This window comes from Lissotriton vulgaris, chromosome 8, assembly GCF_964263255.1.
Source record: "Lissotriton vulgaris chromosome 8, aLisVul1.2, whole genome shotgun sequence".
Classification (NCBI taxonomy): Eukaryota; Metazoa; Chordata; class Amphibia; order Caudata; family Salamandridae; genus Lissotriton; species Lissotriton vulgaris.
The window spans coordinates 314,840,496-314,912,584 of record NC_141696.1 but is presented as its reverse complement, the minus strand read 5'-3'; positions in this window follow the sequence as shown (position 1 = coordinate 314,912,584).

Here is a 72,089-nt window from a genome sequence, read left to right as displayed (position 1 = left end):
ACTGACTGAGTGAAATACATGTCTATTGTTTCACACGACCCTAGAGATTGACTCTTGATCTGAGGAGCAAAGTTGTCATGTTGCACGGTTGTTGGAAAACTGAATCCCTTCTTGTCTGTGCCAAGGAAGCTGATCACTTCCTATGCAGAGAAGAAAGTTTCCAGTGACCTCTGAGCTAGTTGGTAACACAACCCAATTAAGTTTAGCATAGTCAGTGGAGGCCTGGAATATCCGCAGTTCCACGTTGATACTACTGTTTATGTTATTCCAATGCGCAGGGCCTAGTGGGAAACTAGGAACTACACTACATGGCGCCCAACGTTTTGGTAAGGCGATAAACTAACGCAAGACTTATAGAGTAACTCAGTCGTGCATATTTCACACCCCTTTCTCCCGTAAAAACTCCAATAGACGTCTGGAGTGGGTGAAAGGTTAAAATCCGCCCGACCTTAGTAGGAAGAGATTCCTATGTAAAGCTCCGGTTTATTCAACGTTGAAGGATACAGTGTTCCAAAATATTGTGCACTTAATCTTTGTCTCCTTGGAGACCTACTCTGAAAAACCTGCATTTTTTAAAAATGTCAGTAGAAAACGGAACCTCTGGGGCCGCAGTAGATGCGACTCAGCAAGGTCCCGAACATACAGACCCGGATGCTATTATCATCCCGGTCCACTTAAGAAGATCTATAACGTTAAAACTTATAGATAACGGACTGACACCACAAGGTGGTACAGTAGTTTTCGTGATAGAGGCTCACGAGTATCGGCAGACAGAGGTATTCTATTCATGGATAAACTTTCCAGCAGCAAACGCTGCAACACAAGAGTTTCACTATTACAAAATAGAGAAACCTCCGGAAGAGTACGCTCCTTTCGAGGAGATTGAAATTCCACTTAAATTTCAAGAGCACCTGCTCTGGTTTAATGGCGCCCTAAAACACAATGATCACATTACTAGGCTCGGTCCACTAGGTAGACCAGGAGCAACGTGGCCGGTTCTAGCCAGCTACACACCACATCCGGACATTGTAAAAATGTCTAGAGATGAGCTGTTAGTACAGCTAAACACACTGATAAAAATACATAGGCAATTAGTCCAATATGTAATGCGGATTGCTACAATCCAGCCAGCTGTTAATACACCACAGCTAACCCCTCATCAGGGAAACACAAATAAAATTACACCACAGAACATACAGTCATGTCTTGGTAAAACACCCGTAAAACGGGAACAAATTCCTTTCTGGTTAGCCCAGAAAATCACTCAAATAGAGGCAGTATTTCCCGATACTACCCCTATTGAGAAACACAGAATCTTGACCATCTGCCTTCCTATGGGAATCGCACCACACGTGGAGGACTGCGACACTTGGGGTACAGTCTTTGCTTCCATTCACACAAAAACACACGGTGTTTGGTCCAGAGCCCGCCTTAAATCTGGGTATGAAATTACTGAAAGATTTCAAGCAGGTCACGGCTATATTATTAGCCAACGTAAAGGGAGAAGCAGCATCTGTGGCGATTCGCCAGAAGTTGAGGGAAACAGATATAAAAGATCCTGTTGAGCTTGCAAAAATCATAGAAAAATGCTATGAAGAATTAGGTAGAGACAGCTTGGGTGGAAAACCAGTTAAGCCCCAACTGCTCGAAAATCCTGAAAAATTATTTATTAAAAATAATTTAAATACTCCTAAAAAGAGCTGGGATGGAAATAAACAATCCACTCCCAAGGAAGAAGTTTTCCAGTCCAGAGGAAGGTCTCCTCGACGGAGGGAAAGAACTCCGACTCGAGAACGCCAGTCTCCCCAGAGGGAGCACTCTGAGAAAAGATATAACCTTAGAAATAGGGATAATCTAAAAAAACCTGATAGATATCAAAGTATTGATACACGTCCCTTTCGATCTCTTCCACAGAATTCGGAAAGAAGAGGACGGTCAGACCCAGGAGAGCACACCAAGTCCAAAGACAAGGAACCTGCTCAAAATAAGAAATCTCAATTTGCAAAAAAGAAGGTAGCCAGTATTAGAGTAATCAACCATGCCGAGAATACTGAGGACACAGTTGAAAAACGGGGAGTGGGCATTGACAATGTTGGACAGTGCAGCAGAAATCAGTATAGCGCGCAAGAACTTGATGAGTCATCTGGAGACAGTGGACACGAATGAATACATTCAGGTCGAAACTGCCGACGCCAGACTTAGCGAGCCCCATAAAATATACGAAATAACATTGCGTATAGAGGGTGATAAGACTTGGAAAATTAAGGGTCTATTTTGGGATAGGCTCTCAAAAGGCTATGATATTCTGTTAGCTGAAAAAGATTGGCCCCCGGAGTTTGTCAGGGAGTGCCCTCGTGGCGAAGAAGTGATTATGCCTGCCTTCTCGAACCACATTCCCATTCACAAAAAATATACATATGCAAGGAAATGGGCAGTAGCCCAGGCACCAGCATTGTATAAAAATCATGTAGGATGGGATGAGGAGTCTTCTTCTCACAAAATCCAATTAAAAAATGAACCAACTGCCCAACGGCAGTATCCCATAAAGCAAGAAGCTAAAAAACAAGTCAGGGAGATCTTAGATCAACTTGAGTACCAGGGGGTGATTGAAACATGCACCTCTCAAATGAACAATCCTTTGTTTCCTGTCTCTAAGCCAGACAATTCATATCGTCTAGTTTTGGACTACAGACATCTTAATACATGTTGCAAAACTTTTGCAGTACAAAACTCGCATAGTGCAGCCCTAATGAATAACATAGTTAGGAAAAAATACAAAACGACATTAGACATATCTAATGGCTTCTTTTGTCAAAACATTGCACCAGAAAGCAGATATTTGACCGCTTTCTCTGCATTTGGGTCGCAGAAAAAATTCTGTCGACTCCCACAGGGGTTCAAGAACAGCCCAGGACTATTCTCAGCTAGGGTAACAGAGTTACTACAAATATATGATGATGAAGCATTATCTTACGTAGATGATATCTATCTCACAGACGACGACTTGGATACTCACTTGAAGAGAGTGAACACCATTATACTTGGGTTCGCAGCAGAGGGTTACAAATTCAACTTTAAAAAGTCCCGAATTGCCCATCTGACAGTACTGTTTTTAGGGTACGAATTATCAAGTGAAGGGAAAAGCCTAGCGGACAACTTCTTAGAGAAGTGCGCTGTACTCCAAGCTCCAAAAACGCTGAAGAATTTACAATCCATTCTAGGTTTTCTGAATTTCGGAAGAACTTACATCCTAAATTACGCAGAGAGGGTTAAACCTCTCTACGAACTAATTAAACCTGATTTTAAACAAATCAATTGGACTCAAAAACACACAGAAATTTTGAGATCACTGCAAACAGACATGTTAGCAAAAACAAAATTAGATACACGTGACAACACAATCGATCTTGTAATCCGAGTCATCCCAGGAAGATGCGGATTCACGTACCTAACCTCTAATGAGGGAGAAAAGGTACCCATTTCAATTAAATCTCACTTGTACACACAAGCAGAAAAAGCATTCAGTCACACAGAAAGAACTGTGAACGCAGTGCAAATCGCATTAGCAAATGAACGAGAACTAGCACACGGCAAACGGATTAATATCCTTACAGCGGAATCCGCCTTCGAAGCGCTATTCAGCCCAGTAAATCTGCCTACAGTGTCACTGGATCCGAAATGGATACAGGGTATAGATTCTCTAGGAGCGGAAGATGTGAAATACTATTTCGCCCCGCAATACGAAGAACTGAATGACTTAGAATATGAAGAAGAATATCCTCTGTCAATCGAAATTCTGCCTCTTCCACTATACGCCTGTATAATCTATACAGATAGCTTTGTACAGCATTTTAACGTAGAGAGAAAATCCTACGATGCAGCATGTGCGATCATTAAATGTCGTTGGTTGTGCGGTAAAATCAAACCGAAAATAACAAAAACTGAATCAGTGAAGTACTGTTCGGTTCAAAGAACTGAAATCAGATGTTTAAAGATGGCGCTCGAAAATGCAGAACGCGAATTCCCCACACTTATAGTGTGCGATTCTCATTTTTGCGTCAATTCTTACAATAACAAACTGCAGAGTTGGATCGAAAACGACTACAAAGATGACACAGGTGCCACAATAAAGCATAAAAAGCTCTGGAACGAGGTAGCTCTTTTACACAAAGAACTACAAAAGACTCACGTGATTCACGCACAGAGTCTTCAACTTGATGGCGTTCACGTTGCAGGGAATTCATTGGCTAATACAGCCAAAGCGGAAGCAACTAAACCGGCTTCCGTAGCCACAAAAAAGCGTACAGATAAATACATAGACTGGGAAACCATGCTGGCAGTAAAAACGACCGTAAAAGGCGACTGTGCAGCACTACCCGTAAACTATCCACTCAATTATGCATACATAATCGATGCAAACTCCGTTCCTTTTGCTCGAATCCCTGGAGTGGGGGATAGAGTAATTCCAAACATGAACAGGAGAATATTTTTAATAGCAGACGCACATATGGGTTTGGGTCTAATGCACAGAGAAATTAAGGAATCACTGACTGAATTGCAATCAGTATTCTGGTGGCCGGGAATGAGTGTAGAACACCAAATATATGCAAACAACTGTGAAAACTGCAATAGGGATCGCAGTAGCGAACCTTGCTACCGGCTACCAGTCAGAAAGAGCGTAACGCTGCCTGCACCCCAACCCGCGTCCTATTAATTAGTTAAGACGAAAAGCACTTTAAAAATGAGGCCTCCAGCACTCGGCTGACGCCTAGAACTGTTATAAAAGATTTGCGAGTCCATATCGGCATATACGCAATTACCACGTTCCATTCTGACCAGGGTCCTGCTTTCAGCTCTCGAGCTTATAAGGAGGCCATGGCTAGCATGGGAATTGGGTTGTGGTATTCTTGTCCGTCATACCTCGGAAAGGGAATAGTGTGATAGAAAGAAAAAAAACGGGGCATAAAGCAATCTATCACAGCGAAGGTATTAGGTTCAGGTGCTGGGTGGGTCAAACATTTAATAAGTGTCCAGACTAGTCTTAACAACATGCCAAGAAATTCTCTAAAAGGTTTCAGCCCATACGAACTATTGTTCGGAATTAGAATGCGCGTTCAGGACCTCGATAGTCAGATGTCAGTGGTACAAGAAGAAACAACGCAGTTTGATGTAAAAGACCGTTTGGCTGTTTTACAGGAACTGAATGAAACAAGAAAATCATTAAGCAACATAAAGTTAAAGCAACAGCCAAGTACCACTGACGAGGCACCACCCGCAACAGCCCCAGCAAGGCCTGTCTGGATTCCAAAGATTGGGGATCTAGTCAGAGAAAAGATCGCGGTTAAGAAGGAATTTGGGCCTTCTTACAGAAAAGCAGTACCTGTCTTGGCAGTCACCGGAACAAGATCAGTTGTGCTACCGCCCCTTGCTGGTAAAAAGGAGAACAGAGTCGTGTCTATCGATCTGGTAAAACCACAAGCATGTGGCCTATAATCAACAGTAGGCCCAGTGGACTCCCAAGAAACAACAGAATACCCAAACTTGCAACAATCCAAGAGGTTCAAACTGAAAGACTAATCACATTCGATCAGCCTGCAGTGCACAATGAAGGACTATGCAATAATGCCATGGAACTCGTGCCTCTTGAAACACAGATTGAAACAGTTCGTCAAGAAACACCAGTCTACAATGATGTGGCATCAGAAAGTGCTACCGAGAGACAGATTGAAAGAACAATCCCATCAATTGACAGAACTTCCTCTGGTTATTTCATCAACTTCGACAACTTCTCTGAAGATTTAAACGACCCCGAAGTGATGCCAGAAACAAAAAAGTCTTTCAAAGAAAAAGCAACGGAACTCTTTCATCAACTGAAGGAAATCTACCTTATTTCCCCTTGGCTAGAGTTCTGGTTCGGTCTAGGTGTATTTTTCCTCCTGCTTTGGCTCATCATGGTACTATGTTTGGGAAAATTCATTGAAGGAAAATATATTACAATGGACACAGCAAGTCAGAACATCAACTTAGTCCTGAAACCACACAGATCATCCCACGTGAAGAAAAGAGAACTGTCAACAGTAAATGTCACAGCAATTCCAATACCTGGTGGGGTAGTATGGGAGAAAACAGACTATGAGATCTATGGTCCGGTCGAAATCCTGAAGTATCCTCATCAACTGAAGGTTTCCTTAAGTGACTTTGTTACACCTAGTACATTCTCTGATGATTGGGACTTTAACAGTATTAATGACATGATGTCTGATTTAGTAATGTCAGCTAGATTCACAGATCATGATTATCTACAAGGTTCATCTAGTTATGAGCAGTTATTCTGTTACACCCACTATGGGGATCATTACTTGCATAAATCTGCACAGCCTAGAAATGTTTTTATGTATAATCAATGGGAACATTGTTCTACACCACCTAAAAGCAGTTCTAAAGCATTTTTTGAGAAATTTAAATACTTCTCAGGGTTTAACACCAGTGATGCAGAAACGTTTTATTATAAACTGTTAGAGAAAACAGGAATGAAAACAATGCTGACAAATTCTAAATTGATATATTCAGAAGCATTTTATGACAAAATGATGACATTTGGTTTTGATTATTGGAAAAATAATATTGAAACGAAAACAATTTGGGGTACAAAAGATTGGCAGGTGCAAGGCATAGAAGCACTATTTAGAACCTGCATGATACCAGAACAAATGTTGTTTTTAAATGACACAATACACCAAACATCTTGTCTTGGCCTAGCTAAGAACAAAGACCTTAGAACACCGTCTATTCCAAAGCCAATAGCTGAGAATACAACCACAGATATTGAGTTAGACGTGTCACAAATTTTACATTTCAACAGAACACATCCTGATTGGAAAAAATGGTTAATCTGGCCTACAGACACAAATAGCTGTCAAGATAGATTCCTGAACAAAACACAGGGTTTAAAAATGACCAGATTAGACTCAAGATATTCCCAGAGACAACATCCAGGGATTATAACAACATACAGTGTAGGGAAACTCTGCCTAGAATGGCTAGCTACATCCACACTGGCTGAAATTAAGCAACACTTGTCTTTACTAAAAGATGGTGCTGATTTGCGCGATTTCATTCTTGGACCACGCAAACAGCGTCAAAAGCGTTTCATAGCGACCAGCATCTATGCTGCTTACAACGAGGCTTGGAAAGTAAAGAAAATTGAAACTGCTGAAAAGATACGAGAAATTGATCGTATTAATTTGGAAAAATCACTTTCTGTGGTAGACAATGGGTTAACGACTCTGTCTTCCAGAATATATTCGTTGGACAATATTGTATCCTCTGCCTTTGATGTGATAGACAGAGATTTGCTTATGTTACAACATGGCCAATCTCAATTACGCTCTATTATAGAATTAGGCTGGACGCTGCAAAATCTTCGTTCAGGCTATGTGCCTTGGCGTTTAATCAACACAACGTCATTATTTTCCAGTTTTAACCTTACTGATAAACAGATCAGTTTGGCACAGAAAGGAGCAGACTATACAATCCTGAGCATCGAAAAACTCGAGCGATTACCATTGACAATGTCAGAGAGTCCTGTCATTGAATGGATAATACACGGAATTATCACAATTCCGATAACAACTTTCCGATTTAAAAAGTGCCTTGAATACATACCTGCGGGCCAATATGAACAATTGGGTAAAGGATATGTAAAATCTATATGGAAATTACCATATACTCATTCTTGCTATAGTGACAGCGACAAAAATGTATTTCTTAGTGGTGAGAACTGTAAACATTCACTAAGCGGTATACTTTTGTGTCAGGGTATTAATTTACACGGAGCATGTGATGGAAATTCAAACAACCTTTCATGCCACCAGCTTGTCACACCTGCAACTCAGATAGAGCCCTTCTTTATGCAACTCGCAAACGGGAGTTACATTCTTAGAACGGATCACAGATGTTGTGGCCTGACGCCAGGAAAAAGTTATCTAATAGAAGTAACGTCCATGGTCAAATGTTGTATGCAAGCATTGTTCCCGAGCGGGCCTCCAGACATAGTGACTCCCCTCTGGCCTCGTCTGAATCTCTATTCTATACGAATTGATACATTAAGCAAAATGAAATCTGTACTTTTACAGACAACAGTGCCTATAACGTCATCTAAAGAGACGTATGATCTTCTAGTCGCAAGGACGGCTACTGAAGTCCATGACCTTTTATCAACAAATTTCCCCGTGCATTTCGTAGAAATGTTTAGCCAACTCCTTAACATGTCTAGTGCAACAAGCATCCCAGGCATATTTAAGACAGTCTTTACGGGACTGCTAACACCCTTCCAGGCAATTTTGGGAATATTTCCTAATTTTGTGCACTCCATTTTTGGCGGTATACCACTATTTTTGGGACTCGTTGCAGGGATTCTATTTTTGACCATCCTGCTTCGTTATGGCAAGCCTCGGCTCAGACATAGCTCCCATGGGAATGGAAGAGACAATCCTAGCAATGCGCTACAGGGACAGGATAACTAACGTCCTCGGATTGGCCAGGCTGAGAGATCTAAACATGACCTGGTTCCTTTCATTCAGACCGATATGGCAAAATTGCATTTTACCTGTGCTACGGTGTATGCTTTGCGGAGATGAATGCGTGTTGGACATCTGTCTTTCACTTCCATCAGCAGTACCAATGGACGTCGATACTTTGCTCAGTCCAATAACGGCTCACGCATTGTGTTGTCCCCAGCGGCTACCAATCCTGATGACGGCATTTGTGGAGACTCCTGTACTACGACTAGGTGGTATCAGTGGAGCGAGTGACAAAAGCAGCATCACCCAGGTACAGCCATCTGTGAGCATTGCTGGTCCTGCCTTCGATGACAGCAATCATTCTCACACCTGCCAAGTTACAGCGCTATCTAATTTGGTTGAACTATCACCTGATTTTGTAGACCAATTCTTTGCGAGCCTGTCTGATACGATGTTCTCACCCATAGAGAAACAATAACTTTTACGAAGCTTTACGACACACAGCGTTCCCATGAACTCTGAATTCGGCCTTCAGTTTTGATCAACAAAAAACTGCCAAGAGCTTTGGAAGTCTATTTTCTTTGAATTGGACAATTTTTTCTAAAAATTGACCCTTTTTGGCACGAACAATTCTTTGCTTAACGTAAAAACTATTCTTAGAGAACAGAAGCTTCACACTTCTATTTCTAAACACATCTAGAGACATAACAATACTACACCAGCCTCTAGCACACATGTTATTACAGTGCATTTTTATGTGATGATTTATCTCGCATTTCTTCTGTCAGAGATACTTCATGTGTAATTCTTTATGCAGAATCGTTCATTGATTTCATATGCAATACTTTTTGAATGATTACTATGCTTTTAAAACAACGTACAGTACCTATATTCCATGTATTACAAGTACGCCTATTTCGAATGCATTTATGTATTTTGGGGTGGGCAATGTTACACATGCATCTAATTGCTTAGTTTTAGTAATTTTGATGGACATTAACCCGTGGAGTGGGTGTTGCGTGCTTATCTAGGTTCCTGATCGATACTGTGACCTTATGCCCCTATTCGGCTATAAATCCATTTATTCCCTATATTGGCATAACCGTTCAAGTGCGATTTTCTGAAAAGTCATCTCTGGCCTCACACGAACAGAGCCACATTCCAGCATGACTCTCTGCTACTTCCTTTGCGACCAATTAGTGCAATGACAGAGCAGCAGTCACTATCTGATATTCCTAGATAACACTCCGAGTTCTTCAACAAGATAAAAACTTAGCAAACCTGGAAATCCCCGCTTGCTATGTTTTGATTAGTAATGGAACTCTAATGAGCAACTGATAACTATCACTTCCTAGTGACATCTTTAATTGACGTCTTATGTCCAGCAAACTTGCGTCAAACCCGGCACCTGTCAGGTATAAATATTACCAACGTTGCCTTAAGCAATGCCTGTTGTACGAGCTACTGTTGCTGATGCCAGCTGCCTGCGTGACCCTGTGTTGGTAAATCTAGCACTCTGTCGCTGCAGCCTGCTATCCTGTGGTGGTGAAGCTGCTGATTACCATTATCGCCGCTAAAGCGCGCCTATGGTGCAGTACGCTTGAGGAGCCGAGCAGCCGTCCTCTGCGAAGACATCCAGCCCAGCTGCCCGTGGACGCTGTCCCCCGCCTCCTTCCTCGACGCGCTGAGAGACGCCGCTGCCTTTCTCGTGCAGAGAAATCCAGTCCCGGCGCTTCCGGTTTACCCTCGCGGGTGACTGGGATATCGAGAGAGACCCCTGAAGGAGATACCAATCCTCCATCATTCTATTCAGAGGTATGGTGTTGACTAAACCCTTAGACGAGAATTCTTGAAACAAACCTTGGCAAAACCAACTTAACTTAAGCTACTTACTTACTCCCCTTTTCACGTGTTAGGCTTAGGTCAGGCACACTGGGGTAGGCTTAGTTAGAAGCACCAGTTGAGTATGTTAGCCTAATGTATATATGACTGTATATATGTTTTATTACTTTTACACCATTGTATGGCTAAGAAACCATACCAATGCTTTTACAGTTCTATTTCGCAATACTTATCTTACTGTACGTACTTTTTATAATAACAGTTATTGCAATTGTGGCAATACATTTCTCTTGTACGAGAAGAAAGACTGTTCAATAAATGTTAACCTTTATTGATACACGCCCGTCTCTCTATTCTCTACATCTCGTGAAAGTAAATTGCACTAGACTGACTGAGTGAAATACATGTCTATTGTTTCACACGACCCTAGAGATTGACTCTTGATCTGAGGAGCAAAGTTGTCATGTTGCACGGTTGTTGGAAAACTGAATCCCTTCTTGTCTGTGCCAAGGAAGCTGATCACTTCCTATGCAGAGAAGAAAGTTTCCAGTGACCTCTGAGCTAGTTGGTAACACAACCCAATTAAGTTTAGTATAGTCAGTGGAGGCCTGGAATATCCGCAGTTCCACGTTGATACTACTGTTTATGTTATTCCAATGCGCAGGGCCTAGTGGGAAACTAGGAACTACACTACAGCTGCAGCTCGCCTTATCTTAAACCTCCCAAAAAGATCGAACTCCAAGGCTGCCCTCCAGTCACTCCACTGGCTGCCAGTGAAGAGCAGAGTTGAATTTAAGTCCCTCTGTACCTGCCACCGTATCCTCGCTAAGAAGGCGCCAGCACCACTCCAGAACCTTATCTCAAGGTATGCACCAACTCGTGCACTGCGCTCCTCGCAAGGAGGCTTACTTAAGGTCCCTAGGGTGAAAAAGGCCCGTATGGGAGGAAGATCCTTCCGATACCTGGCGGCAAAAAGCTGGAATAATCTACCTCTCAATCTCCGTCTGCACCCCTCCGAATCTAGTTTCCGGAGGAAATTAAAAACTCACCTCTTTTCAAAATAAGTGTGTTCCTCCCCTACTTCTCTTTTAGAGTGCTTCAGTTCAGCGTGGGGACACGCATTCTGCGTAACCAGGTGCTCTATAAATGCCCCTTAATAATAATAATGATAAAAGAAATGGAGAAATAGGCAAGAGAGATGCAGAAAGAGGCAGGAAAAGGTCCAGAAACAAGGAAGAGGTGTGCACAAACAAGCAAGAGAAGTTCAGGAACAAGCAATACAAGTGCTGAAGAAAGCAACAGAGAGGCAAAAAGAGGCAAGAGAAGTGCTGAAAGAGGCAAGAAGAGAGCTGAAAGAGGGAAGAGAAGTGCAGAAGAGGCGAGAGGGGAGCAGAAAGAGGCAATGAAGGGTGCTGGAAGAGAGATTCAGAAAGAAGCAAGAGGGGTGCAGAAATAAGCAAGAGAAGAACAGATAGAAGCAAGAAAAGTGCACATAGACACAAGGGGCGTGAAAAAAGGCAGGAAAAGAACATAAAGAAGCAAGAAACGCCAGGAAGAAGAAGAGACATGCAGAAAGAGAAAGAAAGGTGCACGGAGAACATTTCTCCACCTGTAAAACAAGCTATCAGCTTTTTAAGCTACCATCTTCAGACGCATAATACGCATGAGAGTACATGTTCAAGTAGACACATACCTCAGTCACGAGAGCATGCAGACCTTTAAATATAACAGATTGCACTTCCCATTTCAAGCAAACACCTACATTTCTGTGTCGTACTTTAACTATACATTTCCATGCAGTCATACGAGGTAGCCTAATCACTAATCCCTCTCGTAACATGTATTCACCAACAACTCGGAATGTTGGGGTTAGCGAAATCTAAAACAGCAATCCTTCCCATGTCACTCTTGTCAGTCTCACCCGGATCCACAAAACATTCATGTGTATGTCTGTACCTTTGGCTAGTGCCATGATATATACAAAGAAGCATACACATACTTGAATACCTGTGTTTCAGACCATATGCTCTCTAAATGTATGAACAAGAAAGTGTATGTATTCCTGTCTAGTGATAAAACAGTGCACATAGGTAGTGAATAGTCTATTTTAGGAGCTTTATACCACCTACATAAGTAAGACATGTCTATCTGTGTGACAAAATGTCAGAACAGAACTAAGAAGATTTCTCCACCTGGAGGAGAAGCTACCAGCTTTTTAAGCTAACATCATCAGATGCATAACACATATGACAATGCCTGTAAAAGTAGACACATACCTCAGTAGCAATAGAAAGCAGAACTTTAAACTGTGCAGACTACCCTTCCCATTTCAAACACACATCTAAATTTATATGACCTACTTCAAGTGTATCTTTCTACATGCTTATAAGAAGTAGCATAATCAGTAATCCTGCTACCAACATGTCATCAACATCACTTTTATCATGCAGCTTCTCAATTCACCAACTGCTCAGAATGTAATTTGCAATAGAGGTGCAGAAAAAAGCAAGCAAAGTGTACAAGGAAGCAACAGAGATGCATAAAGAATCAAGACACGTGCAAAAAGAGGAATGAGTGGTGCAGAAAGAATCAAGACAAGTGCTAAAAGAGGTAAGGGACGTACAGAAAAAGGCAAGAGAGGTGGAGAAAGAAGAGCAAGGGGTACAGAAAGAGGCAAGAAAAGTACAGGAACAAGCAAGAGGTACAGAAAGTAGCAAGACAAGTGCAAAAAGAAGCAAGAGAAGTACAGAAACAAGCCAAAGCAGTGCAGAAAGAGGCAAGGAAGCTGCTAAAAGATATAAGAGGAGTGTAGAAAGAAGCAAGACAAGTGCAAAAAGACGCAAGAGAAGTTCAGAAAGAAGCAACAGAGGTGCAGAAAGAGATGAAAAGAACTTCAGAAAGAGGCAACTGAGGTACAGAGAGAGGCAAGAGAGGCATAGAAAGAGGCAAGAGAAGTACAAAAAGAGGGATGAGAAGTGCAGAAAGAGATGAGAGGTACAGAAAAAAGAGAGTGAGGTATAGAAAAGGGCAAGAGAAGTGCAGAAAGAGGCAACAGAAGTACAGAAAGAAGCAACAGAGGTACAGAAGGAAGCAAGATAATTGCATAAAGAGGCAAGAGAGGTACAGAAAGAGGCAAGAGAAGTGCTAAGAGAGGCAAGAGAGGCACAGAAAAATGGAAAAGGGGTGCAGAATGAGGCAAAGGTAGTACAGAAAGAAGCAAGAGAAGTGCAGAAATAAGAAACAGAGATGCAGAAAGAGGCAATAGAAGTACAGAAAGAGGCAAGAGAGGTACAGAAAGAGGAAAGAGAGGTACAGAAATAGTCAAGATAGGTGCATGAAGGGGTAAATGGAGTGCAGACAGAGCAAGAGAAGTGCCGAAACAAGCAAGAGAGGTGCAGAAAAAAGCCAGACAAGTGTAGAAAGAAGCAAAATAAGTACAGAAAGAAGCAGCAGCAGTGCAGAAAGAGGAAATGAAGATGCTAAAAGACAGAAGAGGGGTACAGAATGAGGCAAGCGAAGTTCAAAAAGAAGGAATAGAGGTGCAGAAAGAGATAAGAGAACTTCAGAAAGATGCAAGAGGTGTAGAAAGAGACGAGAGAGGTACAGAAAGAGGAAGGAGTGCAGAAAGAAGCAAGAGAAGTGTAGAAAGAAGCAAGACAAGAGCAGAAAGATAGAAGAGTACAGAAGGAATTAACAGAGGTGCAGCAAGAGACAAGAGAATTGCAGAAAAAGAGAAGAGAGATGCACAGAGAGGCAAATGAGGGAAAGAAAGATGTAAAAGAGGCAAGAGAGGTACAAAAAAGAGGCAAGCAAAGTGCAAAAAGAGGGAAGAGAAGTACAGAAAGCGGTAAGTGAGGTACAGAAAGAAGAGAGGGAGGTGTAGCAAAAGGCAAGAGAACTACAGAAAGAAGCAAGAGAGGTACAGAAAGAGGTAGGAGAAGTACATAAAGACGCAAGAGAGGTATGGAAAGAAGCAAGAGAGATACAGAAACAGGAAAGCAGAAAGAAGCAAGAGGAATGCAGAAATAAGCAAGAGAAGTACAAAAAGAAGCAAGAGAAGTAAAGAAAGAAGCAAGGCAAGTGCAGAAAGAAGGTAGAGAAGTGCAGAAACAACCAACCTAAGTATAGAAAGAGTCAAGAGAAGTGCAGAAAAAGTAAAGAGAGATGCAGAAAGTGGCAAAAAAGGTGGACAAAGAGGCAAGATGTGCTGAAACAGGTAAGAAAAATACAGAAAGAGGTAAGAGAAGTACAGAAAGAAGCAACAGAGGTAAAGAAAGTGGTGAGAGAAGTGCATAAAGAGGCAAGAGAGGTGTAGAAAAGGGCAAGAGGAGTGCAGAATGTAGCAAGAGAGGTGCTGAAAGAAGCAACAGAGGTGCAGAACGAGGGAAAAGGGGTAAAGAAAGAAGCAAGAGAGGTACAGAAAGAGGCAAGAGAAGTGCAGAAAGAAGCAACAGGTGCTGAAAGAGGCAAAAGGGGTACAGAAAGAGGCAAGAGACGTGCAGAAAGGAGCAACAGAGGTGCATCAAGAGGCAAGAGAAGTGCAAAAGGAGGCAAGAGAGGTGCACAAATAGTCAAGATGTGCAGAAAGAAGGAAAGGGAGTGCAGAAAGAGTCTCGATGGGTACAGAAAGAAGAGATTGAGGTGCATAAAGAGACAAGAGAGGTACAGAAAGAGGCAAGAGAGGTGCAGAAAGAAGAGAGTGGGGTACATAAAAAAGGCAAGACACATGCAAAAAAAGAAGCAAGACAAGTGCAGAAAAAGGCAGGAGAAGTGCAAAAAGAGGCAACAGAAGTGTACAAAGTGTACAAAGAGGCAAAGGAGCTGCAAAAAGAGGGAAGAAGGGTGCATGAAGAGACAAGAGAACTTCAGAAAGACACAAGAGAGGTATAGAACGAGACAAGAGTGGTAAAGAAAGAAGAAAGGAGTACAGAAAGAGGCAAGAGGGATATAGAAAGAAGCAAAAGAAGTGCAGAAAGAAGCAAGATGAGCAGAAAGAAAAAAGAGAAGTGCAGAAAGAACCAACAGAGGTGCAGAAAGAGACAAGAGACGTGCAGAAAATGAAAAGAGAGATGCAGAAAGAGGCAAGAGAGGTACATAGAGAGTCAAGAGGAGTGCAAAAAGAGGGAAGAGAAATGTGTACAGAAATAGGTTAGAGATGTACAGAAAGAAGAGAGTGAGGTGTGGAAAAAGGCAAGAGAACCTTTAGAAAAAAGCAACAGAGGTGTAGAAAAAGGCAAGAGAAGTGCAGAAAGAAGCAAGAGAAGTACAGAAAGAAGCAAAACATGCATAGAGAAGGCAGCAACGTGCAGAAGGAACCAACCGAGGTGCAGAAAGAGCCAAGAGAAGTCCACAAAAAGTCATGAGAGATGAAGAAAGAGGCATGAAAGGTACAGTAAAGGAAAGAAGAGTGCACTAACAGGGAAGAGGGGAGCACAAAGACGCAAGAGAAGTGCAGAAAGAAGCAAGACAAAAGCAGAAAGAAGAAAGAGAAGTACAGAAAGAACCAACAGAGGTGCAAAAAGAGACAAGGGAAGTGCAGAAAAAGAGAAGAGAGATGCTGAAATAGGCAAGAGAGGTACCAAAGAGTCAAGAGAAGTACAAAAAGAGGGAAGAGAAGTGTGTGCAGAAATAGGTAAGATAGGTACAGAAAGAAGAGAGTGAGGGGTTGAAAAAGGCAAGCGAACTTCAGAAAAAATACAAGAGAGGTGCAGAAAGAAGCAAGAGAGGTGCAGAAAGAAGCAAGAGAACTACAGAAAAAAGCAAGAGAGGTGCAGAAAGCGGCAAAAGAAATACAGATAGAGGAAAGAGGAGTGCGGAAGGACACAAAAGTGATGCAGAAAGAAGCAAGAGAAGTGCACGAAGAAGGTAGAAAAGTGCAGAAAGAGTCAAAAGAAGTGCGCAAAAAGTCAAGAGAGATGAAGAAAGAGGCATGAAAAGTACAGAAAAAGGGAAGAAGAGTGCACAAAAAGGGGAGCAAAAAGAAGCAAGAGAAGTGCAGAGAGAACCAACAAAGACGGACAAAGAGGCAAGACAAGTGCTGAAAATAGTAAGAGAAGTACAGAAAGGGGCAAGAAAAGTGCAGGAAGAAGCAACAGAGGAACTGAAAGAGGCAAGAGATGTGCAGAAAGAGGCAAGAGAGGTGCACACATCGACAAGAGAAGTGCAGAAAGAATCATGAGAGGTGCTTAGAGAGGCGAGAGGGTACAGAAATAGTCAAAAGAGGTACCAAAAGAGGGATAAGGAGTGCAGAGAGAAGCTAGAGGGGTGCAGAAAGAAGAGAATGAGGTGCAGAAAGAGGCATGTGAGATACAGAAAGAGGCAAGAGAGGTGCAGAAAGAAAAGATTTAGATGCAGGAAGAGGCAAGAGAAGTACAGAAAATATCAACAGAGGTGCACAAAGAGGCGATACGGGTACAGAAATAGTCAAAAGAGGTACCAAAAGAGGGATAAGGAGTGCAGAGAGAAGCTAGAGGGGTGCAGAAAGAAGAGAATGAGGTGCAGAAAGAGGCATGTGAGATACAGAAAGAGGCAAGCGAGGTGCAGAAAGAAAAGGTTTAGGTGCAGAAGTGGCAGGACACATGCATAAAGAAGCAAGAGAAGTAGAGTAAAAATCAAGAGAAGTGCAGAAAAAAGCAACAGAGGTGCACAAAGAGGCAGAGGAGCTGCTAAAAGGTGGAAGAGGGGTGCATAAAGAGGCAAGGGAAGTACAGAAATAAGCTATAGAGGTGCAGAAAGAAGCAAGAGAAGTACGAAAATACAGAAAGAGGCAAGAGAGGTAAAGAAAGAGACAAGAGATGTGCAGAAAGACGAGAGAGGAGTGCAGAAAGTGACAAGATGGATGCAGAACGAAGCAAGAGAAGTGCAGAAAGAAGCAATATAAGTGCAGAAAAGAGGAAGAGAAGTTCAGAAAGAACCAATAGAGATGTTGAAAGAGGCAAGGGAAATATAGAAAAAGGTAAAAAGAGTCAAGAAAGGTGCAGAAAGAAGGAAGAGTGGTTTACATCAAGCAAGAGGAGTTCAGAAACATCCAAGACAAGTGCTGAAAGAAGCAACAGAAATGTAAAAAAAGAGGCAAGAGACATGTAGAAAGGGGGAAGAGGGATGCAGAAAGAAAAACTGAGGTGCAAAAGAGACAAGTGAAAGGCAGAAAGAGGCAATAAAGGTGCAGAAAGAGGAAAGCGGTATACACGAAAGAAACAAGAGGTGCAGAAAGAACCAACAGAGATGCAGAAAGAGGCAAAAGAAATGTAGAAAAAGGTAAGAGAGATACAGAAAGAGGCAAGAAAGGTGCAGAAAGAAGACAGAGTGGTTCACATCAGGCAAGAGGAATTCGGAAACGTCCAAGAAAAGTATTGAAAGAAGCAACATAAATATAAAAAGAGGCAAGAGACTTGTAGAAAGGGGGAAGAGGGGTGCATAAAGAGAAAAGTGATGTACAAAAGAGACAAGTGAAGAGCAGAACGAGGCAATAAAGGTACAGAAAGAGGGAAGAGGTGTGTAAAAAGAAGCAAGAGAGGTGCATAAAGAAGCAAAAGAAGTACATACAGAAGCAAGAAAAGTGCAGAAAGACGCAAGAGAAGTGGAAAAAGAGGCAAGAAAGGAACAGAAAGAAGCAAGAGAACTCCAGAAAGAGGAAGAGAACTCCAGAAAGAGAAAGAGAAATCCAGAAAGACAAAGAAAGGTGCACTGAGAAGATTTCACCACCTGTAAAACAAGCTACCAGCTTATTAAGCTACCATCTTCAGATGCATAACACGTACATGGATACATGTACAAGTATACATATACCTCAGTCAAGAGAGCATGCAGACCTTTAAATTTAACGACCTGCTCTTCACATTTCAAGCAAACAGGTACATTTCTACGGCCTACTTTAACGATAAAATTCCACACAATCATATGAAGGAGCCTAATCACTGATCCCTTCCCCTCGCGACATGTTTAAACCTTACTTTTGTTATGTAGCTTCACTATTCACCAACAACTCTGAATGTATGGTGTAGCAACATTTAAAACAGCAATCCTTCCAGTAGTAATCTTGTAAGTCTCACCCTATTCCAGAAAGCATTCATGTGTGTTTGTACCTTTTGTTAGTGCCATGATGCATAAAAATAAACATGCAAATACTTGAATACCTGTATTTCAGACCACATGCTCTCTAAATGTATGTACAAGAAGTGTATATAGTCCTGTCTACTCATAAAGCAGCGTAAATGGGTAGTTAATAGTTTATTTCAGGAGCTTTATACCACATACATAGCTAAGAAATGTCTATCCATGTGACCAAATGACAGAACAGAACTAAGAAGTTTTCTCCACCTGCAGGAGAAGCTATCAGCTTTTTAAGCTAGCATCATCTGATGTATAATACGTGTACAAGTAGACACATACCTCAGTCATGATAAAAAGCAAAACTTTAAACTGCACAGACTACACTTCCCATTTCAAGCACACATCTAAATGTATACGGCCTTCTTCAAAGGTACCTTGCCTCAGACTTTTAAGAAATAACCTAATCAGTAATCTCTCTACCAACATGTACTAAACATCACTTTTATCTTGCAGCTTCACTATTTACCAACTGCTCAAAATATAATTAGCAAGAGAGTTGCAGAAAGAAGCAAAAGAAGTGCACAAAGGAAGCAACAGAGGTGCAGAAAGAAGCAAGACAAGTACAGAAAGAGGCAAGAAAGGTGCAGAAAAGGGAAAGAGAGGTAGAAAAAGAGAGAAGAAGGGTACAGAAAGAGGCAAGATGAGTGTAGAAACAAGTGAGATAGGTAAAGAAAGAAGCAAGACAAGTGCAAAAAGAAGGAGGAACGGTGCCGAATGAAGCAACAGCAGTGCACAAAGAGGCAAGGGAGCTACTAAAAGACATAAACGGGTGCAGAAAGAGGCAAGTGAAGTTAAGAAAGAAGCAACAAAGGTGCTGAAGGTGACAAAAAAGTTCAGAAAGACACAAGAGAGTCATAGAAAGAGGCAAAAGAGGTACAGGAAAAGGAGTGCAGAAAGATGCAAGAGGGGTGCAGAAAGAACCAACAGAGGTACAGAAAGAGAGAAGAGAAGTGCAGAAAAAGAGAAAAGAGCTGCAGACAGAGGAGAGTGAGGTAAAGAAAGGGCAAGTGAGATGAAGAAAGAGACAAGGGAGGTACAGACATAGGCAAGAGAAGTGGAAAAAGAGGGAAGAGCAGTGCAGAAAGAGGTAAGAGAGATGCAGAATGAAGGGAGTGTGGTGTAGAAAAAGGCAAGATAACTGCTGAAAGAAGCAACAGTGGCGCAGAAAGAGGCCAGAGAAGTGCAGAAAGACTTAATAGAGGTATGGAAATAGGTAAGAGAGGTACAGAAAGAGGAAGGAGGAGTACAGAAAGAAGCAATAGGGATGCAGAAAGAAGCAAGATAATACATAAAGAACCAAAACAAGTGCTGAAAGAAGGTAGAGAAGTACAGAAACAACCAACAGAGGTACAGAAGGAGTCAAAAGAAATACATTAAAAGTCAAGAGAGATGCAGAAAGAGGCAAGAGAAGTGCAGAAAAAGGTAAGAGGTACAGAAAAAGACAAGCGAGGTACAGAAAGAGGATGTAAGGCACAGAAAGAGCTAAGTGATGTGCAGAAAGAGGAGTGATTGGATGAGTACATGCTTACTACGTGGTTGAGTGGATGAGTGCAAGGTTAGTGTCTGGGTGAACAGATGAGTACATGAGACTGGCCTGAGTGAATGCGAGAGTTCATGGGTAGTTCCTCAGTAAATGGATGAGTGCATGAGTAGTGGTGAGTCTTTGGATGAGTGCATAGGTAGTGCCTGGGTGATTGGATGAGTATATGCGTAGTACCCGAGTGAATGGATGAGTGCAAGGGTAGTGCCATGGGGAACAGATGAGTGCATGGGCAGTGCCTGAGTGAATGGAGGAGTACATTGGTAGTTCCTCAGCGAATGTTTGAGTGGAAGAGTAGTGTTAGTGTGATTGGATGGGTGCATGGGTAGTGCCTCAGTTAATGGATGAGTGCATGGGTACTGGCTAAGTTTTTGAATTAGCACATGGGTAGTGCCTGAGTGAATGAATGAGTGTATCCGTAGTCCCTGTGTGATTGGATGAGTGCATTCATAGCGTCTGTTAGGTTCTATGACTGCATGAGTTGTCCCTGGGTAATTCAATCAGTGCATGGATACTGCCTGGGTGAATTGGTGAGTCTATGGGTATCACCTGTTTGACTGTAACAGGGCAAGAGTATTGTCTACATGATTAAATGAGTGCGGGGGTAGAATCTGAGTGAATGGATGGGCGTATGCATAGTTGGCGTATATTTAACAAGGACCCCCTGAAAACATAGATACTGTAGTTCCTAGGTCAGGGAAAACAACGCAATTGACAAACAACAACCTAGGCAACTGATATTTAAAAAAGGTGAAAAATAGAAAAGGACAGTCGGCTACAAATTACTATAAAACTCAGATTTTTATTAAGTGGTTAAAAAATCAATGACATAGCATGATTAAAAATAGCGACGAAATGACAAAATTAAAATCCTACAAAACACATTATCAATGAGAAATACATTTTAAAGAATTTATACAAACACAAGTTAAAAAATAATGAATGGGTGGCACAATAAATCTCTACGCACGTTTCGGCGACCAGCACCTTCTTCTGGAGCAGCCATGTAATTTCTACAAAGTAAAAGTGCATGCAAACATGATTATACATTGGAAATACAGCATATTTATACAGTTTAAGATCATATCACCACAAGTTTTAATTTCAGTAGCCACATAGTACCTTTTAGAATCACACATGATCACAAAAACTTTAAATTCAAGTTTATATTATTCTCATTTATTTACCATTTTCATTTCCTTGCAGTATCTAACTATTGTGTTAACCAGAAATTTGTAGGGATAGAAGGACTGGCAAATGATCGATGAATCTATTCGAACCCACAAGGTTTTAGCTGGGCTTGCAAATTGAGATATTTAAAGAGAGGGAAGGGGAGGGTATGATAACCAAGATGCACAGAATAGGAGGCTTACAAAATATAAGCCCATTATTTACATTGGTCAATTTGACTCTTTTTAATAGGACTTTTGTATACTTAGGCCAGTATATTACCGCCATTTAGTCAAGATTTGTTGAGTTTATAATTGCCCTCTAAATCGGCACTTCTTCCATTATTTTACTTCGTATGCAGTCAATACTTACAAGCAGCAGTGAGGGTGAAATTATCAAGGCATAGTATCTGTTTCTTGCTTACTTTCCTGTTCTGCTGATAGAGTCTTACAGGAGCTTAAAGAGGAGAGATGATATGCATTATACACTCTATATTACAAATGCTCTCATTTATCTTCTCTCTATAGAGTTTTCAAGGATGAAGCAAGTTTCTATAGTTTTTTACCTAGTTAAGTGAAAGTAATTGGTTTAAATCCCGCCAACCGGAACCTTTAGGAAGGGATGTTGTTGATTATCTAGGCTCAATTGGTGAAGTCTTCCAATGGAGGATCTTGCGTGTCAGGATATCTATTTTCAAAACATATATATATATATATACGCCAAGGTGTATGAACTTGTCTTTTCTTACAAACAATTTGACCAAAAAGAATTTTTAATTAGGGACTTCCCATACTATTTCACCCCAAATCAATGCAATCCTTTGGTTAGGGACTCCCCATAGAGTTTCACAATCATAACTTTGATTTTTCTATTTTAGTCTATACGTTGTTCTTACCTAGTCGCCTTAAGAAGTAGGCTTGGTATTTCTTATGAATTTGATATTCTTGATTTCTCTATTTAATACATTTTTTAAAATACATAAGAGATAACTGCTTATGTTATCCTTACCGATTTCCTTCGTTGTATGGGTCTGATACACAATGTGTTGAACCAAGGTTATATTCTAATCGATGTAAATAGCTTTGGATAACTTCCTATCTGTTGGTAAAAGGTATGGGGGGTCAGATATGCATGTTCTTTTCTCACCACCCTTCTTTTCTTTTTTTGTTCTATATAGAATTTACTGAGCAGGGTCAAAAATAAGATTATCAATGGTCTTACCTAAAGTTGTGGAACCCTGTTTCAAAAATTGTGGACAGCTTCGCTGAATTCTTGGGTTTTGGACATGAAGGATTTTATGTTAAAAGATCTCCCTGCCTATAAAACATGAAAAGGATATATGTCTGGTTTCTTATGGTTAAAATTTAACTGCGAGCTGTTCTAGGAGAAAGAATTGCTTCTTTTCTAGTCTTACCCGAAGATAATAGGCAGGGCTCTGTGTATCCGGCGGCGGGTTACCAAGAGTGACGATTCTGAGCGCGAAAAAATGATGAATGGCTGCACGTTTGTGACAACTCGTTTAAATACTGTTGGCAATTAGCTAAATTATTGGCACATGTGTAGGTTTCTATTGGGATACGGGAAGTCAAGGTAGGATTCCCGTGCAAGTGTTAATGAATAGAGAAAGGACTTCAATATGGACCTGCATTGGTAGAGTTTGCCGTGTAGGTATCACTGATTAGAAGAAGGACTTCTATGCATAGTAACTGCGAATGAATGCGTGAAAAGATAGAGTTTTAACCTTTGGATGAGTGCATGGGCAGTGCTTCAGTGAATGGATGAGTGCATGGGTAGTGGCTGAGTCTTTGGATGAGTGCATGGGTAGTGCCTGAGTGCATGGGATACAGTTAAATACATCTGTGAACATGTTTTAAACATTAGTTTTCTCTACCACTTTATTAGACACTCAGGAAGAGCTCATATTAGTATGAACAATGTATTTAAATCTTCATTTCAGTACAATAAAACAAACTACAATACACATTTGTACAGTTGGTAACATATTTCAAACAACACATGTCTCTAATGCTTTGCAAGCTTTAAACATAATCATGAAGTTACAAATATCATTACAAACACTGAACCACTCCTACGCAACTCATAACACACCTTACACATATGTTACTCACCTTTGAAATACTAATACAGATTATGAAAATGTCAGAAACTCCTAAAAGATTTTATTTCAAATACAATAAATGCACTGCACCACTCTCAACAAGGTAAAACCGGTAATTGCTAACTTTCCCTCTCATTTTGCACACAAGTGAATATAAGTAACAAATCAAAATGCTCTCTTCAGTATTTCAAATTCTAAAATCCATTTCTATTCGTTAAACATATTAACCCTTTATTACTCTTCTAAAACTACCCAATAAGCTTCTGTAATTTATGGGAGTCACGACTCCATCGCGGTGCCGCAGTGTAGCATCGCGAAGGAGTCCCAAACCCTTACAGGAGTTCAAAAAACTATTTCCAATAATACTACTTTTATTTTTTCAGAACACACCACTTCTAAACATAGTACTGATTTGGGAAATCTTACTTAAGTATCATATCACTCACATATAACTTAGAAGTTCATATTTTAAAACCACAGTTAAGTTTCAACCCTCCCACATTCTGGTTAATACTAGATTCAATAGTAAAAATTTCTGCAACATTCAACTGTACCAGGAGGTCACAAGTTCAGCATATTTTGAAATGCAGCACACTAGCTTAAAAATGCAAACAGCAGGTGTGGTTGACTTTTCCAAAATATTAGCCTATCCACTCTACTTTACCCTTCAAACTTTTTTGTTTAACCAATGAGAAACATACTTGATAAGCATAGTAACATGCTTCCTATTTTTGAGTGCACAATATTGATGTACATCCAATCAGTTATTGGTTTTCTCAAAAACAGAATCTTCTCTACCATTTCAATACCTCTCATTTGACCAACTGACTACTTCAGCTACAGACATTTTTCGATTCCTTCCAGACAACCCTTCAAAATGCTTACAGTATGGATTGTAGGGCACAGCTATATTTTCTGGTGCAAAAGGCATGCTAAACACAGACGTACTGACAAAGACCTAGGTTTGCAAAATGTAGATATCAAATAGTTTACACAGAGAGGATTAAAGTGGCACCAATTGATGCCTTTGGCTAAAACATTTTTACATCTCCGACCCCCAGACCTCATGATTGTGCTCTGTGGTGGCAATGACCTCAGCACATTGACTTGGGTAGGATTGGAAAGCCTAATGAAGGATACCTTTTCACAACTAAAGTCTCTTTTCCCTCACACTGTCTTTGTATACTGTATTATATACTGTAGACAGAAATGGAAGTGGTCAACTCAATTCTGTCCACATACTCAGAAGGCTAGGAAGAATGTCAATAAAGCTGTGTCTGCTTACCTCAGAGACCATGACATGAGCTCTATTTATAACAACCTACGTTATCCCATGCATAACATCTACAGAAGTGATGGAGTTCACTTCACAGATGAAGGAAACATTATATTTCTGAACAATCTTAAGCTGTGCATCCGGACTTACGTGCAGATGGAACAGAGTCATAATGAACACTTAGAGCCAACCTATAACCCAACAGTGAAAGATATATATTTTTAGGCATGTATATGCTTTCTAAATATTCCCCGGATTCACCAACCCATCTCAAGTTTGCAAAACAAATGCACAAATTCAATGTACCACACCACATTTCAATTTTCACTTTACAATTTTAACTTATAGTTTAAATGTTTTAATATTTTTTCCAACTCTCTCAATTTTAATGTTATTATGAACTTCAATTTAACTACCTTTACCAAAAAACTTCACAACTGCAGCACTACCTTATTAATTGTATACTATTTAATTATTTATTTAAGAAGGGTCCACGAATCCACTGCAACATTACATTGGGGTGCCGCGCTGAGATCCGCAATAGGGTTGCAACTCCCATCACAAGAGAAAAGAAAAAAACTATTGCTCCCCAGTTCCTTTGTGCCTATTTCGGCCCCGGGAACCCCATCGCCCAAGGTCCAGGTAATTTTAACAACATTTTATGTTTTACAGGAGGGGGGCCAGTTGGCCTCCCTTTCCCAGGCATTTAGGCCCCTAGGACCCCATCCCTGGGAGCTTAGACATTTTTTATATTATTTTTATTTAATAATGGAGGGTGCTGCACGACCCCCATCCACAAGCTGATATCGGCCCCGGGGACCCCACCCCCGGGGCATTGCCACATGTTGGCAGACCATGGGGGAGTCCCAATGCCCCCGTGGTCCCTGTCAGCTCCCCGCCTCCTGCAGGAGCTGTCATTGCTTTTGGACAAAGGGAGCTGCTAACATGCATCAGGGGTGTGGAATTTGATAAAATATCTACTAGTCCATGGGGTAGGTTGCTTCATAAATCTACTTGTCCTGTAACAAAATCCACATGTCCCTTTGGTTCCATGTAGTGCAGCGACAAATTATGGCATTATATAAGAGCTCTGATATAGCCTCTCTTGATTATGCCAGGGCTGCTACCATAGTAGCGTTTGAATACTTGCAGTCCCCCTTATGTTGCCACGTTTCCGCAGATCTACATACTGGGGCTGAAAGTATTGGTAAGAAATAGTTCCAGGGTTAGAAAGCCATTCTGAGTCTGTGCAAACCTACTAACATGCATGTTTTAAGGGTTTTCAACAACTCCTCTCTAATCATTTCCCATACTGACAAATGTTGGAAATTTACTCCTGACAATGACAGATGTAAACCTTCTTCCAGTGTTGGGAAAAAGTGGTTGGAGGGAAAGTGAACTTCAAACACTTAGATTTTCACATGAGCAAATCTACACATGCATATTTTCTCTTGCTAAAATGCAGTTCACAAATATTTTCCAGGAGTACTATTTCTTGATCTACTTCTGTAAATTTTTGGGAATTCACGAAAGCCATATAGCTGCACTTAATGCAAGGACATATACCATGGGTGCCCTTTTGAGACTTTCTTTAATAATTGGGCCCCTAATTTGGTCTGGTGTTGACCATGATCTTTTACGATTATTAAAAGTCTGTCTCTCTCTCTGTATTGGCTGGCTTCACTGTGAGTGACAGCATTCTGCTTTTTCAGATGGAGCATATCGGCACACAAAATAATTTTGTTCAGTGCGAGTAACTACTGTGGCAGTGTGTGCTTTTTGAGACCAAAAACTATTTTTGCTTTTGTCAATGTTTGTTATAATGGTGAGGCCGGGCAGCTCCCACACCAATTAAGGTTTACAAAAACCATGCCAAAACAAGTCAAACATTGACAAAACTAAAAATCTGCCCACCAATGTCAGACCTACTGGCTTTGCCAATGTTTGTTTATTTTTGATTCCCATAATCTTATTGGAACTGGTTACACTGATTCTCCATTATAAATATTTTTGGGAAATACTAGCATGCATCAATAACATGTTACTAAATGATGCTGCAAAGAAATGGTACCAGGCATTTTACAATAGTTTAGCAAAATGTTTTTTCCTGCTTTCATTCTTTTAAATGAACATTTTATTTTGAAATCAAAGTATCATCAATCTTGCTTTCAAGCTTCTTCAAATAATTGCATCACATCAGAGAGCATCCTGGGAGGACTATACATAGCCTAATATTGCTAGACCTTAAAAACGTGTATGCACGTTTTTATACTGGAAGCACTGTCAGTAGTGCAGTTAGTGCTTACAAGATTTACTTTGAAAGCTCACCCTAATAATAAAGGTTTTCAATTAATGAACCATGAATACAAGTTTGAACAGCATAAACATATGAACAAAAAGATTACCTTACCTGCAGACTGTGCCCTTCCCTGATCCATAATATGGTACTACAAACTGGTAGTTAAATGGTTTGCGCTGCAGAGGTGGGCCTACTTGTCCCAAGGACAAAATACACATGAAAACCTGTTGCCCTTAACCGCAAACAACATGTCCTGGGCGTTGGGCTATAGGAATTCCACATTCCTGATGCATTGAATTTGTCAAACGGCGTCAAAGATATAGGCAAATAAAAAAAAAACTTTTCCTTTATAAATTAGGTCCTAACTATAACTACCTACTGGCGACCGCTACCAGGTTATATATATGACACCATACCCAAAACCAAAAAGGGTGGCGACAGAGAACAGGCAATGACGAAATTGGAGACACGCTACATACTTAATTTTAACAGTAAGAATCCTGGAGGCCTTAACAATACGGAGGACCTGCACACTAGTTTATAAGTCTCTAATACCCCGCTTAGATTCGAAACTGCAAAGCCTTTTCTGTGCTTTGCCTTCTGACTATTAATTAGACATGCTTTTTGTTAACTAACATTTGAATTTTTCATATTATTCTAGTGTATATAATCAAATGAAATTATCTACAGAAGCTGCTTTTTCTCTATATTGATTATCATTTTCATATTTTAAATATTTTTAAAAGTCTCACACTTTATGCACTTTAAATCACGGGTCATGTTTTTGTTGTTGTTGTTTAATTACATGACTAAAACTTAAGTGGTTATCAAGGTCATCATCTAGAATGAAATTAGCATTTGAAATAATGCATTTATGCAGTTATTATATAAAACATGAAATTTTTTATATCAGTCAAATTCGATCCAATATATTTAAAGCTCCCTCTACCAATGGAGATTTTATATACTTATTAAGATTGAAATCTATTTTTTGTATTTGTAAATAGATATTGAGTTTAATTTTGAGATTTGTTGGCATCATGTAAATACCATGAAAGTGAGTTTATCTTAATTATTTGACTATTTCTAAACGCTCTATATTGCTCTTTCATATGTTTTACAGCATAGAACGATATACTGATACCGAAATGTTTTGTTCATGTCTATTACTCACCTTAATCACGTGTAAAACGGTGCAGCTTTATGATTGGTCCAGAATCAAACTAGCGTTGTCATGTGATCAAGCCACTGAGGTGGTGAAACGCGTAATGGCGGACGAGAAATAAACTAAAGTTTTGGCACTGATACTGGGTCCATGTCTGCTTATCGAGGAGAAAAAAGGTGGTGTGTTGCAGCATCCCTGATATATATACATATATATATATATATATATATATATATATTCACTGAAAAAACCATAGGTTTGACACCAGTTATAGTTAGGAATTAGCATTTAAAAAACCAATGAAATTCACTGAAAAAACCATAGGTTTCACACCAGTTATAGTTAGGAATTAGCATTTAAAAAACCTATTAAATTCACAAAAAAAACATAGGTTTCACATCAGTTATAGTTAGCTGGAAATTTTACTGACATAAAACCAATGAAATTCCACGTTATAGTTAGTTGGACTCACTATAACTTGCGCGCTTGCAATGCACTGCTGATGACGTCACATATTACATCACACATGACATGGTCAGTGACATCACTCATGACATCACTGATGACATCATCCAGTGAATGTGTGTCTTTATGAAAAATAAATATGTTTTATATATGTATTTGTAAAGGACGATGGAAGAATAAATGGTTAAATAAGTGTGTAAATGGATGTTTTTTTTTAAAAGAATTGATTGGTTAACTGTCTTATTAAGTGTATCTTAATGAATACATATATTAACGAGTAATTTTTAAATATTTAAATATATGTATCAGTGTTTCACTTTGTGTATAAGTGGCTGCATGGGTTGGTGACTGACTCACTGTTTGTATGTGTTTTGAAGACAGCATATGTGCAGGACTGTATGGGTGGATGAGTGTGTATATGTGTGTGTTAGTGAGTGAATGCCTGTCTCACTAGTGTCTTTATGAGTAACTACATATGTTTTAATCTTGTATATATGAGCATTGATGTATATAAGTAAGTATATGTTAGAGTGAGAGATTGAAAGAGTTCCTGTTTAAATAAGTATGTGTTTCTATAAGTGATTGTTTAAGAGAGTAAGTATGTGTAAGTTTCCTTAGAAGTAATGTGCTAATGTATGTATCGCTGTATATGCAAATAAATTGATGTTCAATAGTTTATTTGCATGTGTGAGTATGTGTGTGAGTAGATTTTGTAAGACTGTCGGTGTGTAACAGGATGTATATGTGTATCACTATACATGATGAGTGAGAATATGTATGAGTGACTATATAGAACTGTTGGTGTATGAGTGGATGCGTATATAGATGGTGGAATTACTGAATTGGTTATTGTAACTGGTATGGGTATCTCCATTTTTTTGAAAATGTTAGTTTCTATTGTTTGAATATGTGTTTTAAGGTTTACATTACACTGAAAGGAGGTCTATCAGTCTGTCACAAGGATGGGGTCATCAGTGATGTCATGAGTGATGTCACTGACCATGTCATGAGTGATGTAATATGTGACGCCATCAGCAGTGCATTGCAGGCGCGCAAGTTATAGTGAGTCCAACTAACTATAACGTGGAATTTCATTGGTTTTATGTCAGTAAAATTTCCAGCTAACTATAACTGATGTGAAACCTATGGTTTTTTTTGTGAAATTAATAGGTTTTTTAAATGCTAATTCCTAACTATAACTGGTGTGAAACCTATGGTTTTTTCAGTGAATTTCATTGGTTTTTTAAATGCTAATTCCTAACTATAACTGGTGTGAAACCTATGGTTTTTTCAGTGAATTTCAAACGTTTTTTAAATGCTAATTCCTAACTATAAGTCTCACTTTATAAATAAGACTGTTAGCACTCTAGTTGTTCTTTAGAACACTCTGGTACATTCTGTCATTGGGCTACAGTTGGGCTACATCTAGCTGATATTTGGGCTACATTTGTATTTTTTGGTCTCTGGTGGCCATCTTTGGGCTACATTGGGCTACATTGGGCTACATTTGGGCTACATTTTGGCTCTAACATATATAAAGCCCAATGTAGCACAATACATATTTTTCAAAAGTTAATTTTTGTAAAAACCACTTCAGAATAGGGCTACCTGTACCTACAATTATCCCTTTTTTTTTTGTTTTTTTGTTTTGTTTTTGGAGCGCTCCCGGTGCGTGCCCCGGGAAGTGCCCGGGAAAGCGTACTTCTATAAAGCGCCCTGGGGCGCGCTCCGGGGAGCGTCCCGTGAGCGCCAATATCGCGAACGAAAACATGATCGTGACGTATCGCGTAGCCGCGTCCGCGTGATACGCACGGCGTAAGCGCACCCGGAAGTACTCGAGCGAATACGATCGCGCAACGTAAACATCCGACGCGCTTACGCTACGCGACCCGGAGCGCGCGGGGCGCGTAGCGTAAGCGCGTCGGGTCATGTGACCTGAAAATAACACTTTTCATTGGTTCATAATAGTTTTGGTTTCATAATGATGAAGCCCCTGGTCTTGTGACCTGAAAATAACACTTCTCATTGGTTCAGGACAGTTTTTTTTCCAAATGATGAAAGACCCCACCTTTTTTCCTTATTCTGACTTTGTCCTTTGACTGAGGAAGACCTGTTTGTACATCTCTGTACCTTTTTGATCTTTATAATGGCATCAGCAGCAGCTGGTGCATCTGCCCCACCACCACCACCACCACCACCAACAGGACCAGCTCAAGATTATATTGGTGGCCAAGAAGAGGAGGAGGAGGAAGAGGAAGAGGAGGAGGGGAGGAGAAGATGGCTGCCTGAAGAAAATACCCCATACAAACCCAAGCCACACATTGTATGGGAGTTTTTTTCAATCCCAGAGGGCAAGAAAAAAGTGAATGCGGCCAAGGTAACTTGCCTAATCTGCAATGAAGAACTCTCAAGGGGCAACCCAAACAAAAAATATTCATTTGGTAACTATACCATGATTCGTCATATGACCCGAAAGCACCCAAACAACTATTCTCGTGCAGAGCTCAGGGAACTGGCCAGTAACCTCCAACAGTCTTCAAGGACCACCTCCCAAAGAAACGAACCCACTTCATCGGGACCAGAAACATCAGAGATGATGCCTTGTATTCAGATAAGATTTGCTGATTTTAAAATCACTTGTTCTGCATGTGGCAAGCTTATCGCCTATGGTGAAAAAAGCGTAAAGCTCATCGTCCTTGCAGGTGATAATCACAAGTGCCCCAAAAAGAACTAATTCTTTGTGTTTTTTTGTTTTTTTGCTCCAGTTGAGCCAGTTTCAATTCCCTTTTTTTGTTTCTCCCCCTAAAAAAATACAAAAAAAATATAAAACTGTTTTGAAAAGCCAAAAAAAGTACAAAATGATCAAAAAACACAAAAAATATATAAAACAACGAAAAGAAGGAAAAAAAAGTTCTTTTTAGAACTACCTCCAATTTCTAAAAAAAGGCTTCATTTTTAAAAAACTCTGTCATCTTTTTTCCTCATAGTACGCTCCCCGGGCCGCTCCCCGGTGCGCGTACCGGGCGCTCCCCCCGCGCAAAACGAAAAAAAAATATTTTAAATGCCCCGCGGGGCCTTTTTATAGCCCCCACATCAAACCTAGGGGGTCAAAGGGGGTCTATCCCTGACGCCTTATGGTCATTTCCCCCTTTGTTTTAGCCACCTCTTGTGTCTCGATTTGAGTGAGACACAAGATGGCGGCCGCTCCGGACTGTTTCGAATGTTTACAGACACCCGAGAGCCAATCAGCTTTCCGTGCGCACCTCGCGTGGCGCGCCCGGAGCGCTCCCCGGGGCGCGTACCGCGGCGCTGCTATAGATATATATATTTTTTTGAACCTAAATTTCTCAAAATCCACTGGAGCACATATCTTGAGACATAGCAAAGGCACATCGGGCTACCAGTCCCTACAATTTTGCCAAATTTGGTGGAAATCCATTCAGCCGTTCGGGCTAAAAGTGAAATCGACTGCCCTATGGAAATTAACATGGGGAAAATGCGTTTTGGGACCCCCCTTTTATCTCTGCCCCCGCTTGACGAATCCCCCCCCAAACTTTCAGGGAAGGACCGGAGCGCCGCGAGGCCATTTTGAGGAAATTTTCAGTCAGATTCGTCAACCGGCGCCAAAGTTATTTCAAATAGAATTTTGAGATTTAACATTGAAAACAATCCTAACTATAACTACCTACTGGCGACCGCCAGTAGGTAATATATATATATATATATATATATATATATCATCACGCTCCAACACCTCCTCACATACGAGAAAGATGACAGCACTCGGGGGTTACTTCTCGAAACAGTGCAGGTTTATTTATTTCTTGCAGGCACCCTCCACAAACGCGTTTCGGCGTGCTGCCTTCGTCAGTGTGGTAACAACGTTGTAAATTACTTGGTGGATTAAATAAGACATTTTCACTCTCTGATTGTGAGAATGGAAATTGACAGAGGACAACCCCACTGTGGTAACTGTAGGCACCATCTTAGAGTGTCAGTGTGCGCAACCTAAAGATGTTATACAGGTTATGCAATATAGCCCACAGATGGGCAGATCCAAACAGGACGTGGGTACACACAAAATTACACCGTTTAAGACATAAACAGAATAAGAATAAAGCCGTGGATCGGCTAGGGTCCTCTATCTAATAAATCAAATAACAGTCCACCAATTTACTGCAGGAGAAAGACAACTTAGGTTACCGAAAGAAAATCCCAAAATCACTATGCTGTACAATTACATGTCTCAGGTCGTATTCGTACACAATGTTGTGTAAATGCATTCATGCAAGCCATGGGACACAACAGTGTTCAAACCTATGCATTAGATGAAATCTGGACACAGGAAATACCTGAGCGTACAGACAGTGCAAAAATGATGTAATAAATCCTACATCTTCACAGGGTAATAAATCTTACAGTGTGAAACAAACAAACAAACAGATAAGCGCGTCGGCATGCCTCATGTTCAACAACTTATTCCAGCCACAGTGGAGGCCCTGTATATGTTCTATGATCACCTAGAATGTCTACTCCAATCTTCCTAAGACGTTCTATTCTGTCAGGGAGATGTTCTATACTGTGCATAACCTCCACCCACTGTGTACGGTTCTATTTTCCCAGATGGAACGCCATCTCTTCCCCCGCATTCAAACCCCTGGGATGCTTCGTGGAGAGGTCTATAATGAATCTAGATTCCAGTCTGCGGAGTCGTCTCAGACGATCTCCGCCCCTCGCATTAGGGGGTATGGCATCCAGACCGTAGTACTGTAGTAATTTGCGGTCACGTCCATGTACCTCCGCGAAGTGGCGGGCCACTGGATAACTGGGGTCGGCTTTGTCGATGGCTCTCAGGTGCTCCATGACCCTCAGTTTCAGTTCTTTGATCGTGCTGCCTATGTAGCGTAAGCCACACGGGCAGTGTAGGCAATAAACTGCATATTGTGTACTGCAGGTGATAAATTTTCTTATGGGCATGCTCTTTCCTGTGTCTGGTATGATATATGAGAGAACCCTTTTGCTGTTAGCACAGGCTTTACATCTCCCACAGGGGAAGAACCCTTTCTGGTCCTTCAGGGTATTAGCCCTTGGAAGGGGTTTCTCCAGATGGCTTGTAACGAGCATGTTACCTACAGACCTCGCTTTGCTGAATGTGACCAGCGGATTGGGGGGAAGATCGTCCTTCAGTACAGTGTCTGTTTGTAGGATATGCCAGTTCTTTTTGAGCATTCTTTTTAGGTCATTGGCCTATATATATATACACTCCAACCAGTTACTTGTGCAACGCCTTTGCACAAAGTCCAGTACGCAGACACAGATGAATGAATCCACATCCAGTCTTGTATGGATATTTTTCTTTTATTCCATCATAAAGTGCAGAGGTGCAACAAAACGCCGAACAGACGCGTTTCGGGCGTGAACGCCCTTGCTCACTGTCTAAATATCTATATAAATTTCTATATATATAACAGTTCAAACGGAGTTCCAAGCGTGCTCTCAGGCACAATAATCCACACCACACAATCCGGTTGCCAACAAAAGGTAGGGTTTATTCACGTCATAAGCCCCACGTGACGCGTTTCGCACTCCATGAGTGCTTGATCAAGCACTCATGGAGTGCGAAACGCGTCACGTAGGGTTTATGACGTGAATAAACCCTACCTTTTGTTGGCAACCGGATTGTGTGGTGTGGATTATTGCACCTGAGAGCACGCTTGGAACTCCGTTTGAACTGTAATATTGACGCCGGCTGCTTCACCGGTGGTGTGCCACCCCCTGAAGACGAAGGATACATCGTAGAAGCTACCATTGGATTGATATATACTGCCGTGGGAACTGCGAGGCAGTTCCCACGGCTGTGGTAGAACGTACGCCAAGCAGCAGCTTGCGGCTTTGTGTGGAACCGCGAGAGATAATTTTTGGGACTGGAGGAGGAACCAGCACGGCATAAGGGGTTATTAACAATCATCGATACGCACAGCTGGGTGCAAGGAATCATTCGTTATAAGTAAAATTTGTGCGGGAATCATGGCCGCCGCTGATGTGGTCAGAAGCCGTTAAGAAGCGGCCATTGGATTGTTCGACGACGCCCCAATTACGGACAGCAACCCTATGAGACAGGTAACACAAGCGGGCACCGGGAGCAATACGATGAAAGATCTATTCAAAAAACTTGAGAAAGCCATGCCCACTGAACAGGCGAAATGGTGGGAGAAAAATCATTATCCCGCTATTTGGAGGTAGAACGCGTTCCCGGTGGCTTGAGAATTATGCTTGCCCCGAGTTTTGAAAACCCAGATCCTGAGATGTTGCATGAGTGGGCAAGATGTAATTTGGATTCCTCCAGCAGACTGTTACGAATTTTGATCAAGTATGCAGAGAGTGATGGTGAGAAACTGGAGGTGGTTATAATGGATCTAAATGAACAGATCAAGAAGTTGGATGACGCGGAGCAAGAAAAGCGACTTCGCGACGCAATGCTACAAAGGCTCGCTAAAGAGGAGGAGGTAATCAAGAAGAGAAAAACTTTTAAATTCCAGAGAGATAAACTGGATCACCAGAATGGCCGTATATCTCTTTCTCAAGGAAGTATGATCAGCCTAAGGAAACGGCCGTACCTCCCACAACAGGTACTGGACAGAGTGGACGTATGGGAAACAGTCTTTCAACGTCGGATTCCAACCTAAGCTCGGTACCGGGCAGTGAGTCCGAGAGTGAACAGCGTAACAGTGGCAATGCGGTGGGGTTTACCAAGCGGTTGTTAGGTCAGGAAGTGGAATGCCTGAGACACGACCGCAGACAGACCCTAAGATCACATTCCGCAGGTGCAAAAATAAACAAAAGCACAACCTCAAGCGCAAGTGGTGGAGGAGAAGTCGGGCAGCAAACCGGCACAGGGAAGCCACCGACGAGGGGCCGGGGACGCAAACGATGGAATCGCCAGTGAATGTACAAGTAAGCAACCAACTTTCCATTATCAATCTCTCAAATATCCACTTAACTACCAGTGAAACTAAAACTTTATCGCTGGGTTTGACATATTGCCCACCATGCACATTTGATTATGCGCGTACCAGAATGGACTTTTTTAAATATATCAGGAAACTGAAACTTAAGAAGCTGTTCTTTTTGAACAAATCTAAAGCGCGCACGACACCTCGGGATGGTATCAGAACTGATCTGGACCCTGCCCCTTGCTTGGCAGGAGAGGTTGACCTGTATGTGGATTTGGTAGAACTGAACAGAGAAGGGGGAACTTTGGATGCCATCGGTGTAGAACGACAGTTGATAACCAATGCTCCAGCGGCAACAGGTTTTAAAGCAAAATCAACTTTCAACCCGGTGTTAACTTTTGACAATATAGAGGTATTCAATAATCTGGTAACATCTGACTTGAAAAAACTGCATCAGGTGTCCATGGCAAAAGATGCAAAGAACAAAAAATGCAACAATGCTTATGGTAGCCTTATGAAAAAATTGCAGGGGGACAACAAAGTGATTGTCAAGCAGTCAGATAAGGGGGGCAATATTGTCCTTTGGCCAAAAGAAATGTATATGGAGGAGGCTCTACAACAACTTAATGACAGAAACTGTTATTGTAGGAGCGATTGGAAAACAGCTAGACAAGCCTGGGATGCTTTCCATACCAAATTGTATACTTGGAAGGGTATGGGATTACTGAGTGGGGATGAGCAGAAGTTCCTCAAATCAAATTATCCAGTAATCCCTGTTTTCTATATGATTCCAAAAGTTCACAAGAATTTATCCAAACCACCTGGTAGGCCTATAATTTCAGCCAGGCACGGTACATTTGATAATTTCCTGCAGGAACATGTGAGAGCTCTTCCCTCGTACATCAAAGATACTGGTGATTTTCTGGATAAGATTAGATCAATTGTGTGGCAGGAAGATTACTTATTGTTAACGCTTGATGTAACTTCTTTGTACACCAGTATAAATCATGATGATGGCTTGAGGGCGGTAAAACACTTTTTGCAGCGCAGGCCTGCCTGCATGCTACAACACAACAACATGATCAGTGAGATGACAGAGATCTGCCTCAAAAGCAACTTCTTCCTGTTTCAAAAGCAGGTATTTCAACAACTGAGGGGAGTTGCGATGGGGGCCTGCTTCTCCCCAAGCTACGCGTGCTTGCACGTGGGGCTTTGGGAGGAGCAGGTCCTTGGGGGAACCTATGAAAGTACCATGGCTAGTAACATCATAGCCTGGTACAGGTTCATTGATGACCTCTTCATTATTTGGAGGGGGTCAGAGGAGGAGGCATCTAGGTTCCTTTCGGATATTAACACAAACGACTTGAACTTGAGATTCACTGGTCAGATCAGTAGCTCAAAAGTTACCTTTTTGGATGTGGAGGTTAGCAGTGCTAACGGAAGAATGGTAACGGACCTGCACCGTAAGGAGACAGCAGGCAATACAGTGTTGCACACCACTAGCCACCACCCAGCCCACCTGATTCGGAGCATTCCCTACGGGGAAATGCTAAGGATCAGGAGGATCTGTAGTACAGGTGCAAATTGTGCTAGAGCCCAAAATGCAAGCAGGGAAAGATTCATTGAGAGAGGGTATTCTAGAGAAATGGTGGAGGGTGCCATGAGGCGCACCAACAAAACCTCTGGGCATGATTTGACTATGGGTGTTGTACCAACACAGGCACGAGATGATAAGGAGTCTGGTCAACCTAGATTGATAACAGATTATAGCAGACAGCACAAACAAATACACAACATAATTCGCAAGAACTGGCAGATCATCAAGGGAGATCCGGTTATTGGGGGGACCCTAGCTGATAGACCAGCTATAACATACAGTCGGGCCAGATCCATGAGCGATATGTTGGTGAGCAGTAGTCCTGAAGTGGCTGATGATAACTGGCTTGGAAAGAGTAAGGGCTTCATTAAATGTGCTGTCTGTAAGGCATGTAGGATAGGGAGGAGTCGTACTTCCTATACCACACCTTTTAGTAGCGAGGTGATAGCAATCAAAAAGAAAATCACCTGCAAATCCGACTTTGTAGTGTACGTGTTGGAATGCGCTTGTTTCCTGCGATACGTGGGCAGCACGAAGTTGCAGGTTCACAAGCGCATTCTACAGCATCTAAGGGCAATAAGTAACAGGGATGAGACTTACCCTGTTGCTAGACACGTGAAGTCATGCCATGGGAGTGATGTAGGGTGTCTACAGTACTATGCTATAGATATGGTCCCGCCCCTTCGGAGAGGGGGTGACAGAGAGGCCCGGCTGCGAATATTGGAGACTCAGTACATCTTAGAGCTCTATTCTAAAACCCCCAATGGTCTGAATCAAACTGAAGACCTACACTCAAGTTTGTATTGAGGATACAAATAATATCAGGGGGGGGTTTTCAAGCAGCAAAAAATTTAGTACTGTAGGGGAGCTTAAGTGGATTGTTAATTAATGAAACTAAGTCGAACATCAAGATGGCCTTTTTAACACAATTTGATGGTGATGGGTATAGTGTTATTTTAACCACTAGGGAAAGGTTTTTGTTTATTTAAACAATGATTTAGTTAAAGCTGTTTAAAGTGCATTAGCTTTCTACCAATGTACAGCAGTGTGGACGCAGTGGTTCCAGGAGTTGATATGCCCACTTGGGCTTAATTTTGAAAAGTGGTCCTTAACATGAGTTCCTCTGAAGGACAATGATGTTTTGTTTCCATTGGCGTAATTTGCACATAATAGAGCGAATTTGCACAGAATTTATGAATTGTATATTTTTAAATCATGATTTTAACATGAAATATACGTACTCATTTTATTCTTTTAATTGATTGTACACCCTAATCAATTCAATCAATGGGAACTAACATGAGAGGGATAGGAGGACAGAGAGTTTACGTTGGTGGAAAGGAGTAATTATTTCCTTGAAATGTTTATCTCTTACTTGTACATGTTGTATTTTAAATTTACATGGACCATGTTTAATCAATTGGAAACTTACATTAGATATGTTATGTATTCATTCCTGGACCAGGCTGAAGTCTGTTTTTTATGTCCACAGGCTGAGGGGTCAGCTGATGACCCACTTGCACTTTAAATTTAATGGTGAAATGCCGGACCATGTCATGTGATCAAGGGGCTGAGGTCCCGAAACGCGTCATGGCGGCGTGTTTTTCTGCACGAAGGATGAAATAAATGTATTTTGCAAACTTTCCATTTGGGTCCGGTTTCATTGGTGTTCTGGAGCTGTTTTCGGGGCATAACGGAGTTCGTGCCATATATATATATATATAGTGATAAAGACAAATGAATTTACATACAATGTATTATTCTGTTATATATACATTTATTGACGTACATCACAAGAAAACACAATAATATTGTAATTTGACTTATGTGTCCGTACTTGGTCAGAACCATTATGTTTGTCAGCCATAAGGGCTTGTCACAAGGTTCTTCCGCTAGAGGGAGTGACCTTATCACTGCACTAATATGTAGGTATACCTGGCAAAACTGATACTGCATACCAATAGTGATTGGTACAAAATACACCCACCAGATGACCCAGGCAGTGAATATTTGATTTCAGTATACTAAACCAACATTATTCGATGACTTGTGTCCTTAAATGGGCAACAATTTAAACTTCTTCTGTTGTTGTTGTTGGTCTGGCGAAAAATTTCATCATCTAGGGCATGAGGGCACATCCCTAGTCACCCATGCTAGGGCATAAGATGCTGCGTCCAAGAACTCAGGAAAAGTGAGCAGCAAAAGTAGATCCAGCAGGTGCCGGGAGAGGAGAAAAGCACAACGAAAATAAATCCAATCCCAAAAAACTAGTGCGCAGGTGGAAATGGGAATATCAGAAAATTCAACCAATATTTGTACCATCATAAACTTGGCAAACATAGATTTAAACAAAGTGAAAGAACAACTATTGTCCTTAGGTTAGTTGTACTGTCCAGAAAGCACTTTCAACTATGCCACAACTAGAACGGATATATTTAAAAGTGTGCATAAATTAAAATTGAAGAAATGTCATCTACTTTGTAATAACACACTGGATAGTACACAGCGCAGTGAACCATCACAATCGCCCCTTCTAAATGTAACTATCTCCGACCTACCAATATTGAGGGATCTTGAGGAACTGGCTGAAGAAAATGCATTATCCAAGTCCCGCAGCTCCAACCAAGACAATCTTGATGCTACAGCAACCACAAACATAACTGGGGAAGACTAATACACCCTTCAGGGCCAAATTCATGTTCAATCCAATAACACCAAGGGATGCAATAGATATATTTCACAAACAAGTAGTTGCTGGAATCAAGCAACTGAATCACAACAGACAATCAATCAATCAATCAAGACATTTGTAAAGCTCGCTACTCACCCGTGAGGGTCTCAAGGCGCTGGGGTGGTGCTGCTACTGCTCAAATAGCCAGGTCTTGAGTAGTCTTCTGAAGGTTAGCAGGTTCTGAGTCTGCCGTAGGAGGGTGGGTAGAGTGTTCCAGGTCTTGGCAGCGAGGTGGGAGAATGATCTGCTGCTGGCTGTAGCTCTTCGGATGCGGGGGTTGGTGGCGAGGGTGAGGGTGGCAGAGTGAAGCTGTCCGCTGGGGGATGTAGAAGGTGAGTCGTTTGTTGAGGTATGCTGGTTCGGTGTTGTGGAGTGCCTTGTGTGCGTGGGTGAGGAGCTTGAAGGTGATCCTCTTGTTGACGGGAAGCCAGTGCAAGTCTCTCAGGTAGGGTTTGATGTGGCTGCGCGAAGGGATGTCGAGGATCAGGCGTGCAGAGGCGTATGACTGCGTTGTAGTCTTTTCAGGAGTTTGGCTGGGGCGCCTGCGTAGAGGGCGTTTCCGTAGTCCAACCTGCTGCTGACCAGCCCTGGGTGACCGATCTTCTTGTTTCAGTGGGGATCCACTGGTAGATCTTGCGGAGCATGCGGAGGGTGTTGAAGCAGGAGGACGAGATGGTGTTCACCTGCTTTGTCATCGAGAGGGTGGAGATTAGGATGAACCCCAGGTTACTTGCGTGGTCAGTGGGTGTCGGGGCTGCTCACAGTGCGGTCGGCCATCAGTAGTCGTCCCTGGCCGAGGGGGTGGAGCAGAGGATGAGGACTTCTGTCTTGTCCAAGATCAGTTTTAGACAACTGTTCTTCATCCACTCGGCGACGGCTTTCATTCCTTCGTAGAGGTGGTTTTGGCAGGAGAGGGGATCCCTGGTGAGGGCAAGGATTAGCTGGGTGTTGTCGGCAGAGATGATGTTGAGGTTGTGTAGTCAGGTGACTTGGGTGAGCAGTGCCCTGTAGAAGTTGAACAGTGTTGGGGTGAGGGATGAGCCCTGGGGTACGCCACAGATGGCTTCGGAGCAGAAGGGGTGCAGGCGGATGATCTGGGTTCTACCGGAGAGGAAGGAGGTGATCCAGTCCAGAGCATTGTCATGGATTCTGGCGTTGTGGAGGTGTGTGCATAGGGTGCAGTGGCAGACAGTGTCAAAATCCGCCGACAGGTCCAGGAGGATGAGGGCCTTTGTTTCACAGGTGTTCAGCAGGGCCCTGATGTCATCAGTGGCGGCGATGAGGGAATTTTCGGTGCTGTGGTTGCTGCGGTACCCAGACTGGGACGGGTCCAGGATACTGTTCCCCTAGAGGTAGTGGGTCAGTTGTCTGTTGACAGTCTTCTCGATGACCTTCGCTGGGAACAGGAGCAGGGATATGGGTCAGAAGTTCTTGAGGTCCTTAGGGTCAGCTTTGGGTTTTTTGAGTAAGGTGTTGATCTCAGCGTGCTTCCAGCTTTCCGGGAAGGTCCCTGTCTTGAAGGATATGTTGATGGCTTTCCGGAGGTGGGGTGCGATGGTGGTGCTGGCTTTGTTGAAGATGTGATGTGGGCAGGGGTGTGATGGAGAGCCGGAGTGGATGGTGTTCATGATTTTGATGGTGTCATCGTCATTTGTGTTGGTCCAGGAGACCAAGTGGTTGGTAAGGATGGAGGCCATAGGGGCGGAGATCTCAGTGGCTGTTGGGGCGGTTGTGATGTTGAAGCTGTCGTGGATGTCTGCAATCTTGCGATGGAAGAAGCTGGCAGGGGGTCGCACAGGTCTTGCGAGGGTGGGATGTCATTCGTGTTGGAGCTGGGGTTGGAGAGTTCCTTCACGATGTTGAAGAGCTCTTTGCTGTTCTGTGCGTTATTGTCTAGGAGGTCTTTGAAGGAGGCCCTTTTGTCGGATCGGATGAGGTGATGGTGTCTACGGGTGGTGGTCTTGTGGTCTGCGTAACTGTCTGGTGTCTGTCCCCGGTGCCATCTCTTTTCTAGACTTAGCAAGTTTGCTTGGAGGCTTGTAGGTCCTCCGTGAACCAGCTGGCTTTCTTGCTGCAGTGTCTGTTTGAGAGTCATCGATCCACTGTATGAGGTTGCGGGCGGTGGTGTCTGGATCGGCGGGTGGGCTCCGGGCGAGGGTGGTGGTGGTGGTTAGCTGGTCTTCGGTGACTTTGCTCCAGCAGTGGCAAGGGATCTGTTGAGTGCGGTGGTGTGTGGTGGGTTTCCGGAAGGTGAAGTGGATACAACAATGGTCGGTCCAATGGAGTTCTGTGTTAGCGGAGAAGATGGGGTCGAGCGTGTGGCCGCCAGAGTGGGTAGGTGTTGTGACGAGCTGTCTGAGTCAGAGTTTGGCGAGGTTGTCAATCAAAGTGGTGGAGTTGGTGTTGTTGTTGTTCTTGAGGTGGAAGTTCAGTTCCCTGGGGAGGATGTAGTCTGTGGAGGCGAGGGCATGAGTACTGATGAAGTCGGCGATGGAGTCGGTGAACTGTGGCCGGGTTTCGGGGGGGTCTGTAGATGAGGGTTCCTCTGAGGCTGGTGTTGGAATCAGTGTGGATCTGGAAATGTAGGTGTTTGGTGGTGCTGAGGGTTTCGTCAGTGCTGGTCAAGACTCTGAGAGTGTTCCTTTGGACAATGGCGATTCTTCCTCCAGTTCTGTTGGTGCGGTCCTGGTGGGTGATCTTGTAGCCATCAGGGATGGCTATGGTGATGTTGGGTGCAGAGCAGGGGTTCATCCAGGTCTCCGTAAGGAAGGCAACGTCTGGCCAGGTGGAGTCCAGTAGGTCCCAGAGGTGTGTTTGCATGCGGAGCGGGTGCTAAGAACAATGCAGCTCAGGTGGTTGAGTTCTTTCATGGTGGATGGATTGGTAGATTGGATGGTGGTAAAGCTGCAGTTTAGGCCGGAGAAGGGTCCTTGTGTGCGCTTCGGGTTGGCCTGGAAGCAGGTGTGTGATCCTTCAGTGTTGAGTGCGTGGAGAGTGCTGGCATCGTAGCAGAGATGGGCATTGTGGAGATCGAGGGGGCCAGGGGTTCTGGCGCTGGGCGCGGTCCTGGCAGCGGCCGTCATATGAGGGGAGGTGGGAGAGCGGAGCAGCTCGGAGGCGGAAGCGGGCGGTGAATGGGCACACATGGGAGCGGGCCACAGGGGAGGCAGCAACATGTAAACAGCATGAATAAAACAAGCACAACGGGGCAACAGTAACAGAAGTAAACAGTAAACAGAGAGTAAAAAAAGAAGAATTAAGGGCAGCAGATAACAGAGGAAAAAATCAATACAGAAGCAGATAAAATCCAGTGAAGTAAAGAAAGGCACAATAGTGAGGGCAACAGCAGTGGCGAACTTACAGCAGCACCGGGCTGGGACACAAACACACAGATGGTGCTGTGCGGCGTGGGGAGTGGCCTACCCTGAAAACAGGGTCAAGGGTCACTCTCCTCACTGTGCAGCAGCCGCCATATGAGGGGAGGTGGGAGAGAGGAGCTGACGGGAGGTGGGAGCAGGGCGGAGAATGGCACACAGGGGGGCGGGCCACAGGGGAGGCAGCGGCGAGTAAACGGATGGAAAAAAACAAGCACAATGGGGCAACAGTAACAGAAGTAAACAGTGAACAGTGAGAAAAAATAAGAATTAAGGGCAGCAGATAACAGAGGAAAAAAGCAATACAGAAGCAGATAAAATATATTGAAGTACAGGAGGCACAATAATGAGGGCAACAGCAGCAGCGTACTTACAGCAGCAGCTGGCTGGGACACGAACACACAGGTGGTGCTGTGGGGAGCGGCCTAGCCTGAAAACAGGGGAGCGGCCTACCCTGAAAGCAGGGTCAAGGGTCAACAACAATATCAATAGCATCAACTTATGAACAAGTTACGCAACAACTCCCAAATCATTATACGAAATTCAGACAAGGGAGGTACCTGGTAATCTGGGGCAAGGAGGACTATGTGGAGGAACCCATGGGACAACTGTCTGACAGAAATTGTTACTGAAAAAGTCATGCATTTATAATGAATATTACTGCAAATTATTGGCATGGAAAAGTACTGAATTAATAACAGTGCAGGAGAACCTATTTCTGAGGAACGACAACCCAACAGTTCCCATTATTTATTTTATTCCCAAGATCTATAAAAATCCATTAAAGCCATAAGGACGACCTATATTACCAGCACGGAAATCATCCCAATATGTAGACTACTTTCTGCAAGATCACCTTCAACAACTCCCGTCCTACATCAGAGACACAGGGGACTTTTTGGCAAAAATTAAGGATTTTGGGTAGCAAGATGACTTCCTGTTGATAACCCTTGCTGTAACTGCGTTATACACTAGCATAAACCATCAGGACGGAATAAGGGCTTTACAATATTATCTTAATAGTAAGGCTGTTCAGAGGTTAAATCACAGTAAAATGACTATGAATATGGTCGAATTTTGTAGCAAGACAGGATGGGTTCTAGCGTTCATTGCAGGTACGTGGAAGGATTCAAAATGTAGCAGGGAGATAGAAAAAGACCAATGGGTCTGCAGACTTGCGAATGAAAACAGGAATACTTTATTTAACATCAAAAACGCACTGAAAGTGAATTTGAGATAATCATGTTGTAAATCAAGGGGGTAGAAAACGTAGCTTCTGACAGGAAAGGGTGAACAGAAAACGATATGCAAACGGGAAGGGGAATAAGAGCCAACAATCTCTATGCATAATAGCGCTGATTACGAGTGAGAAAATGTGGTTAGATAGGCACTGTTTAAAAAGATAGAGTTTGCTAGGGTTAAGGCGACAGACTGCATAAGAAAATTTGCACAATGATCATGATGTATAAACATTCAATCGTTTAGACTAACATTGAATTGATGCAAGAGAATACACGATGTTTACTTTTTGCTATTATTGTTATAGTGTTCCCTGACGAAGGGCAATGATGTGCCCGAAATGCATTGGATTTTAAATAAATATTGCTTTGGACGAACCACTGCGTTGATCATGTTTGAAAATGAAGTCCGGAGGGCACGGTTCAAGCATTAGAAATCTGGAAAATGGCAGAACATAACCTGAGCGTGAAGTGAAATGACAGAGCAACATAGAAAATGAGATAAACTGTGGAATAATATGGTAAAAACTATGGAATATTTGGAAAATGGAAAAACGTGAAAAACGTGGATGGAATTTTGCCAGAAGGCGCAAAGATGGCAGCTGCGACTGGTTTTGGGGTGACATGTGTTACCCCACCCTTCTTCATTGATTCAAAAGTGTCACCGGGGGAGGCACAAAAACCAGTATTGCACGCCATAAAGGATTAACTTTGGACAAATAGAAGATATATTAATACTGACTTTAAAAAATTGAGTACAAAGGTGTGCATCCCACCCTCATTCATATTGTTCATAAATTTCCCCCAAATGTTGGGATTGCACCCGCAGAAATAACAGTCTCTTTGATTCTTGCCGTATTACTGTAAAAGAATTGACACTCACGTAATAAGACCTGGTTCGTTTTTTATAAAAAGCAATGTTTTTTAGGTTGAAATCAACGACACTAATAATGGCACATGTTGTTCATGTAAAGATGATTAAAGCTTTTTAGTGATAAATGCAATTGTGTAACAAAGCGCGAAGATTTAAGAACGTCTTAATATTGCGCGTAGGCTAGTATGGTATTGTGGGTAACGTAGTCTCAAGCGAAATGATGTGCACCACCACGTGAACACGAAAGCGTGTGATAGCGCGCGGCACGGGCCAATTAGGAACAAGGTAGCATAGAGATGAGTTTTAAATGAAGGGGTAACAACAGGAGGGTCACTTTACCGGTTCGGAAGCAAGACAGGATGGGTTCTAGCGTTCATTGCAGGTACGTGGAAGGATTCAAAATGTAGCAGGGAGATAGAAAAAGACCAATGGGTCTGCAGACTTGCGAATGAAAACAGGAATACTTTATTTAACATCAAAAACGCACTGAAAGTGAATTTGAGATAATCATGTTGTAAATCAAGGGGGTAGAAAACGTAGCTTCTGACAGGAAAGGGTGAACAGAAAACGATATGCAAACGGGAAGGGGAATAAGAGCCAACAATCTCTATGCATAATAGCGCTGATTACGAGTGAGAAAATGTGGTTAGATAGGCACTGTTTAAAAAGATAGAGTTTGCTAGGGTTAAGGCGACAGACTGCATAAGAAAATTTGCACAATGATCATGATGTATAAACATTCAATCATTTAGACTAACATTGAATTGATGCAAGAGAATACACGATGTTTACTTTTTGCTATTATTGTTATAGTGTTCCCTGACGAAGGGCAATGATGTGCCCGAAATGCATTGGATTTTAAATAAATATTGCTTTGGACGAACCACTGCGTTGATCATGTTTGAAAATGAAGTCCGGAGGGCACGGTTCAAGCATTAGAAATCTGGAAAATGGCAGAACATAACCTGAGCGTGAAGTGAAATGACAGAGCAACATAGAAAATGAGATAAACTGTGGAATAATATGGTAAAAACTATGGAATATTTGGAAAATGGAAAAACGTGAAAAACGTGGATGGAATTTTGCCAGAAGGCGCAAAGATGGCAGCTGCGACTGGTTTTGGGGTGACATGTGTTACCCCACCCTTCTTCATTAATAAGAATACCCAGCCAATGTTCGTTCTCAAGCGTAATCACAATTATTAGGTGATTATTGTATTTATACAAGTATTCAATCATGTAAATTCTGGTATTCATGCCATGATTATAATGCTGGGAAATTAATGAGAAACTAGCGAAATTCACGACAACCCAAGTCCGGTTCTAGCAAAACATGCAAGTATATTGTCTATGTCTACGAATACTAAATAATTGTAAATGTCACTTTTTTTTTTCATTTCAAAAGAATTTTATTATTATAAAAAAGAAAATAAATATACACAATACATGAAAAAGTGATACAATTGATCAGAGATAAAAAGCAATTAGAAGCTGGAATTAAAAAATGAGTCATAACCAGGACATCAATAAACAAAAGTAGCCTGCCAAAAACTGATAAATGAAGGAAGTGAAGTAAAGTAAGTGGCTAGGCAAAGTCTACAATCAAAAGTATCACTATCAGCTGGTATGAGCAGGGGAGGAGAGGAAAGGAAAAAAGAAAGAAAAAAGAAAGAGAGAAAAAAAGGGGAAAAGATGGGAAAAGGAAAGAGGACAGAGAAGGAGAAGAAGAAAAAAGGAGAAAAGGATTTCCACCGAACCACCCCCAACAAACAAGACGCCATTCATTCAGACAAATCGAAGGGAAATTGTTCAATCAACCCTTTTGCTGACAAATCCATATAGTTATCCAGAGAATTCCAAACTCCACTAGAAATAGATGGAGAAAGGTGAGCATGATCGACCGAGATATGAGCACTTCGCAAGAAGGAAACCCAAGCCCATCAAGTGTGATAAGAAACAGCAGAAAAGGATTTCCATTCCATAAGAATTACTTTGACTGCAATAGTCAATAGTAGATCCAGCAGCTGTAAATCCATGGGGCCTTATTTATGAAGGACTTGCGCCACCAGTGCGTCACTTTTTCCCATGTTAAAAGTGACGCACCGGCGTCGCAAGGCCTTCATAAATAAGGCCCATGGTATCTAAGGGAAGAGGGACTGGGGCAGCTAGTGGACCCAGAAGAATTAATGGGAAGGAAAGTTGGAACTTAATATTAAAGATGAGCATTAGGTGTTTGTGAATGAGGACCCAAAAGGGTTGGAGGAGGGAGCATTCAAAAAACATATGCGGAAAGTCACCTGGTAGCAAGCCACATCTCCAACATAGGTTATCCTCTTTGAGATTGAGCAAATGTAAACAAACAGGAGTCCAATGAAGAAGGTTGACGAAAAAAAATGTAGATTGCATTAACGATGGGGTGATCTTATTGCGAAGAGAAAGTTTACCAATCATCTGCCAGGTATCAGACGAAATATGGTCAGTAACACCATGATCAAAATGGTGCAACCACTTATGTTGAGCAACCGTATGAGTAGGTAATGAAACGGTTAATAAAAATCTGTAGAAAAAATATGATTGAAAAAGCAAATTGAAGCTGTGGAGTGCATCATGTGATCAAGGCCCTCCCTGGCTGAAATACGTAATGGCTGACAACTGCTGATGGAAAAATAAAGGAAATTATTTGCACCTATCTGTAGTCTGTGTCAAATGGAAAGGGGCGACCACTCGGTCCCCCCGAACGTATGGTGGAGTACCCCGATCCCCCCGGGAGGCCATCTTGGGCGGGGGGCGAGTCCCGGCTGGTATGCCCGAAGCGGCGTAGCCAGGGCGCACCTTTTCCCGCCCTGTAGGGGGTTGTCCTAGACGCTGACGCCGCCGGCCACGCCCCCGGGGGACAGGCGGAGGCGGGTTTACGCCCGCCCGAAGACGAATAAAAGGAGCAACAAGCCAAGAAAGCATCCTCTTGTTCCTGTGCTCTGAAGCTGCACCTCCCCGCTGCACGTGAGCTTGAGACGGAACGAAGAGCCAATTTTGAGCGTTGTAATCTTTCTCTTTGTCTTACAGATATCTTCGCTTGAGAATGCCGGGCAAGAAGGTCGGAAAGCGGGTCGGTACCGATCAGATGCTACGCATGCTCATAAAGGAGGTAGCCGATTTGAAGAAGCAGATGGCGGCTAAAGACGGGGAGGGAGGACCGAAGCGAGTTATCGGACCAGCTTTGCCGGGAGTAGTCCCTAGCGGGAGAGGCAAGAGGTCAAAAAGGGGGGCACTTGGGGGGGAAACCCCGGTTCCCGATACTCCACGTGAGGAGCCAACCGCGGTTCCGAAGGAGGGGCATCCGATCCCCGTGGTGGTCACCCCCGTGAACGGGGAAGATATGCCTCCCGAGTTGGCGGCGCAATTGGCAGCGTGGTTGGGGAAAGATAGTAAGGGCGCCACGGCTGACGACGCCCGGGCAGTAATGAGACAGCTGCGGGAATCCAGAGAGGCTGCGAAGGCACCATCTTCTGTTCCCCCAAAGGTTCCGGCGGCTGAAAGTGCAGCAGGCCCAAGTTCGGCGGCAAGTGCGGGATCTACTTCAGGTAAGCGGCCATTGCCGATTGCGGGGGAGGGGTCTGTACCTTCTCGAAGGGAGAAGATTGCCCAGCATGTTCCACTGGAAATTAAGGAAATTATTTGGGCGGATAAGTATGTAAACATGTTTTCATTGCTTACCGACCATTACGAGATAGAGCATGTGAAGAGCCAAAAGGAGCTCATGCATCCGAGTGTTTGGCGCGCGAAAATGGCAGCCTTTAAGGTTGACGAAAACATAGGTACTTGGGGCAGAGCGTGGGGCATTTTTACCTCCATCATGGGTGAGCGCAGGCCCGAGTTGTTGACCGAGTTGCCTATTTATCAGTCACGTATCATGGAGTATTCCCTGACGTACGGGGGCAATCAGTGGTTCTGTTATGACAATCTTTTTAGAAAGGCTAAAGAGCACAACCCAGTTCTAACATGGGATTGTTTCGACTCTGTCTCATGGCAGAAAATGGAGAGTTCAGGAATGCTAAAAGTGCCATTGTCAGGGAGTAATGGGGGTTAATCTTCCTGCCAATCCTCTGGGACACCCTTTCGGACAGGTGCAGGTAACGAACACCACTCGAAGTCGAGTGGCAACACAGGTAAAAAGGGGATTTGTTGGAATTTCAACAGGGGAAAATGTACGAGGCCCCAGGGGTCATGCAAGTTCAGACATGAATGCGGGGGGTGTGGGCAGTCATCCCATCCTGAGTCCATGTGCAGAGCCAAGACGGGTGATAACGGTGGTAAGGGAAGCGCCAAACAGGTCTGAAATAGTCCGAGGGGCGCCTTTACCTACTCCGATTGATACCATGGCAATGATTCCTTGGCTCAACGAATACCCGGATCATGCTTCCGCTGGGGTGTTGCGGGACGGGTTTTCATATGGTTTCCGCATCCCAGTGGGGGATTTTCAGGGTGTAGCAAACTGTAAGAACCAACTGTCGGCCTTGCAGTATTCGGCGGTGGTTCAGGTAAAGATTGGGAAGGAGGTAACTCGAGGTCGTGTTGCCGGTCCATTTGATTGGCCACCGGTTGCTAACTTTGTTTGTTCCCCTCTAGGGGTGGTCCCCAAGAAGGACCCGGGTGAGTTTCGGCTAATACATAACTTGTCAGCCCCACGTGGTCTTTCCGTGAACGATGCGATAGACCCGGAAGTGTGTTCGGTGCGGTACGCATCTTTTGATGAGGCCGTCGCCATGTTGAATCGCCTGGGGCCCGGGGCGCTGATGACAAAATCGGACATCGAGTCAGCGTTCCGGTTGCTCCCGGTACACCCAGACGATCAGCGTCTCCTTGGTTTTACGTTTCAGGGTCGCTATTACATGGATAGATGTATGCCAATGGGGTGCTCTATATCTTGTGCCTATTTTGAAAAATTCAGTTGTTTTCTGCAATGGGTATTTACAAGGAAAACGGGTTTTCGGCATGTTATGCATTATCTCGATCACTTTTTGGGGGCAGCCGGGGATCCTGAATGTGGTAAGGCCTTACATGAATTTCGTGTCTTAATGAATCAATTTGGTGTGCCATTAGCGCCAGGTAAGACTGTGGGTCCCTCAACTTTGCTCGAGTTCCTGGGGATCGAGCTCGACTCAGTAGAAGGTTGTTTTAGATTACCCAGGGAAAAAGTGTTAAAATTTGGGACATCCCTTGAAACATGTATTCGTGCGACGGAAGTAAACCTGCATCAATTGCAACAAGTGGTGGGTCAGTTGAATTTTGCCCTGAGAGTGATGCCAATGGCCCGCCCCTTTTCCCGCTCGATTGCACAAGCCATGGTCGGCCTGAAGGAAGGACATCACCGCACGAGGCTCTCGGCAGAGGTTCGCCAGGACATGCGCATTTGGTTGGCATTTCTGGCGGATTTCAATGGTCGAATTGTCTGGAACAAACCTGCGGTGTCCTCCGAGGAGCTGGGGCTTTGGACAGATTCGGCGGGGAGTATAGGTTTTGGGGCCATATTTGGGACACAATGGTCGGCTCAAAAATGGCCGTCATGGTGGCACGAGTGCGGGCTGACGAGTAACATTGCTTTTCTCGAACTCTTCCCTATTCTGGTGGCCTTGAAAACGTGGCCGGACGGGTTCCGGGATCACTCTGTGGTGTTCTGGTCTGATAACATGACTGTGGTTGAGTGTATCAATAGTCAGGCAGCACGTTGCAAATGGATTCTGAGACTGCTCAAAGAAATTGTGTTATTATGTATGCAGTTGAATGTGCTCTTTAGGGCAAGACATGTCCCGGGGGTACTGAACCAAGCGGCTGATGCACTTTCTCGTTTCCGTATGCAGGCCTTCTGGGGTTTTCTGCCCACAGCGGACCCGGTGGCGGCACCCTTTCCCGAAGCTCTCTGGTCTCTCGGTGCCCCGAACTACAAAACCTCGTGGGAGAGAGTTTAGCACCCAGGACAAGGAAGGCATATAAAGGGGCGTTCCGTTCCTATTGGTCCTTTTTGGGTTCTGCTAGGGGGGAGCTTTGGGGACAGGAAGAGCTTGTCGTAAAATTCTTGCTGTCTTTACATCAGGCAGGCAAATCAGTAGCTACGGCCCAGAGGCATCGGGCCGCCATTTCCTTTATGGCAAAGGCTCATGGGATTCAGGACCCGACAGCGTCTTTCGTGGTGCAGAAAGCGCTACGTGGGTGGCAACGCCTTGAGGGTCGCAGAGTGGATGAGAGGCACCCGATAGGTCTGGATAGGTTGGCCCTGTTATTCTCCGTACTCCCTGCAACATGTTCATCCCAGTATGAAACTGTGTTATTCCGAGCCGCATTTGCGCTAGCATTCCATGGGGCTATGCGGGTAAGCGAACTAGTGGCAAAGAACAAGCGGGATACGATGGGGGGACTGTGCCGGGAGCACATCCGGGTCAAGGTCGAGACGATGACTGTCTTGTTTTTCAGCTCAAAAACCGATCAGGGTGCGATTGGGGACTGCATAATCATTCAGAGGATTCCCGGGTCTTCCATGTGCCCTAGTGTTTGCGTAGAGGAATATTTAGCGCAGAGGGTGGCATCATGGGGGGGGACCTTGTTGAGACACGCTGACGCCACCCCACTGACGAGGTTTCAGTTCCGGCGGGTGCTGGCGATGTCAATTTCGGCCGCGGGCTTGAACCCCGGCGAGTTCGGGACCCACTCCTTTCGGATAGGGGCTGCTACTGAGGCTACAGCCAGGGGTCTGAGTGTTGAAAAAGTAAAGCTTTTGGGGCGTTGGTCCTCGAACTGTTACAAAAGGTATGTGCGGTTGCACATGTTGTGAAGCTGTAATGATGTACTCATGCTTCTTGTTTTTGTTTGGTTTTCAGTTGCGCAACCTTACGAGGCGGGGCGGACTGTGCAGTCGACCCGACACCCGGGAACCAGCGGTCAGACATCACCGGCTGCAGAAAGAGAGGTGTGGGTCGTGGGCCACTCATACGTGAGGCGTGCCGCAGACGTATTCAAGGCAGGTGACATGATTCACATGGCTGGGGAATACGGGTACAGGGTAACCTTCTACGGAAGGGGCGGGCTCTGTATTGACCAGTTTCAATCCTTTTTTGAGGGTTTGTTAGGGCGGACAAGGTCACCGCCGTCTATACTCATAGTCCATCTTGGGGGTAATGATTTGGTGACCACTGGTAGACGACTGCTTCTCGAGGCAATGCTTTCCACTGTAAGTTGGCTGGCGAGAAGAGTTCCAGGGTGCACCATTGCATGGTCCCATATGATTCCATGTAAAATGTGGCGGGGGGCGATTTCGGTTTCTGCTCTGAACCACTCAGTGAAGAAGGTAAATAACAAGTTGGGTAGATTGTTTCGTTCAAGTGCACTGCATTCTATCCCGCATGGTTGTATCAAGGGGGACAGTATGTATTTGGGAGATGGGGTCCATTTGTCCCGGGTGGGGAATGAGTTACTCATAGGAGACCTCATTGCTTGGCTGAAGAGTTTAAAACATGACCTTTAGGTAGGAGTTTTGTGGGGGGTCCGGATAGCCGGTCAACTATCCGGCCTGTGGCGGTAAGGTCATGATCGGTGAGCAGTAATTGGAATATCCCTATGGGGGGGCGTCACCCATTACGGATGGGAGCGCTCAGGGGAGGTGGCCATTGGCCCCTCAACGGGGAGGCGGTCCCTTCTAAGGATGGGCCGCCGGAAGCAAAGGAAAGGCGGTCAAGGCCCCTTCCTGGATAGGAGGGGCTACGGGCCCTCCTGGGGAATTTCCCGGGGCCAGGACATCTGCGACGGCAGATGGGTAAGTTGTGTGGGGTTCGGGAGGGGGTTTACGCTACCTTTTAGACACCTCACACGAGTCCTCGGACGACCGTTAAATGGCGTCGAGTCCATTGGGGCCCCCGTCAAGTCAAAGGGAAATTGGTAGATGCACTTGAGGTACGCCTCTGTGCGGTCGCCCCCCCTCACAAGTGAGGGGGGTATTTTCTGGTTTAGGGATCTGACACCGGTTACGACCTTGCCGTTGGCCCTTAACGTTAGGATGTACAATTTCAAGTCAAATGTTTTGTAGTATGTTAGTTCGGCTAGGAGAACCTTTGTATTAGAGATCTGTTAAGGTTAGCCAAACATCGTAATGTGGAAATGAAATTGTACATAATATGAAACTGTTATTTTAATGTTTTAATTTTGTTTCATATTTTAATAAATACGGCCGGGAGGGTCACTCCCTCCCGCCTTCCAAAAGTCAGAACAGTTTCCAGTTTCCCATCCTTGGGGATTGCGTCGAGAGGGGGTGGCGGGTATCTCTGCCATATGGAAAGGGGCGACCACTCGGTCCCCCCTGAACGTATGGTGGAGTACCCCGATCCCCCCGGGAGGCCATCTTGGGCGGGGGGCGAGTCCCGGCTGGTATGCCCGAAGCGGCGTAGCCAGGGCGCGCCTTTTCCCGCCCTGTAGGGGGTTGTCCTAGACGCTGACGCCGCCGGCCACGCCCCCGGGGGACAGGCGGAGGCGGGTTTACGCCCGCCCGAAGACGAATAAAAGGAGCAACAAGCCAAGAAAGCATCCTCTTGTTCCTGTGCTCTGAAGCTGCACCTCCCCGCTGCACGTGAGCTCGAGACGGAACGAAGAGCCAATTTTGACCCACCCACCAGCCCCTGAGGACAGCCAGTTGTTTTGAATAAAGTTTTGATATGGTAACTCTATTTCTTGCAGGTTGTGATGATTGTCGTGTTATTTTGAGTATGCAATAAAGAATGGTCATCTACAGTATGTTTTTTCAAATAAAGTAATTCTGCACTAGTATTGATCAGTAATCATACGTGAAATAGTTATGGTTGTTTTGTAATTGAGTGATTTTAGTTAAATTGTCGTATTTATTTTGGTCGGGCGGTAAGGTCATGATCGGTGAGCAGTAATTGGAAGATCCCTATGGGGGGGCGTCACCCATTACGGATGGGAGCGCTCGGGGGAGGTGGCCATTGGCCCCTCAACGGGGAGGCGGTCCCTTCTAAGGATGGGCCGCCGGAAGGAAAGGAAAGGCGGTCAAGGCCCCTTCCTGGATAGGAGGGGCTACGGGCCCTCCTGGGGAATTTCCCGGGGCCAGGACATCTGCGACGGCAGATGGGTAAGTTGTGTGGGGTTCGGGAGGGGGTTTACGCTACCTTTTAGACACCTCACACGAGTCCTCGGACGACCGTTAAATGGCGTCGAGTCCATTGGGGCCCCCGTCAAGTCAAAGGGAAATTGGTAGATGCACTTGAGGTACGCCTCTGTGCGGTCGCCCCCCCTGAGGGGGGTATTTTCTGGTTTAGGGATCTGACACCGGTTACGACCTTGCCGTTGGCCCTTAACGTTAGGATGTACAATTTCAAGTCAAATGTTTTGTAGGATGTTAGTTCGGCTAGGAGAACCTTTGTATTAGAGATCTGTTAAGGTTAGCCAAACATCGTAATGTGGAAATGAAATTGTACATAATATGAAACTGTTATTTTAATGTTTTAATTTTGTTTCATATTTTAATAAATACGGCCGGGAGGGTCACTCCCTCCCGCCTTCCAAAAGTCAGAACAGTTTCCAGTTTCCCATCCTTGGGGATTGCGTCGAGAGGGGGTGGCGGGTATCTCTGCCATATCCTTGTTGAAGATTCGCAGGCGGAGGTTGGAGAGATCGATATATATTTGTTATTCACCAAATAACCTAGCATGCAGGGGCGCACTCACAGCAAGTCGGATCCATCTGGCTTGATCCCCGCAGTTTCCACCTTTCGGTTTTTTCCCAGAAGAAACACCATCCGGCCATATTAAACAGGACAAGAACACGCAGAGTCGCTCCTTGGTAACTTTATTAAGACCTGACCAGTTTCAAAGCACTAGCTTCTTTCTCAAGGTCTGTGTTCTAAAGGCAGTCTCAAGAGGCTCCATTCTACAGGTCAATAGTTAACCTGGCAAGCCCAGCCCTCACCTACATCACAAAAAAACACAATAATATTGTCATTTGACTTCTGTGTCTGTACTAGGTCCAGATCCATTATGTTTTTCAGCCATACGGGCTTGCCACAAGGTTCTTCCGCTATAGGGAGAGACCTTATCGCTGCACTATTTTGTAGGAATACTTTGCAAAACTGATACTGCATACCAGTTGTGATTGGTACAAAAGACTCTCACCAGTTGATCCAGGCCCTGGATTCTTGATTTCAGTATACTAAACCAAAATTGTTTGATGACTTGTGTCCTTAAATGGGCAACGATTTAAATGTGTTCTGTTGTGGTTGTTGGTCTGGCGAACACTGTCATCATCTAGACTAGAGCATGAGCGCACATCCCTAGTCACCTATGGCATAAGAACAGGTTATCGTTAGTAATGCTGAACAAAGTCATATGATACCAATTAACGCACTATCTTTCACTAAGTATTGTTTTAGGCGAAAAATGTAATTTGGTAATAATTTCCTTTCACACTGGTCTTGGAGTATAACCCTGATAATTTTTTCCTTTCTCTGTCTTCTTCAAGCAAATTCAAGTAGACGCTGCCTGTGTCGTACAATAACTATCTCCACAGGTGTGGCTCAGAGGTGGTAATTTATTGAGCTCCATTTTTGTGGCACTGATGATTTTACGCAGGGTTTTTGCACCTGCTTTGAGCTTGGAATATTTTTTCAATGCATTTTGCATTTGTGCTAATTTATGTAACTTTTGTTCAGGTTAGTAGGCTAACTTTGGACAGCTTTTCATAGCTTTTTACACCACAACAAGTCAACTGTGCACGCATTAAATGAATTAGGCGCAAAATGATGCAAATTAAATTTGACACCACCCATACCTCAAATTCCGACGCATATAATAAACCTTGGTGTCAGAAAGTTGATATTTATGTGCGTTTGTGTATCTTTGTACCCATTGGGTGTGCACACAAAATTTAAGTGAATCTAGCATACGGAGCACAAACCAGCAGTTGGAATTAGCATTATTTGAAAGAAGCATGCCCCCCTACAACTTGCTAATATGATAAAAAAAAAAAGATCACCAAAAATACTCAACGCCATTTAGTTCTTGCTCTCCTCCGTCTTCAGTCCAGCAAAGGTATATATGTACTTTGCTTTGCTTTGAACATAGCCATGCATTCGATTAGTAACCACACATGCCTGGCACACATGTCATAATAATAATGCAAGAGCTGTGGTTTCTTCATTTCATAAAGACTTCCAATATCATCAATGTCTTTTAAAAAACGAGAAAAAGAAACCGACCTTTTTCCAAAATGCTTTCAGTCAGAATACAATAAGATTCGTCAAGGTTCTTACTATGAATTTTATTGCATAATTCAATAAAAACATTTTTTTTAAATTTCCATACGATTTTTATTGTTTTTTGCATACACATAATCATACACATAAAAACATATAACATACAGTTGTCGTGGGTAACTCTTTCCAAGGTTACAGCCCAGGCTTTTTGCGATAACACAAAAAAAGAAAAGATACGTCAAGGTTCTTGCAGACATTTGGCGAGGCAGAGTGAACTGAAGCTGTACAGCAGTGCATCAATGTTAGCTTTATTCCTGTAAAAAGGTTTCTATTGTGTTTTTCAGTTTTGCTCCTGAGTTTACCTCAAGTGACCCAAAGCTGGCTGCCAGCATTAGATGGAATACAGTAAATAACGAAGGAAAGAATCATGAGGGGTCGAACATCTGCAAAAGCTGCCAGTTCGTGAGCAGCCAAGCAGGATTCATATGTATTCTTTGGGGCAGAAATTCCGTTGCACATAGAGGTGAGTTAATTTTTAATATATGTTGACATTCTACCGTTTAAATTGGAGGTGAGGCAGTTTGGGGGTTTCCTAACCCCAGCAGCATGCTGCCATCTTATTTGCCATTCTGCTACAGCATTTGTACTGATCTGCCAGTGTTGACTAAACTATTTGTTGCAACTTCCCATGGCAAAATCTAAATTTCTCTTGTGCAATTTATCATAAAGAGCATTTAGCCCGCTCTAAATATTGCCACAAGGAAGATGGCAGCGTAGACTATTTTTGATATACTTCTCTAATAACTTATTGGACTATTGCCTCCTCATTATAACAGCACTTAAATAAAGGATATGCCAATTTAATGGGGAATGTTGTGTTCTGGGCCGCAGGAGACTAGGCTGACCCCAGAATGCTGTACGAAGTCCAAACTCTGCTAAAATGAATGGGGCATATTATCAAGGACAGGCGATATATTATCGCCGCTTTTATCGGCAGTTTCCTGCCGATAAAAGCGGCGATAATATATCGCCTGTCCTAGATAATATGCCCCAATGTGCAGTACATACTGGTCATGGCCTGGTGTGGAACTGTCTATGTGCAGTCCTGCCCGTTTATTTATTACCTTGGTCATATGACTGTGGGGCCAAAATGAGGGGCATATTACCAACAAAGTGGCGAAGAGAGGTGTTAGCCGTCTTGGCTTAACGCCTCTTTTCACCACTTCGGAAACGCTAGGCTGCATCATATTACCAAGGATATGGTGCAGCCGAGAGTTTCCCACTGCGATGGCGATACGTTTTACAACTTAACGCCAGCGCAGGCAGGGAAGGTTTGTTTATGTACAGGAAGGTGTTCCTTCCTACACATAAACAAAGCTTAAATGCCATTTTGTAACTTACATGTGTGCTGCTTCATGCAGCACACATGTAAGTTACAAATTAGCATTTTTAAAAAGAGGTTTGTTAATGTACAGGAAGGGACACCTTCCTGTACATAAACAAACCTTGGCATTTTGCTTTTTCCATGTGTGCTGCACAAGGCAGCACACATGGAAAAAGCAAAAACGAGGAGAAATTAAGCATTTCTCCTCGTTTCTTCACCTTAAGAGCAGGTCTTTCCTGTTCTTAAATTCGGCGCTGCCACCTATTATCGCCTCTCTTGATAATAGGTGGCAGCGCCGAAATGAATGCGTGTTGCGGTGGAACGCCCACCGCAACACCCACTGCACGCCCCCTTTCATGATGAGTTTAGCGTGAAAGGGGCCCTATTACAAAAGGCAGCGTTAAGGCAATTAACATGGCTTTAAGCCAAGTTAATTGACTTAACGCTGCCTTGATAATAGGGCGATGCAAATATTGCTGCGTTATGGGCAGAAAAGTGCCAATGACGCGGCGATAAGGGGCTTGATAATATGCCCCTAAATGCCTTACAAGGCCGGGGGAGCGGCACTAAGCACCCATCGGCCCACATAACGACATTTGTCCTTTAATACAACTAACAAGAAGAATTAACAAACACTCAGTCAAAACAACCCAGGTAGGGGTATTACCCACAATAGAAAATATGGCCCATGCAGATTAAAGGATGCTGACAGTCAGTTGTCTTGTTGCACCGTCCAAAGGGATCTTAAGGATTTAGGGGGCTCAGGGCCAAACATATTTTGGGGGGCTAAGCTTTGAATGTATTATCAGATTGTAGTTCTTTCATGCCCATCGTCCGAATTTTAAATGTATTTACATTTGATATTTAGGAATAGTGATGTTTGTTTTCAGAAATGTAACACATCAGCAGCTCACTAATATTTCTGCAAATAATCTCTGTGAAACCCTCTCATTTTTCCTTTTTTGATCCAAAAAAAAACTATTTTTATAGGATGTTGCCTAAAACATTAACACAACAATTCTCTAGCAAAAATATGTAATAAACTCTGACACACCACTCACATTGAAATAAATAAAAAAAACAGTATTTAATGCAATCTGTTTCACAAAATTTCAAGGTCATCAGGGCAAAACTCTCAGAACATAGCTGGCTCTGTCAGGGGGCCCCATGAAAGACTGGGGCCCTGGGCCAGTGCCCACTTTGCCCATGCCTTAAAACGTCTCTCCGTCCTGCTACCCAAACTCTGCTACTTTATTATGTAGCCCCAAAATTGTTCGGACGAAGTTGAATTCCGCTGGAGATTGCACCTAGAGAGGTCCCGGGCAAGTCGATCTGGTTCAGTGCTGGGATTTTCAGTGTCCTCTTCCGCATGCTGGACTGACAGCAAAGCTGGTCCGGGGATCACAAAGAATGCTGCACTGTTAGCCATTCTGAGCATGGCATGAGTGGATCATTCACTTCCAGATTGTCTGGATTCTCCTGTGCGTGTTCGTCCATGAGGTAATGTGAGACTCTGAAATTTCCCCGAAACTGTTTCAAATAGAAGACCTTACATATGACTGTCTCACGGCCTCTGAGGCTAACAACACAGGGGCATATTACCAACAACTAGCAATGATTATCGCTATGTTGGTTTAGCGGCAATATTAATATCGCCGAGCTCCGCCAATTTTTATCGCTTAGGAGTCTTAATATTATCAAGGTTTATCTCCTAAGCGATAAAAATCGGCCGAAATGCATGAATATCGCTGTAAAGTCAGCGATATTCATGCATTACCGAGCAAATGCTCTTAGCCATGTTATCCACCTACCATTGGATAACATGGCTCAGAACAGCTCTGGGCAGGCGTTAGCTTTTGGAGATAATCGCGCTTAGCGCGATTATTTCCAAAAGTTGGTAATAGGAGATAGAGACGTTAGCAACAGTTTCCAGTCGCTAACATCTTGGCACGTCTACTTTGCATGTCATTAGTAATAATTATCGCTGACATGCAAAGTGGGCACCTAAATGCCCGCTATCTCCTACTAGCTGTTGCTAACTGGTGTTAGCGGCAGCTAGGTAATAGGGCGATACAATTATTGCCGCTTTAGCGGGAAAAAATCCCGCTAAAGCGGCGATAATGCCCTTGGTAATATGCCCCACAGTTCCTTGGATTATGGTGATGTTCCACAGGTGGCTCCCAAATGGGAGCCAGAATATTCTTCCTGGAGGTCTTTCTTTTACCAGCACCCAGTCCTCTGCGGAAAGTCTTGCTGCTTTGGCTCGCCTGCGTTGGAGGGGCCTGTTGACTTTGCTCTTCTTGGTGAGTGTTAGTATGACTGGGTGGCACTGGGGCTATTTCTGATGTTGAATGCTGTGTGATAGCGTCCTCGACCCTTCGCCTGAAACAAAAAATGCTGGGTTCGACTCCGGTGGTGGTTTGTGGAGTTAGGCGGTAATCTTTTAAGAAGGTGTAGATTGTTCTTTCCACGCACTGCTGCTAAACCTGGGCTACTCAAATAACTTTTTTTGTGATGGTTCTCATAAGCCTTCGACCTTGCCATTGGCCTGGGGCCAATGGAGGCGATCCAGCGGTGTTTGGTTCCTCTGAACGCCATGCTGTTGGCGAGGTCTTGCCCGTTATCCTTGAGGAGTTCCCAGATGAGGCCATGTCTGGGTATGATTTTCTCTAGTTCGGTAAGTGTCTCTTCCACAAAGGTGGTCTTCATGGTCTCAACTTCCAGATATTTTGAGATATCCTCGATGAATACCAATAGGTGTCTGCCATCTGGGAGACTGCCAAAATCCACGTTAGCACAGTGTCATGAAACTTCAGTTACTTATTCTGTGATGACAGGGGGAGGGGAATTGTCTCTCCTGGTGGCTTGCCAGAGGTCAAATTGCTGGGCTGTCTGTTCGACCTTCTGGTCCAGGCTGGGATACCAAACTTTGCTTCTCAGACTGCTCTTCATCTTGACTACTCTCTGATAAGATCCATGGGCTAGTTCTACCATCTGCTGAGTCTGTGGCTGGACTACTCGGTCTTTGAGGCATCTGATGACTTGGAAAAGATGTTTGAATTCATCTAGGTGTGAGTCTGTAGCACTGATATGGAACCCAAATGTGAATTGGGCCAGCTGCAGCCATATCGGCTCCACTTTTTGTGAAATACACCTTTGCTTCGGTGGCTTCTCCTTGGTGGCTAAGCGTAGTGATGAACATGCCTGCAAGCGCGAAACAAATGAAGGTGCCATAGGCATACAACCTGGTGGTAGTGGGGCGAAGCACTGGTGGGGAGTCCATTTTGCTGTGCATTGAAAGGGGCAATATGTTGATTGACACAACAGTGGCTATAATGGCCACCAGTGGTTGTCCATCAATAATAGCTTGGCATCAGGGAGTGCGGAGGATGCAGCCTGGGGTTGGTTCCACAATATGTAGAACACAAACTGGTCCCTTTGGCCGAAGTATACCTTCACTCCCCAGTTAGCTGTGTTACCCCTGGAAGTGGGAACTTTTGAACAAGCGGTGATTCTAGAAAACTCAAATCAGGAGAAAGCACACTCTTTTTCTAATATGTCTAATGTTGAGAAGCTTGCTTTGAAGGAACTGATGGAGAATGAGGATATTGTGTTGAAGCCTGCAGATAAGGGCGGAGCAACAGTGATTTTGGACAAAATCACGTACAATGATGAGTGTGCCCGCCTGTTATCTGACAACAGGAATTACCAGAGACTCCTGTGGGACCCCACTACAGAGATTACCACCGAAATTGTTTCACTGGTGGAGGAAGCATGATCCAATAACTGGATATCAAGTCATGAGGCAGAATTTTTGGTAAACAAGCAACCACATACACCTTATTTTTATATCCTTCCTAAAATTAATAAACGTACCAGACCCCCTCCAGGAAGACCGATTGTCTCAGGGATGGGGTCCCTTTTGGAACTTCTGTCATGATTTTGTGACTTTTATCTGAAACCTCTTGTGCAGCAATTACCTGCATATCTTAGGGATACCCTGGACATTCTACACCAGTTGAAGAACATGCCATTTGACCCTGGGACTGAGTGTCTCATAGGCCTCGATAAAGAGGCCTTGCATACTAACATTCCACAAAGAGAAACTCTCAGGGTTTTGGAGGAAATCCTATTTGCTGAAGACTGGCTGTACCAAACTCCTAGGGCCTTTGTTTTACACCTGGCCGAAATAGCCTTGACTAGGAATTATTTTGAGTTAAAGGGTACTTTGTATTTGCAGACCCTTTGTACCTCCATTGGCAGCGTTTTTGCACCTAGTCTGGCGGGCCTGTATGTGGGGGCCTTTGAACAGGCTGTTATCAAAGACATATCTTACCCTTGGACGTCCAACATAAAACGTTGGCATCGGTATATTAATGACGTCTTGGTCATTTGTAAGGGGGGCAAACCATTGGTTTGGTCTTTCCTGGAATGGTTGAATCAGAGGAACCCCTTACTTCACTGCACCTCCACCATTACCAAGACTAGTCTATCATTCTTGGACCTGGTAATTGAACCCAGGGAAGGTGTTTTACATACTAAAGTCTTCCTCAAACCAACTGACAAAAATGCCTTACTTGCCTTTGACAGCTTTCACCCGAAATCCCTGTGGGGAAATCTACTGGTTGGACAGTTTTTCCGGGTACGCGGTAACTGTTCTGACAAGGGGGATTTCAGGGAAGAGGCCTGGCTACTGTTGGAGAAACTGCTTGAGAGGGGCTATCCTGAAAAGGTGAATAAAAGGGCGCGGAAAAGAGCCTCGAATGTCAATTGGGAACTCCTGTTGTCAAACTGTAAGACCTGCGACAAACAAACCAGTTTTTGTGTCCACGTATGACACGGCCTCACAACAGATCAAACCGACAGTTTAGAAGAATTGGAGGATCTTGAACTCCAATGGGTTGAGTGTGGAGAAGCCACTTTTTCCTTTTAATAGGAGCAAAAATCTCAAAGACCAACTGGTCCATACTAGACCAAGGAAGGTGCAACACGGGGTGGTCAGTACTTTTACAGGTCGGCCCCCAGTGATGGGTCATACTCGGTGTGGGTCCTGTAGCGTCGGCCACTTAACTAACAACACTAAGTGTATTGACATTGGTCTAGCCTACCCTTGGGAACAAAGATCTCACACCAATTGTATTTCTGAGGGAGTTGTTTGTTTGATCACCTGTCCATGCCAGAAGCGATATGTGCGGATGAATAGCCGCAGAGTGAAAACTTGTATTATGGAACATCGGAGTACCATCAGATGTGGAAGGTCAACCACTAAACTGACTGCTCATTACCTAGAGGCTAAACACACTGCTGAGGAATTGGATTGGACAGTCATTGAAAAACTACAGCTGGGGTCAAATATGGGCGACTGTGATAGAGCACTCCTTCTGAGGGAACAGAAATGGGTATATCGATTAAAAAGTCACCTATGGGGACTAAATGACAATATTCAGTGACACGCTTTAACTCAGGACATTTTCTGTTCCTGGCTATTAGGAGACTGTCAACTGTGGTCCAGGGTATATATCCAATATTTGTGTAAACAGCTTAGGGAAGGTTCTTGTGTACCCGGGCCCGGGTTGTGTGAACTTGCTGGGCCTTCTGTCCGGTGGGCATGTATGATTTATGCAGTGGGACGCGTATAATCATCCAGCATAATGGCCAGAGTGATGGGGTCACTGCTGTGACCCTCACGTGTAGGAAGGTTGATCCAGGGGCTACAAGACACACACATAGATACAGACACCATATACCCTGATGTCTAAACACACTATGGTTGCTCCCCTTGCTGCAGCTTATGAGGGTTTGATATGAAGGAATCTCTGCTTTTCCTGCTACACCCATTATAATAATGGGGTAACCCAAATGGCCATGGACCTGGGCGTAATTCGATATGAAAACACAGTGGGCCCGATTCACAGAACTAACTTAAGACAAAATCCTAAACTAACTACCATTTTGGTATTCACAGAAGGCACTTACTCATTTTGGTATTTACAGAAGGCACTTACTCATTTCGGTATTCACAGAAGTTAGGAGTCCTAACTTTAGGACTCCCAAATGCCTTCTGTGAATACCGAAAGTCTTAAAATTAGGATTTTTTTTCGGTTTACTAGTAGTAAAGTTAGAACTCCTAACTTTAGGACTCCTAAATGCCTTGTGTGAATACCAAAACTCTTAAAATTAGGATTTTCTCAGTTTAGTAGTATTGAAGTTAGGACTCCTAACTTAAGGACTCCTAAATGCCTTCTGGGTATACCGAAACTCTTAAAATTAAGATTTTTCTCAATTTAGTAGTAGTAAAGTTAGGACTCCTTACTTTAGGGCTCCTAAATGCCTTCTGTGAATACTGAAAGTCTTAAAATTAGGATTTTTCTCAGTTTAGTAGTAGTAAAGTTAAGACTTTCGGAATTCACAGAGGCATTTAGGAGTCCTAAAGTTAGGAGTCCTAACTTTGCTACTCCTAAACTGAGAAAAATCCTAACTTTAAGACTTTCGGTATTCACAGAAGGCATTTAGGAGTCCTAAAGTTAGGACTCCTAACTTCTGTGAATTCCGAAATGAGTAAGTGTCTTCTGTGAATACCAAAATGAGTAAGTGCCTTCTATGAATACGAAAATGGTAGTAACTTTAGGATTTTGTCTTAAGTTCATTCTGTGAATCGGGCCCAATGGTCCTAGACCTTGAATGAAATACAGAAAAATCAGTGCATAGTCGTTGATTTAGGGAAAATGGAGCATACTATATCAAGTCAGCTCATAGTATTCAATGCTCAATAAAACAATCAGAAACCGCAACAGACAAAAGACTAGCAAGCAATTTTAATTCATTGCATTGTCAATCGAGTGCTCATAATTTACAAATAGAGAAATTGTTAAAAAATGTTAAACAGTTAGCAAAATTGCCCCTGAGAAGGGAACGTGCAAGAAGAAATAGTAGTGTTGAAAAGTGTTAAAATGTGATACGGAAAATAGAGGAAAGGGTTAAAACAGTGACATCAATAATTTTAACAATGTTATACACAAGAAGGACAAGTTCAAAACAAATCACCGTCCTCCCTAATCTGGCCACAATAATATTTTCAACACTTTCATATAATTTGTTTTAACAATCTGGATACATATTCCAATTTCTAAGCACGCTTGGTATCAAAGAAAAATGGGTCCAGGTACTATCAAGGCAAATGCGTCGACGTTTCGACTTGTCTTGAGGCCTAATAGGTAATTTGAACCTTGGCCGTGCGAGTCTTCATCAGGACTTCAGGGGCAATCTCACGGGGATTATGAGGTGCCGAAGATCCCTAATAAATAGGTAAGGGAAAGAGTGAGGCTGTTGCGGAAGAATACAATTTTATTAAGACAAACATCCATTAATTAAGATGCTTACCAACAGATTAAATCAGATATCCATCAAGGTGGAAGTTAGCGGTAGGAAAAAACTCAACCCAATAAGAAGGTGCCGTTTAACACCTACAAAAACAATAAGCTCTAATTAGAATAATGATATTCCACCAAAGTGATAAATGGCGGTATGGAAAAAGGAATTCAATGAATTACCTCCCACACACAAGGAAAAACGTGGTCCATAAATTAATTAGGGGCTTGCCGGAATGAGCATGTCCTGTCGGTAGGGATGATAGGGATGGTAGAGACGGCTTAGTAAAGACAGATCATCAGCAAGTATGGCTAATATCGACCGTTCCAGTTTACAGGGCTAAAAGAAATGGGGAGAAGGCCAAAATAAATAGCCACATAGTGGTTATAACACCATTCCTAAAGGTATCACTATCCAATATGACAATTACCTGGTGGTCAAACGCGACCAGAGTCTCGTATTGAAGATACGTCCCTTCAGTGATCGTGGGGTGGATTACATGTATGGAAAGCCTTCCATTCAATCGGCTACATGGGAAAGAGTGGAGAAACGGATCAATAACCCACTAACTCAGATTGAGTAAATCAACCACAAAGCAAGAGCCAAATACGAAAAAAAGGGGACGCTCGAAAGGAGCGTAAAACGCTTACCGAAGGCTGTACCGGTATTGCTTACTGTTTAACAATTTCTCTATTTGTAAATTATGAGCAATCGATTGACAATGCAATGAATTAAAATTGCTTGCTAGTCTTTGTCTGTTGCGGTTTCTGATTGTTTTATTGAGTGCTTATGGGCGATTTTAATATCCACCCTTGTGAACTTATGTGTGGCTTAACCGACCCTATGGGGGTTACGGGACCTGAGGGACCCCACTTTGAGCACACTAAACCTGGCGAAGAGTTGGAAGAACTTTTGGCTAATTTCAATCTTTCAGAACCCACGAATACGGAAGGGGAGTTTAGAACACCTACTTTTAAGGGGACAGTACCAGGTACAATAATTGATTATATATTTGTGACCCCAGCCATTTCCAACAGGGCCATCTCTTACTGCACAGTCCCCTCTCTCCTTAATGACCATAATCCCGTCTTCCTGGAGGTCGCTTGGGGGACTCCATTGGTCTGATGCCGGGGCAAGCCAATTCAAGGCTCGCCCTACGCACAACAGATCAGGGAAGAAGGCTCAAGTGGGCAAATGTGGTTCCTAACAATTTTTATGTTGATATTTTTCCGCAAATTGAGGATCAGGTCATGATCTGTCAGAACCCAGACTCCCAAGATCACGAGATAATGGATGCCTTTCAAATCATTCGTAGTAAAATTTCTTCTAACCTCACGGTTAAATTGAGGAAGGGGGAAAATAAACATTGCCACTGGTTTGATGCCCCATGCTCGAAAGCCCATAAATCCTTAAAAGCGGCGCTCAAAGCAAACCCAAGGGTTAGGTCAGACATTGCATTCCTAAGAAAAGAATATATTCGAGCTATCAAGGCCAGGAAGGATAAAATTAAAAACGAGGCTTGGGAGAATTTACTCTCTATCGATATCTTGCGGGACAGTAGGCAATTTTGGGCCTTAATTAACCAGCCTTTCTTCTCTGACTCGTCCAACCTAGCCACGGACTGTGTCATCCCGGATGATAAATGGTTGGCTCGTTTTAGACTAGTCTATGGAGATAATGGCACAGCTGCCCAGTCATTTAACATTGCCGTCCCAGAGGTCACCCCTATGTGCTTTAACAGGGTTGAGATTGAGAAAGCTATTCTGGCTACCACTAGGAACAAAGCCCCTGGGCCAGACGGGGTGCCGGCTGATTTTTACATACACTGTCCAGATTTATGGGCGGGCATTCTAGCTAATGTATTTACAGCTGCAAACAACAACCCTCTTCCAACCACATGGGCAACCTCTACAATTGTTCCCATATTTAAGAAGGGGAACTGGGACGACCCAGGGTGCTACAGGCCCATATCCCTTTTGGACTCTGCCATCAAGATCTTAGGCAGAGTCCTCTTGGCCAGGTTAAGGGATAGTCTGGAGAGCTGTGGAGGTTTGGCCGATATCCAATACGGTTTCAGAGAGAAGAGAGGAACAATAGAGCAGTGCTCCAACTTGCACCTGTTGATCTCAAAGTATACGGTGGCCAAGGAGGGGTCTCTGTACCTAGCGTTCATGGACCTCTCCTCGGCCTTCGACTTGGTGAACAGGTCCAAGCTGTGGGACATCCTCCTGAAGATTGGGATTGATGAGGCACTGGTTAGGTTTATGGCTTCAATCCACCAAGAGCTTTTTGCAGTTGTGCGGGTCACAAAGGAAGGTAGATGCACGTCCCGTTTTAACTCTATGCGAGGTGTCAGGCAGGGTTGCATACCCTGCTTTTTACAATCTATATCAACGGCCTAGGTAGCCATCTGGAGAGAGTGGCCAGAGACGTTCCGCGTGTAGGAGAAGTTAAGATCCCTGCTCTCCTATACGCGGACGACGCAGTGCTGATAGCCCGCACCGGCGTCTGTCTCCAGCAGCTCCTGGACGCATTTGGCACATTTATGAACCAACTAGACCTGAAGGTTAATTCGAACAAGTCACATACCATGGTCGTTGGTCACCAGAGGAAAAGGGCCCTTGCAAAAACCTTCATATGTAAGGGCGAAGTTGTTTCTAGTGTTTCTGTTTTTCCCTACCTGGGGGTACTTTTTGACAACAAGGGTACCTGGGGCCCGCAGGTAAGGGCCAAAAGCCTAGCGGTGACCAGGACATCAACGGCCATTTTGGGTTTTGCTAAAAGGTTGGGTTCTAGACTGATGGAAGCCCTCTTAAAGGTCTACAACAGCAAATGTTTCTCAGTGGCACTGTATGGCGCACCATTATGGGGTTACGTATGTTTGGAAACTATCCAAAAGGCGGAAAATAGATTTTTACGCTCCCTCTTATTCGTTCCCTAGTCGACTCCAACCTTTTCCATACATGCAGAAGTGGGTCTGGATTATGTTTATGACAGGTTAAATTTGGCGCCTCTAATCTACTGGCTTAAGACATGGCTCAATACAAAATTAACCCTTAATCATTTGAAAATGAAGTAAGTCATGTCTTTGGACCATAGCAGCAGAATACCGTGGTTGGTCTACTTGAAGAAGTCCTTTATGGAACTGGGCCAACCAGAACTTTTTACAGACCCCTCTGGCATTATGAAACAAGTTGTAGATATCATTAAAAAACAATTTATGTCAAGGGCAAGAGTGTGTCGAGAGGAAAGGGAACTGCAAAAGCCTGCAGTAAGACGACACTATTTGTTAGTGAATTCCATCGCACTAGAACCATATTTATGTTTTGTCACTAAGCCATTTCACAGGTTCCTTTTACCCAAATTTAGATTTAATCTTATACATTTTTACTTGGGAAGCTTTAACACATGGACGAAACCAGAGTCAGCACCGCCCATTTTTCTGTACAAGATACCATGCACTTTATCATGTTTTGTGATTTCTTTTCTGAGCAGAGAAAAAAATATTTGTTACCTGTTTTAAGGGAAGCTGGCTTCACCCAGGTGAGACCAGCCATGTTTTATCTCCAATCATTGTGTAACATCCGTATCACATTTTGTATGGCAAACTTTTTAGTCGCGGCGGCTAGATCTAGATCACGCAAGACATTATAAGATTTCCCCGTATGAATTGTTTCTTATACTCCTTTTTTAATCCTGTTTTTTAGCTCATTTACTTCGCCACATGAATTTGATTTATATGAAATTGTTTAATTGTGTTTTACTTGTACATACATTTTTTTATTCTCTTTGTATGATTTTTAACTAAATCGAATAAAGATTCTTTGACTGACTGAGTATTGAATACCGTGAGCTGACTTGATATAGTATGCTCCATTTTCCTGCTACAGGCCTTTTATCCTTTTCCCTGACTATCGCTGTCCGGTCTGCCCGGACTAGATAGTTTGAGACTGGATGGGCAGGGTGATGGTTAAGTGATTGTAGACCATGCCCCTGCATTTATTCCGTTTTGATAGCGGGTGAATATATGGGGCCTTCTGTCCTTTAGGCATGGAGGCTTGAAGTATTGAGACTATTACAATCTTCCAGCGTAATGTCCTTAATGTTAAGCGCAATTACTGTGATCCATTCTAGTAGGACTGTTGACCTAGGGGGCAGTATACACATATTCCATCTGACCAGATTTATGAATACATAGTGTATGCTACCCCTTGTTGCAGTTCATAATGGGCTGATAGGATGTTTTTTTTTTGTTTCCCTACTGCAGGGATCGCCATTCTGTACCCTGATTACCGCTATCCAGTCTGCCCTTACGAGAGAGTTTGAGATGGGTTGGGCAGGGGAGTGACAAAGAGACTGTAGACCATGCCCCCACATTCATCCCTATTGACGGCGGGTTGCTGGCGCGTTTTGACGCGCTCATCCCGGACGTGACACGTGATGTGGAAGGATACGGGAACTATCCATTTAACGGTCATGATGGTGGCTCCTCCCCGCACTACGCGGCGGGGTGGTGGCAGGCACAAACTAGTGTGAATTCCCCTTCGGAACAGTAAGGAGTTTCTGACATCAGAGCTTGTGTGTGGGAGGAGGTTTTGGATGCTAACCTCTTGGAAACTTTATGTGCCACCAAACGAGTGTTAACAGTTGTTTTATTATTCTTTTCCCTGAACACAGGTTGTGTTCTTGAAGGCAACAAAAGGATCAATTGTTGGTACAGACACCATGTGCTCAATTATCTTGAGCTAGTGGAGAAGCGCTCGTGTGGTGGCGTGCCATGACATTGCTTCTGCCAGGGATACGGAGATTAAGGTATGGCATAACTCCTTCCTGGCTTCTCAGCTGTCCTTTCAGCTGCGTAGGGTGGTGGGAGATGTAAGAGCGATCCCGAAGTCAAAAAACCCTGATAGGTGAATGGGTTGTCCTTTGCATCACCTCCAGGCAGGCGATTGAATCAGCAGCTGGAATGAGAGTGGTCGGCGTAGTTGCTGGCAATTGCTGTCAGGAGCCCTGTGGGGGCCCTCTTTGTGCAGGCTGGTGTTGATGAGCTGAGTGTGGTGGCTGTGTGCCACTTGGGAGAGCGGCTTTGTGCATGAGACGCACGTGCCTCCCTTTGGGCCTTCTTGCTCTGGGCTTTTCCATGTAGGGCACATGTGACTTTCTGTAGGCTTTCACCCTTCCAGGCTTCATTGTCAGTATTCAGAGCATAACAGGTGCTCCTTCCAGTGCTTCCTTAGGGGTCGGGGGCCTTTCACAGAGGCGCTAGGCCAACAGTTCCAAAAATGTGGTGCTTCTTGAACACGGGTGACTGGCAGATAACAGGTGGTGTGGACCATTTGGAAGTGGGGTCGCTCTCTGTCTAAACTGCTGGAGTAGGACATGGCTGGCATGACGTTTCCATGCAGAGGGCACTCAGGGCTCAGGCTGGGTGCAACAGGGAGTCGATGTGAGGGTGGAGCATGACCATCCTCATCACCGGTTGTGTTCTGGATGGCAGGTATCTAAGCTGGCCCCAGAACATTGTGCGCAAGCCACGCTGTATTGAAATGAGTGTGCAGTAAATACTGATCATGGCCTAGCATGGAAGTGCCTATGCAGAGCCCCTTTATTTATGACTTTGGGGCCAAACTAAATACCTTACGAGGTGGGGGCACAGCAATAAGCACCCTCCAGCTTACAAAACTATAGGGAAGATGGCAAGAACCTCAAAATCGCACTTTTAATGAAAAGCTGAAATCGATAAGTGGTAATGGCAAGAAGAAGCTTTTCATGAGGGACGGTGGTTTTCTGGAACATCGCAGCCAGTCTGTAGTCATTCTTTCCCCAGTGATAGTGGTAACAAGGAAATAACTTAAAAATTATATGAAAACTAGAGAGTGGTGTAGGTCTAATATTTGCTAGTAATTTAGATATTGCACAAAGGCCAGACCAGATATCCATCACTTTTATCCGCTTGCTTTGGCAGTCTGAATGCCATGCAAATTCTTGATATTATTTTTGAAAATATTCCTACCAATGAAAATATACGGTTCCAATTAATGATCTTTTGTATGTATAGCAAGGATGTTGTTTATTGGCTCCAAACTTTTGAGTAAAATTGATTGTTCATTACTGTACGAAATGGGGTTATTTGTTTGGGGGTGGAACCCAATTTAATTAATAAACACAATAATTGTCCTGGTGACCCACAAAAGTCACTTAATAAACCTATGCTTAACCCTCTGGTAGCTTGGCACAAAAGCAGTCGGTCCTAACTTGTGTAATGTGTAAAGAATGTATGTAGCCCCCAAACAGCAATAAAGTGAAAACAGCACCAACAACCCAAACCAATTTAGAAAAGTTGAGTAAAATGCACTGAACAAAATGAATATAAAAACAACAAACATCGACTGAGTAGTGCCAGAGACAGGAGCTTTTAAAGATTAAGGTGTAAATTGCGCCAAAAATGCACAAAGTGTCACTCGCTGTAATCTGTTCTCACTGGACCGCAAGAGTGCAGGCTGGATCCAGGGACAGGGTTTGTCCCATTGAAGAGGAGGTGTCTATTGCAAGAAACAGGTCGAGTCTCAGGGATGGTTATTGCTGTAGTGCAAAGAGCCAGTCATCACTGGAGTATAGTGTTGGCTGATAATTGTGGACAGTCACTGTTGGTGTAAAGTGCAAGCCTCAGATTGCTGGTTGTCACTGTTGGTGCAAAGAGCAGGTCCCGCGGGAGCTCTGCATTGGCAGTCTTCTCCAGGGGTTGATTTTTGGCAAAAAGAGATAACTTTGACGAGTTTTAGGAGCCCATTCCTGACTCTACTTTTTTATCAG